Source organism: Amblyomma mixtum, chromosome 4, assembly GCF_055824585.1.
Source record: "Amblyomma mixtum isolate Tamu chromosome 4, ASM5582458v1, whole genome shotgun sequence".
Taxonomy (NCBI): domain Eukaryota; kingdom Metazoa; phylum Arthropoda; class Arachnida; order Ixodida; family Ixodidae; genus Amblyomma; species Amblyomma mixtum.
The window spans coordinates 93,385,772-93,446,719 of NC_143015.1; the positions used below are offsets into that span (position 1 = coordinate 93,385,772).

General features: G+C 47.5%; 1 protein-coding gene and 1 pseudogene across 2 annotated transcripts; one reads left to right on the forward strand and one right to left on the reverse strand.

The window, feature by feature from the left end:
* Positions 1 to 18,066: 18,066 nt before the first annotated feature.
* On the reverse strand, positions 18,067 to 19,774 carry LOC149347449 (uncharacterized; annotated as a pseudogene).
* Positions 19,775 to 39,508: 19,734 nt separating this feature from the next.
* On the forward strand, positions 39,509 to 59,939 carry LOC149347450 (uncharacterized). Of its 2 annotated transcripts, none has more exons than XM_089587125.1 (3): positions 39,509 to 39,652; positions 51,689 to 53,561; positions 59,305 to 59,939. In XM_089587125.1, the coding sequence occupies exons 1-3, from the start codon at positions 39,619 to 39,621 to the stop codon at positions 59,600 to 59,602; spliced, it is 2,205 nt and encodes a 734-aa protein (XP_089443251.1). In that variant the 5' UTR covers positions 39,509 to 39,618; the 3' UTR covers positions 59,603 to 59,939. The 2 variants fall into 2 exon arrangements, with proteins under 2 accessions (XP_089443251.1, XP_089443250.1); XM_089587124.1 differs by lacking the exon at positions 39,509 to 39,652 and adding an exon at positions 40,835 to 40,958.
* Positions 59,940 to 60,948: the final 1,009 nt, after the last annotated feature.

Consider the following 60,948-nt stretch of genomic DNA (forward strand, 5'->3'; position numbering starts at 1 on the left):
ACCAGATGAAGATTGTGGAAAAATTCTCCGTGAGATGGTTTTTGAATATGTTAGGCTTTTTCATAGCGGTCTAGGTATGAATCCTTAACGAGTCACAGCTCCTTTGGAGTCAGGTGTAATGAAGACCTCGTCAAAGGAAGCCCTGACCAGAACTCAAACGTCCTTTTAGCGCACACCATAAACCTCGCTGAGGGCAATCTTCAGGCAGGCGAATGAGACAATGTTGCTTCTGTTTCACTCCATGAAAATCCAGAACCAAAACAACCATTACTGATACGCTATCCTTGCATTCATGCTACAAATGTGCGTGAGCAAAAAGCCACATGGAACTAAGTGCGCATCGATGATCGTTTTCTGCCTTGTTTTTGTCCCGATCACACAAAAGAGATTCTTATTTTTCTGCTCAGTAGCGCTCTGTGCCGCCTTCGAAAGCTATAGCCTGGTGGCAAACCAAATTACATTATTTTCAGGAAATTACACAAAAATGTGTGCAGAAATTTGATGACAGCTATCTTAACACACAGAAGTGGGGCGACGCACAATGTACGACTTATATTGTGTACGTCCTCGCGTGAAATGAGAGGGACAGAGCTAAGCAGGATTTGAATTCCTAAGTTGAATTACCTGACGCGAATATGTGCTGAGGAGAGAAAACAAATCCGAAACGAAAGGAAACTGAAGGATGCGGTGGTGGTCTCTGATAGTATAAAAGAAGCAGAGAGGCAAGGGATGGCCACGTTTTGCCCCGACGGGATCTTTCGTATTCATGAGCGAAGTGTTTATTTCAGCGAGACAGAGCAGGAATGGCTGCTTACGAAATTTATTCATTTCTTTATATATTTATAGAAAACTTCGACCTTATCCACAAGTTCATAGCAGCTGGGAAACAGTATGTTTAGATACAAAAATAGAGACACATACAAACAAAATAGAATTGCACATAGAAAGCCAACAAGAAAATACCGCACAATGTCATCAACAACAATCATTTCAAGTGCTCTTCTCACAAAAGCCATTATGTCGGCCTGACAACATCATCCGTCAGGCTATTCCAATCAGTGACGTTCTCTGTAAAAAAAAATTCTGAAAACAATTAAATAGGGAATTTAATGATGTTATGGAAAGAAAATGATGGTTTCTAGTTTGGTAGTTTGGTAAATTTGTGGTACATGCTGCGGTCAAAACGTGCAGGTACCCTTATTAAGAGCAGCCATTATATTCCACTTCTTACAGCACGCTGGGCTTCTGCATACCTAGAAATCTCCGATATTTTTCAACCGAAAGTTGTTCATAAGTGCTATTTTTTCTCTTGTCGTAACAGTACATCCTATCAATTGGTATATTCGTGAGTCCTTCGTCGGGACGCTTCTGGTTTTCAGTTCAATATTACAAAGCTCATCTCATTGTCCTTTAATGGTATAAATGCTCGGTACTCATGCGGTAGAAGCTTTAAAGGCAACATTTTGATACGCATCCTAACATTATGTTTTTGTCAATATTTTCAAAACAGTATCTTACATTTTTTCACAGCTGTCTCCGTCAAAAAACGTGCTCCATTTTATGGCATTCGTAACTGCTTCATGCGAGTGAAAGACATACTTTAAAAGGAAGATATTGGTACGCACCGGGTCGTTAGAACCTTCCCATTTATTTTATAGTATGCGAAAATATTCACAGTTGCCTCACAATTAAACGTGATGTTGAAGAAAAGAGGATCTGACTCCACATTTGGACAGAATTGATTTTGGACTAAGCGGGATTTGCAGGGGATCTTTAGTTTATGGAGTGATGCAAATTTTGTATGTGAAAATTGCCGTTGGAGTTTTTAGGTCTGCATTGCTGGTACTCACGGGGAACATAATATGAACCTGGTCTTAGAGCCCACCTTTTGATGCTATCCCGGGAATAACAGGCTTCTACTTGATTCTCAGGAAACCTGATATGAACTACGCTCTCGATTGCGTATGCATCCTTGTTACTTTTCGATGTTGAATCTTGTTAGATGCAAATGGTTAACGAACAGAAAACAACGACAGCGAAAAAAGAAGACAGCGCAACACAAGCGCTCATTTTCAACTGCAATTTTATCCGTCAAAAAAAAAAAACCTGTATACGCTCAAAAAGGGAAACACAAAGAAAATGAGAAATCTGTGTAGAGTCAGAAGGAGTCTCTTGTATGGCTGTTTTTTTTTCAAACTAGCGTTCAGTTCAATGTTAGTGCTTTTGTTCCATTGCCGTCTTTTGTACTCACAGTCATCTTTTGCGCTCATTAACCATGAACGAACACGAACTAATAAAACCTGTGGTGAACCACAAGAGAATGTACACAATTCACAATCAACTAAAGCACGGGCATGAAAGTGACGGGACCCTTTTAATGGTTCTGGAACCAAACTGTTACAGGCAAAGGGCTAGGTGACTTCTAAGCGATGGAAAGTGCCCTACTGGGGCTAGTTTAGGAGAGCTGCATCCTTCAGTGCGCATACTTCGTTTTCTTCGACACATTTCACTGCGGCAGAAAACGTGTGCATTCTGCTACCACCAGCTCATTGATGGCGAAGGATCCACTGAAAGAAAACGCTTGTTGTTAACGCTGGGCACTTTGCACCCAGAAAGGCAGGCCGAGCAAACAATTAACAACATTCAACGAGCTCTTTGTTCGCACCTGTACTTAATTAAACGTAGTTCTTTATTCTACTAGGAAGACTTCAGAGGTAATGCTTTTTGCAGCCCAAAAGACGATATGCATAAGCCAGGAAGCATTAACGCAGTTACATGTAGGAGGAGGAGAAAACATTTATTGTAGCACTGTATTGAACTGGGAAGGGAAGCTGTGGATGGACGTTGATCTGGGTGGCAGTCCCTATTCCGGGACGCCATTGGCTGCCGCCGCTGCCCGTGCTCTCTGGACCAGGGCCCGCTGGGCCTCCAGGTCCGAGCTGGACAGGGCCGCCTCCCAGCCCTCCTTAGTTGGCTGACTTATAACTGATATATTTGTATTTAACTGGCAGGCCCACACCATGTGGTATAGGTCAGCATACTGCCCGCAGAATTGGCACCTGCCCGTGAAAGTCGGGTCGGTGTGTTTCAGTACGGCGGCATTTAAGAAAGACCCGGTTTGGAGCCGTCTGAGGTGGCACCGATCATGTTTACTGACGGAAAGGACAGAGAGTACTGTCGGTTTCTTTTGCCAAGTGACTAATATTCTAAAAATAAGAGAGGAGTCATCTGCACGTTGCAGTGTGAACAAGAGTGTTTAGCTATTGGAGCTAAGAACCTCCAAAGTAGTGCAGCAAATTTGCTGCATTAAGCAATCCTCTAAGAAATTTTCATCAAATAAAAAGACAACAATTCAAGAATAGGTAACACAGTGAATGTATGTAAATGGATAACGAGTTTTTTCTCGTTAAGATGCATAAAGCTTGAAATCTTTGAGGCTGGGGCAGGTCGCTCTTTTCGTATTTGGAGGCAATGATTTCGTCTTTTGTTGTAGTCAAGCCTTGGGCAAAGGTATTTCCTGCCCCGTTTCCCTTCGTTCCATCGCATACTGCGGCTTTAATATGGTGTTGCGTATCCGTGTTCCTTATTTTATTCACAAAGCAAAAGTTTTTGCACGCATATAAGTGTATGAACGCTCTTATGTTGTCTCTTAAAAGAAGCGTGTTGCTACTTCTTGATTTCTAGTGAATGCAAAAGAAATTTACTACTTGCCTCTATGCTTACCAGGCTAGGAGTGTATCACATATATTCGACAAAGCTCCCCACCGACATTTGTTAATCAAACTTTCGCAAATGAAATTACACCCTAATGACTTAAAATTGGGCCGAGAATTTCTAACGTATCGCGTTCAGTCAGTTGCTCTTAACAACAAGTCATGTTATCCTTTCCAAGTAACATCAGGCGTACCTCATGGCTCTGTCCTGGGTCTTTTCCTCTTTCTTATATAAATAAATGACTTTCCAGAGCATTCTTCATCCAATATCGATCTACCTGCGGACGACTTCGTGATTCACGGCTTAATGACTGGCCTTTCTTAGAAAACTTCCTTCAGGATGACTTTCACTGGGTTGGAAAATGATACCATGTTTGACTAATGACACTTAACCCGAGCAAATGCGAGGTCACTGCCTTTCCCCTCAGATATAACCGGTTTTCTTCCCCTTGCAGAGTTTCTAATATACCAAAGCGAACATTCACTGACATGAAAACATAGGTATCATTGCAATTCATAACAACTTGACACGAACGTGTTACTACCATTATATCATTTGCAAACAAAGACCTGGGCTTTCTGAAGCGCCATTCATGCCACGCAACTAAAGAGATAAAATTAATCGCTGATAATTCATTGGTAAGGCCATATTATACTACCCATCCCCTATTTGGAGCCTTCCCCCGCCCCTCTTTAAGCATATCTGAACGATGCTCTTGGAGCCGTCGAAAATCACTCCGACCATTTCATTCACTCCCAATATTCATACGAAGTTAGACAGTGTCTTTGAAATCACAGTGCCACTTACGAAATCTGTTCCTCCGCCACGCATATCCCATCACACTGGTAACCCTCACCAAGCTACTCGTTAAGGTACACGCACCGTAACCTTCCACACTTCCTTCTTTTCACGAGCCGCATTAGACTACATCGGCTTCTTCCTTTCCGTCGCTGCTATCAGCTGCCCATCATCATTCAACGCCAGCATTGAAACTCATATATCACCGTGACAATATTGAAAAAAAATTTCTTGCTTACCCCTCTTATGTAATAAAACAAAAGGGCCTTTAAGGCAAATAAATGACATGGTCTTAAACAAGCAGCTGCTGGCATTATTTCATCGTTAAATGGCACTTTACTTTAGTTGTTACGTATTTGAACTAAAAAAACATACAAGATAAAGACAAAAGAGTTGACTGCAGCCACTAACTGTCTTCTGCAGAAAGTTCGCCGTAGGGTAAATGTAGTAGTGAAAACAAACGTAATACTTCGCCTTTTCATTACTTCTATGCCTTTCAGGTTTGCGCTGCTGCGACCGTGCCCTCAAGTCGAGTTGCGAAACACGCTCTTGCATATGCTCTGAAGATGCAGGGCTAAATAAAATCGCCCTTTCGTTGAGACCACGAAGCTGGATTGCAAGCGTATGCACCACAACTTTCGATTCCAGCTAAAAGTATAGTTCATGGTTTAACCATTGTGGGATGCCGTTAGAAGGGAGTTAAAATTCGGACCTACTGCAATGAGCATAATGAGAAATCGCCGTGTCCAGAAGCAGCTCCTCAAGATAAGAAATGATATTCCTGGCAGAAAAACCACACGGCTTACATACTGGGCCCTACAGTTCAAAGGGCGAGTGATTAGAACTCGCTGCAATTTTGTCCTAAGCAAAAACCATATGCTTTGCTCTTGTAGGCAAGTCAGCTTTGCCAGCATCAAAGGACGCGTATGCTGCAGACAATTCACATAAAAATGCGGCCTTTTTTTTTCTTCGTATCGAATAAAGCTGTTTACGTCAGCAGAAGAAATTACTCAATGTACTCTCTTTAAAAAAACAGAGGGTAGCCTAGCCTAACCTCAGAAAACTTCGTACGAAAATCCGTGTTGATTTCACTACAAGCTGCTCTTTATGAAGCCAGTGGCACGCGATAAGCGAAAAGCACGTTTTTTTTTTTCCTTTTTGACAGCTTGTAGTGGGTCAGTGAAAAGTGGCAGTAGGTTATTTCTCATTAAGTTGCGCTAACATTGCAAAAATCGGACAACTAAATAATGGGCGTTAAACTTCGCAACCACGCGGCGAAAAGACAACGAAAGCCGGCTTGAATCGATGGACGCAGCCGGCGTCTAAGATCATGGAACCTGCAAGCATCGCCTTGATTTCGCAAGAAGCGGTAGGAGCGGGCAACTGATGGCAGATACTAAAATTTGGTAGGTTTGTGTTTTTTAGCTTGGTGTTTGCATTATGTTTTCTAAAACTCCTACTGAACGTCGCTTTGCCGTGCTGTCACTGCCAGCTTTACCACGATGAGCACAACGAAATGCGGAAATGTTCTGTTCAGGTAATCCAAGTTTTGGGCATGCGCTATCAGAAATAATTGCGGGAGCGCTTAAGCCCCGGTTTAATGGTAAGACCCAACAGAGTTATTGGTTTTTGACGTCTTTTTTTAGGATTCTTCTTTCCAATTACAGAGACATTAGAATTCACCCATAGGCATAATAAACCACGTGATACACCAAAAGACGCCAAAAGGTCCCCCTTTAGCCAAAACGTACGGAAGTGCCTGGACGGCTTAGGTGCAGCGTGTTGACTCGCAAACCAAGGTTTTGGATTAACTTCCAGAACAATTGCCTTTATTTCAGCGCAATTATGTTAACTTGGATCCTTACATGCCATAATGACCATTCGTATCTACGATTGTCTCAGTTACACAGTGTATGTTACAGGAAATGTGTGAGCGATATCATGATCTGGTCTTGTGTGTGCTCTTGTTGCCATGTTAAGTGTGGATGCCTTTCGCAAGCAACTCTTCAGCAAACTCTTTCTCTAACCCGGAACATAAAAGTCGGATCGAATTAGGGTATTATGTCGTCTGCTGCTCTTCATACGGCTATAATAATAGAATGGGATGCAACAATAAAAGATGTATGGACACCGTGATTTAAGATTCCTTTTTTTTTTTGTACTGCAGAGCGAATTTGACGCAGTACAGCTGGGGCGGATGTGCCCAGTGCGCTTGTAAAAATTTACCACACCTCAGCAATTTTTGCATCCTGCTACGGCCTATTATTCTGTGAACTGCGCGAAGAAACAACACTTAGACCCACACCAATGCAAGTATGTATGCTCTCAGAACACCGCTGCATCTAGCATCTACGTTAGGACTTCATTTACGCTAAAATGATTTTTTTCACATGGCCGACTTTAAGTATTCTGGCAAAGCATGGTGCAAGTAGGCTCGTGAACAAGAAAAAGCTCAATTATTTGAAATAGTTGCGCCTCAGGTAGCAGATTTAGCTATTTTATTCACCATGTATTCGTTACGTCTAACGCCAAAATAGCAGCACTGTCATTTTATAAAGCGTGGCTTTGCTTCTTGCTCCTCCCCCAGTAGCACAAGGTGGCGGGCCCGTGCCGGTCAGACATGGGCAATGAGGGCTGGTGGCTGCCCGCAATAAACCCACAGGGGCCCCCCGTGGGTGCAGTGCTGGCACAAAACACTGGGGCTGCCCACTTCGTGCCCGAATGGGTCCCTCGTCGGCTAGGCATGGGCTTGAACAGACTGGGCAGCCCACCTAGGTCCCACCGCAGATACACGCGGGCTAGGATGCGAGCTCTATTATGGTGAAGCGCGGGCAACCCCAAAAGGGGCTGCCCGTACACCACCATGAGGCAGCCGCAGTGTCTTTGTGTGGGCAAAGAGCTAGTATTCCCGCCTTCAGCCGACATGGGTCCCGCGTAGGAAATACAGGGGCTAAACTATGAGCTTCACAGTGGCGAAGCGTTTCAGGAATGCAGTTTGGGCTGTCCTAGCAACACCGGCGAAGGTTCCGCGTGGGCTGGGCATGGGCACATTTGCCATTCCGATGTCTTCCTTGTATTCTAAATCGGGTATGAAAGGGGTAAGCATGGGCTGCGTGCAGTTTGTGTGCATAAAAGATGGGGCTACATGACGGTGAAGTGCGGGCACACCCAGCAGGGGCTGCCCGTGCAGCGCCCTAACGGAACCAATTGGGCTGTGTGTGGGCTAACACCAGTATTCCCGCCTGTAGCCTAAATTGGTCCTGCATGGAAAATATATGGGCTAGGCATGGGCACAATTGCGATTCCAACATTTTCCCCGCCTGTATCGTACATGTCTGTTAGAAAACGCCTAAGCGTGAGCTGCGCAGTAGTAAAACATGCAGTGTGTGCGGGAAACGGCTAGTATATATGCGCCAGCAGCCTTCGTAAATCCTGCGCAGATTACTCTGTGCTTCACAGTGCAGAAACATGATGCGCCATTAGCGAGTTGCCGGGCAAAACCTATCGACAGTCACACGTACACTAGTTGTACACGGGAAGAGTTGACATTCTCGCATTTAGTCTGCCTGCATATCCTACATCAGACGTAAAAGGGTTAAGCGTGACCAAATAGCAAGACCTTGCACGTTTCACTCTGAGGAAGAGCTGCTCTTTGAACGTCGTAATAACAAAAGAACCCGCTTCTGAGATTTGTTGGTGCTTCTTTTGCGTTTATCGCATTGTATTTTTTTCTCGTGTGCTATGGTCGCCGCGGAGAAAGCTGCCAGGATAAGGTTTCTTGCTTGTTTCAACGCACTTCAATTACGCCAGCACTTCAAGCGCTTTCGTCGTCCCCATACAACATGTGGCGCATGGAATTCATGACTAGTTGATGAACATAGCGAGCCTCCGGCGACTGCGCCAGAGGCTGCAAAAGGTTTGGTACTGTCGCGTCAATTGCAGCAGCTTTGTTAATGTCCGCTAGCAGCAGTCTGTAGCGATGCATCGATCAAGGCACAAAATTCTTGGTTTTTGTGCAGGCATTCTTCGCGCGTCTTCTTCGTCTAGTGATCGCACATTGATAACGCAACTTGGCCAAGCGCCATCGCGAGCTGCCCCACCCTTCACCCTATCAGGAAGAGATACTAATCACAAATCGCCGACATTTCTATCGACTAACAAGAAAAGGTTAGCTAGCGAAAAGGTACAGCGCTAAAGAGAACAAAATAAAAACAAACTCCTGTAGAAACGTCACACGAGTAACCTGTCTTTGCGCACTTTTTTTTTCAAGTTTTTTTCTCCTCTCACCACCGCCTTCCCTGCTTTTTCTGTGTCCACTCTCAAAAAAAAAAAACCTCCTCAACCCTGGTTTGTCTGTCTGCCTTTGTTCCTTCCCAGAGGGCCCCTCTGTGTCTGTGGTCTGTCCTGTCCCTCCCAGCCCCCTTCCTCGAAATGGCGCGGAGGCACTCACTCTACAGCCCACTACCGAACATTTTAAGCCGCCCTCCCGACCACCCTCCCCGCGACGCTCCATGAAGTGGAGAGGGGCTCCGGTTCTACTTGTTCAGTGCACCCCCGCCTTTCCTGCGTTTGTTTGGAACAGGTTTTTCTTTCCTGCGGTTGGGTTGAGTGTCAAGGGATGAATGTAGCTGCGAAAACACGCTGGCACTCGCTAGTCGTCGTTGAATTTGTGTTATACATTTTTGTGTTCCTTTCCTCGTGTTGCTTGATCAATCCACGATCGAATATGACATCGCCTTCCATGCGTACGTCCAGTGCAAGTATGTGGAACCCTGTCGTCCTTGTCTCAGTGTTGAATAACTTCGGTCCGAAAGACGTGAGTGGTCAACAGTGACATTTACTGACATTTTAGCGGTAGAGGCCACGGCGGAGAAGGCGGATTTTATGACGGCGACGTCGTGCTGCTAGGACGTAAGTACGCATTTGAAATCACTCTGTTGTCTGAGTACTGCCGCCGTCTCAGTGATATGCTCGGCGTCAACAGAAACTTTCTAGTTGTTCAGTGTCTTTTTTGAACCAGCCAGTTGTAGATTGCACAACGTAGAGAGAGAAAATACCGAAAAATTTTCTCTCTTACACACCGAAATTTCTTGTCCTTCATGATAACAAGACTAAAATTAGTTTTGTGGTGTGTATTCTTTCCTTACACAGGCATATGGTGCATACGTGCGAGCGCAATCAGCGACGAGCATCCTGAGGGGGAGGCCCTGAACAAACATCACGCATCGCATCGATGCTGCGGAATGTGCCGTAAATAAAGGAGGATGACCAAGCAAGCATTGGAATCGTTCGAGCAACCTGTTTACACACCAACAATGTTACGACACACATTTGAAACACAATATTGATTCAAATACGAAAGGCGTGAGGTGCATTCACGATACTGAGCATTGCCAATCCTCGGGGAAAGGCGTCATGAGACGCCTATCTTGTCCGTGCCTTCTGTTTCGTCCTGTCTTCTTTTGCACGCATTATCTCTCGTTAAGTAATGTGACGTACACCTTCCGCTGCGTGAGATTCTCGGTAGCTTCTTTTCGACTTTTTTCCTTTTCTTATTTCTTAGCGATTACCAATCCACAATCACTCTACCGATAACGATCGTCGATTACAATCCCAATTATTGATTTCCTATGATCAATCCTTATCTAGCTTACAGAGCACGGCATACTACGCCACTTGTACACATACACACCATTTGTTCCAGTACACTGAAGCACCATAACACCCCCCTTCGTTCCGTCCAATTTCTGACGCGTAATTTGCATGTTAATATTTGTCTGGCTCCGCGGTGGCTCAATGTTTACTGCTGTCGGCTGCTGACCCGAAAGACGCGGGTTTGATCCCGGCCGCGGCGGCCGAATTTCGATGAAGGCGAAATTCTAGAGGCCCGTGTACTGTGCGATGTCTTTGCACGTTTTAGAACCCCAGATGGTCGAAATTTCCGAAGCTCTTAACTACATCGTCCCTCATAGCCTGAGTCGCTTTGGGACGTTAAACCCCCATTCACCACACCAATATTTGTTTTATTTTTCATTACTGTCAGACTAGAACACATCCCAAACACAGGTTACTAAGCCATACTACACCCGACCACGCGTTCAATGGGTGTCGCTCAAACACGCCTGAAGAAATTACCCTTCGTGGCCTACGGGAATAAAGAACAAAAACCTTCGTTGCATACGCGTTACTTGCCCACCTGGCGCAGTGGGGCTATTTTCTTTTTCTATTTGCAGGAATTGGGGGTTTTTTCCGACGGGCGGAGCCGGGATTTCACCGGAACGAGCTCCTTACGCTGTCGCTTAATGCCTGCGACTGTCCAATACTAGACCTTTCCCGTAATGCGTCACAGCTCGCATTTCTTGTTCAATGGGAAAAAGATAGCGCGCACCGAGGTGTCTCTAACAAGGAGAAGCAATTGGGCGGAGGAGCCATCACCCAAGGAAAACCGGTTGAGAAGCAAAAGTGGACTGTTTTGCCTGTGGATGAAGTCCAGATTGGGCTAATTAGTGTATATTCATAATGATGGTTCAACAGCGCGAACACACCAAGTCCATGAAAGAGAGAGGACACACACACCAGCGCTGAATTCAGCGCTGGTGTGTGTCCTGTCTCTTTCTTGGTCTATGTGTGTTTGCCTGTGGGCCAAACTTGGGCTAGCCCACGTGGGCCGGACTTGGGCTAGCCCATGTGGGCCGGACTTGGGCTAGCCCACGTTGGCCGGACTTCGGCTTTCCCATGTGGGCCGGACTTGGGCTAGCCCGTGTGGGTCCCCCCTGCACTGCCGCCTAAGCCCCCCTGGAGGTCCCCTCTAAGAAGCCCATTACTGCCCCTATGGGTCCCACAAAGGACCGAGGAAAGCCCCCTGTATCGTTTTTATGCATGCAGACCATAGGGGTCCCCTGCTGGTCCTATGTAGCAAGCCCACTGGGCTGCCCCTGTGGTTCCCGCGCGATGCCGAGTTGCAAATCCCGCACATATCCCACATCGGGCCCCCATGGGCTGCCCGTGTGGGGTCCGCGAGGGCCCGCAATTCCGAGCCCCGTTTGTGCTGCTGGGGTCATTTAGGGCTGCTGGTATTGAAACGCCGACGTATACTGGCGAAGTAATTATTGCTGCCTACAGCAGTCAGGCCACAAAGGTGGTTTAACACCGCTGGATGCGCTGCAACTTTTGACCAGATGGAGCGGGACACCTCCAAGAAAATTGCTATTTTATTATTTATTTATATTGAACATACTGCAGGCTGACCGCCTGCAAATAAATATTCAAGCAACTCTTCCAATACTTTGTTAATCATCGTTAAACGGCATGAAAAGCGCAAAACTCGTGTAGGGCTTCACGTAATTTTCGAAAGTCTTCGTGGATTCCAGGTAAAACATCCCGTAATTGTAGTCTAATTCTTTTTGTAGATTTTATAGCCCGTTTTTTGTTAAGTTGTAAGTGGCAGGCACCCGTCTGCGAAATATACAGTTGGCCTTAAAAAATGATTTTGACAAAATGTTATAGATAGAAGAAGGGCAAGGGGGTTGGAGTAGTAACGTCAGCTCGTAATGAAAGCTTTTCCCGTGCCACAGATTAAAAAATAAACAGGCCATCTCGTCTTCGAAGGTAACAGCGCGCATTTATAGGTTGTGCGAAATGTGTAGGGCACTCTAATGTGGCTCATACATGGTGAAACGGTGCACGCGTAGAGGTCATTTCTTTTGGCTGCTGAACGTGGTCCTGCCTTGGCCTCACTACTTTTCGATCCAGACACAGATCAAGGTCTCCCTGTTTACATTCTTAGCTTGAAGTCTTCGGTATTAGCTGAAATTCGTAGCTCCTCAGCATGCTTGGCTTCCCTAGTCGTTCATGAGGCTTTTCGTGCTACCGTGCTCGGCTGTGCTCTTCTTCTAGTGCTACGCAGTGCGCTTCCGTCTATCGCTGGTTTCCTATTTTACGTGTGATAGTGATCGCATGCTGTTCACTAGTAAATACCGAAGAAAAAACAAACATTTCAAGCCCAAAGTGCGACAGGCTGTTACTTAAAAGTAGCTGCGGTTTAACTACTTCTGAACCTGGCTAGAGAGCTAATGATATGGCGTATCGGGCAACTATACGCGTCTTGACATCTTTAACGTTGAATTTGTTCCGGACACTGGATAGGCAGCGCGTCCACCCTACTGACCTGCTAAGACGCCCTTATTGATTGATTCCGAGACTTTGCTCACACAGTGAGCGCTGCAGCATAACGTTTTCAGCGCTAACGCATGCAGCCCGCATCTCTCACCACCCCACGAACCTCAAATTTCGATTCAGGCGTCCTCTGACCCAGGGAGCCAGTTTATGTGCACTTTCTTTCCTTAGAATCTTAGGAGTCTAAAACATTGTCAACGATAATGCCATTGAACACAATGAACGCCGACATCCTATGGCTTCAGTGCCACGTGTGTGCCACAACGTTTCCAATGCCAAAACCTGTAGCGCACATCTGTCACTACCACCCCGTATCTTAAAGCCCGACTAAGGTGTCCACTGTCCCAGGGGGCCAGTTATGGGCCCATACTTTGCTGTCGAAGCTCCCGCTCTCCGTCGGTTTCGTAGCTTGAAGCGCGACTATTGTGCCTACTGTCCCATAGGGCCAGTTATGCACCTTTTCTTTGGTTTATCTGGAGGTGAAATGAAGGTGAAATGTCCAGACACGATCAGCTTGGCTTTATCTAGCGTAGAGAAACTTTCGCTTAAAAAAAATGTGAATTTTTAGCTTATTTCGCCAATATAATCAGGCTCAGGTTCCCCGCGGTTTTCTGGCGAAATTCTCATTTGTCGAGAACGAAAACTACTTCCTGCATTAATGGGCGGCAGTTCAGTACCACTGTTTTGCAGGTTTTAGCCGAAGCCATTGCACAGTGGTTATGACACTCAGCGACCCACCCGAAATACGAGGGTTCAGTCCCTACAGTGGCTGTCACATTTCGATGGGGGCGAAATGCTAGAGGCCCGTGCTTTATGCGATATGAGTGCAGGTCAATGAACTCTAGTTGGTTGATATTTCTGGAGCCCTTCACTACGGCGTCCGCCATAGCCTGAGTCGCTTTGGGACGTTGAACGCCATAAACCATAAAACACCCTTTGCAGATTTGACATCTTTTTCTATTTCTTGACAACAAGATAGCGTACATATCTAAAATATAGAACTGCTGCATAAATCTGAATATTGCTATTAGTGCAATGACTAGGAGCAGCATTCATAGCTTTGTAGACTTCGTTCACTACGTCCCCCGTCTTCATTTCTTTACTGAATTGAAGGATTGTTGCTTTCGGTCTTCAACGTGGTCATCAATAACACTAGATTATAACTAAAATAGGCTTTGAGTGTAATGAACTGTTTAAAAAAATCTTCGCCTCTTTACCTGCACTTTGACAACGGAGGTTCTTTTCCCTCCCGTCCGTTTCGAGAAAACCGGAAGCTCGCGAAAACCAGTCACTATCATTGGTTGGTTGGTTGGCCTAAATTAAAACGCCCATACGCACTACAGAGGAGAGGCCAAGACACAGGCGGTGAACTGCTGGAAAGAGGAGCGTTTATAGAGGAGGGAAAGGGTAGTAATAGGGTATAGGCTGACAGATTCGACAAAGCAATGACAGGGGACCTATTTCCTGGGATATCGAAGACAAACGATGGCTTTACATGAAAATTCGAATGCAACGCATGTAATGGTTCAGCTTTCTACTGACTGAAAAAGAGAAAAATATTATAGTAAAATAAAATTTAGTAATCAGAAAAATAAATAATGAATAAATAGAATTAAAATTAGCATGGGAGACGCTTTGTTTCTAGAAGAAAATTTTATACAGCACAGCGCACACTCCTGTTGCTTCCTACAAGCGAAGAGGCGCCAAGGGAAAGTACAACCACAGTGGTCACAGGCAGACCCAGAGGGTGAAACGTAATTTGTAATAGCCGCCTCCTCAAGGAAGAGAAGCGACGGCAGAACTACAGGTAGGGATCCACCGTCTCAGGTTCGGCACAAAAACGGCACAGTGGAGAAACCGCCAAACCAGATCTATGAAGTTAGAAATTTAGCAGAGGAACCCGGCATCACAAGCGCGTGAAATAGACCTCTAGTCGGCGCGAGCGCGTCTTTGCTACTCCAAGGATACAGAAGATGCTGATATTCGGGAGATGACATAAGCGTCGCGGCTGAAAATTCCTGAAATAATGTGTAACTGCGATACCTCACCGCAGCGGTATATGCACAGGTTGGCAGGACAGCAATTATTGGGCCGCAGACAGAGGCCCTTGCTAAGGAATCGGCAACCTCATTTAGTTGAAAGGTCATGTGCTCCGGTACCCAAAGCAACCGCACCGAATTTAGATGGAGCAGGATCAGCTCCTTAAAGAGGCGTAATACCCGAGACTGAGAGGATGATGTTAATTAAGAGCAGACATATAGAATCCGTCATAATGATGACTTGGGAAGCGGGAGGATCTAAACTACGTAAGGCTAAAATTACTGCTAATGATTTGCTCTAGAACCGGAGCAGGCACAGAAAACAAGAAGAAATCGGTCAAGCTAGCACAACACCGCCCAGATACATAGCCGCTACCCTGCAGCAGGACAGAAGAGGAGCCGGGCGCCAGCAGCAACAATGGCGCTTGGGTGCTTTCGCCATCATTTTTAGAACAATCAGCATTTTTTTATTTGAATTGATAAGCATTGTTTGCCTTAATTTTGTCGCATTGATGGAACTTTTGTTCTGTGCTTCGCACTTATCAACGACCAATAGTATGAAGAAGCACCAGGAAGGTGCTACTCCACAAGCAGCACAGGCAATCGGCCCAATATTGAAAACGAATGATTTCAATCTGGTCCTTTGTAGGAGCGGCCTTAGCCAATATGTGTCCAATATCGGGCCGATGACTTGGGCTGCGTGGGCCGGGGTTCTCAGTGCCTCAAAAGAATGACAGCGTTCCAGTGAGTGGGGTTTAAAGGCGGGCCACGTGGTAGGCCGTTAGTTACTACAACGCGGATTTCGTAGTGAAACAGCCTTGGAGAAGGAAAGCTTACCAGAACCCTGTGAACGACATCAGCGCCATGCGGAAGGAGAGAAAATTAATAACCACGCTGAGAGTATGCGCACCACATTGAAGAGCACAGGCGAGGACTTTAATCGCCATGCTGCACGTCGTTTCTCTGCCATTGATGTGGAGCCTCCGCAGCTGTTATGAATAGAATTGCGGTTGAATGATGTGGCTTCAAGAGCTAGATAGGGCAAGCGGAGCCAGAAGGAGTGAACGGCAAGACCGGTACGGGCACGAGAATGTTCAGTACGAATTCTTTAGAGATTCAACTGAGCAATTACTGGTAGTTCTTACATAAAAAAACATGAACTATGCATAGAGAGAAAAACTTCAGTCCACTGGAAGATATAAGCAGTAGCCTTAATTGCAAAAGCTGCCAAATGTGACGTAACTCTAGGTGTATTCAAGTGTGTTTCTTCTAACCTTATCTCGCAAACTTATAATTTTATTTTATTTTCGTAATCTGTAATCTTATCCTGTAGTATGTTTTTGTAATCTTAGACATATAGAGAAATCGATTGTACTAGTTTAATTATGTTGGTTATCAGATTATGAGGTACAGCTCCTTCGACGATTTGGGTTGAGGCAGACCCGAAGCGGCGATGTAGGAGCTAGGAACTAAGGGCTTACAAGTAATATTAACATTATCACAGAGCCAAGTGGCGCGTATGCTGCTGAAAAACCACGTGGGGAAACATAATACATTTCCTCTCCTCCTTTAGCGGCAACTTCCCGCACTATAGAGAGGCGTCTTCGGGCACCTATCACATGGTGCATGCCTGCACCTCCAACCCGGCTATTCCCCTCATCCCTAACCCAACCCGGGAAGACTGGTAGGGGATCACGCTCGGCTGCCACGACTAACACGCCCAACAAGCCTTAGTCAGGCGCACCCGGGAGGCGGCCACCGCCACTCGGGTCTCAACCTAGGGACCTCCAACGATTGCTTGTAAGGACCGATCACTTACAGTCTGATCCAAGGATCATGTCCCTTTATAGCCTGATGTTTTCGCTGCCCCTCCCAAGAACCTGAAAGCGCAGTGGACCTGTTCAGTGAAGCAGGGAGTGATAATGCGCCTTTCCTTTCCCGAGCCTCAATGGAGTCTATACCTTGCGCTGGCTTTCAGAAAAGGAAAGCCCTATAATTGCCTCAATTTGTAGGTGGACCTCACCGTCTATGACGTCATGACTGAGGAGTTCATTGACCCACACAGACACAGCTGAAACCCTTTAGCGGACGGTTTAGGAGACGGTTTAGCATACCTAACCGCGTAATATTGTTCGGTAGCACTCGAGCTTGCTGTTGTTCACGCCGTTTAGCACGGCGATTCTCTTCTTTGGACAATCTGAGAAGCTCCTTCTCACACTCTATTCTTACTACAATAATCCGAATACAATCATCCGAACCCGAAAAACGCGGGTTCATTCCCGGCCGCGGCGGTTGAATTTCTTTGGAGGAGAAATTCTAGAGGCCCGTGTACTGTGCGATGTCAGTGCACGTTAAAGAAACCCAGGTGGTTGAAATTTTCGGAGCCCTCCTCTACGGCGTCTCTCATAGCCTTAGTCGCTTTGGGACGTTAAACCCCATAAACCAACCAACCAACCAACCAACCAACCAACCAACCAACCAACCAACCAACAATCATCCGAGCCTGAGTGCTGCAGTAGCTCAGTGGTTGTGACGCTCGGCTGCTGATCCAAAAGACGCGGATTCGACCCCAGGCGCGGCGGTCGAATTTCTATCGAGATGAAATTCCAGAGGTCCGTGTACAGTACGATGTTAGTGCTCGTTAAAGAACCCCAGGTAGTCGAAATTTTCGGAGCCCTTTACTACGGCGTCCCTCATGGCCTGAGTCGCTTTTGGACATTAAACCCCATAAACCAAACCAACACTGAGTTACAGAATAATTTTCAACCATTGCAGCCTGCGTACAGTTCAAGCGCCCCGAAAGAGAGGGATCCGATCAGGCGTTTGTGTCGAACATAACAGAGAGATGTGTCCGAAAAGCCGTGGGTCCAGGAAGAAGTATAATTGATTCACATTGAATGTGCTTCTTCTACATCTTTCTTCAGCAGTGCTATGGCCAGAACAATGTGCTTGTTATTCACGACTTTTTCTGTATGCTCCCCGGGAAGCAGCTCCACCGCAGAACGTGCTCAAACACGCCTAGCTCCGAACGCGAAGCGAGGCTAACAACGCTAACATGTTTTGGCACTGCTCCGCAAACTCACCGGCTGAAGAACTCTAGAAACTTCTAGGCTGGCCTGCTTCTGCTGGCCAGCTCTTATCCAGAATCACAGGTCCGGGTGTACAACACGAGCCCGAAAGGTCGCCTTCAGCACTGACTGATGTCAGTGCTGATGTCAGATCTGGTGGTGTTGATAGAATCCGCCATTTGCAGTACCAGTGTTTATTTTATCACTCACTGACTGTCTTCTTAATCTATTGCTCGACCCCCCGCAAGCCGCATTGCAGGGGTTCGGCTCTGCTACCAGTGCGGCAGCTGCGCTGGAGCAGCCACTTCCTCAAGTTCGACATCTGTAAGGAAGAAGTTGTCTTCGATGGCGCGATAAGTATGTGAAACGAAGTATTTAATCGTTGCTCCGAGCGAAAACTGTCCTGTGCGGATGTTCTTGCTGCGCTTGACGGCATCTGCGAGGCACTTTGCCCCCTCTTCCTTCAACGAATTTGTCCGCATGTTAAGATGTACTATGCTGATGTTTCGCGCCAATAAGTATACTATTGGGAGCCAGTGTCCCTGAGTCTCTCGATGTGAGTGATGCAGTTTGGCTGACACGAGAGTAAGTTCTTTAAGCCCTGTTTCCCGAATGAAACGAGCGAATAGGGAACAGCCTCTTGAGCTAAGCGAATGAAAGTCACGGAACAATTCCAAGGAAGGGATATTTTTAGCTGAAGGCCAAAAACTGAGAAAGTCTGAAGTGGCGCTAGGTTTCTGTCTTAACGACCAAGTCGAGGTGTTGTTGAAATTACATTGTCCTCCAAGACACAGACAAAACGAGTGATCTGCAGTTCGGTTAGCTGAAATGACACAAGTTTTTCTGCTGGGCAGTTCTGACGGAGGTCTTCACAGATTTCGAGGAACTCCTCTAGGTCATTGTCCTCAACATCAATTATTACTTTCGTTGCATTTCCCCTGGAGGACTAGGAATCTAAAAACAGGTTCCAGTGGTCATGGTCCTGCATGGCAAAAGGCAGCTTAAATTCCTGCTGTGTTTAATGTTCCCCGAAAGCCGTAGCCGAGCAGTTCAGGAACCCACTTCTAGACTCGAATTCATCCGCTACACTTAATCTCAATTTGCTCAGCACTTTGTTTTTTTGCAGCAACGTTCTGCAATGCGTCAGCGCGTGCTTGGCCGGGGTTAATATCTTTGAGATCACCCTTCAAAAGTGACCTGTTGTGCACAAGCGCGCCCAGTACAACCCTCAAGTAATGTTCGGAATTATTGCTCATAACTTTCACGGTCAATGCTCTGAGCTTACATTCGTTTCTGAGAAAGTCTGAAAACTCGTCGCGGCAAGATGGAGAAGCTGCACGAGATGACATTAGAGTTGACTGACAATTCTTTCAAGGAGAAGTTTGCTTGCAGTGTTTTCAAAAACGTGTCTTCTTGTAATTCAGGCATATTGCTGAAAGACAGCGAAGTGCTAGAGGAGTCCACAACCGCTGTGAAACTGTCTCCGCTGCCGGGGAACACTAGTTCTTCCAAGTTTCTGAGTTTTGATCTGGTCATGCAGCGCCGCTCCCTCATAAATTTTCATTGAGGGACCGTCGCAATCTTGATTGAAGTATTTCGCCGCAGTGTCTTGCAGAGGTTTGCTTCGTCTCTATAATCTGGCAGAGAAGTACAGTCGAAGGCACAGATGCAGCGGTGTGTCGCGATGAGCCAACGGAGAAGGGCTGTATGAGAACTGTGAGGACACCGTTTAGCTCTAAACCTTGACATAGATCGCTGTCCTGCAGATCCTCGTATCTCACGCAGCTGATACCCTAAGTCGAAGAGGAATGACAAGCTGGTCGACGTTGTGGCATGTTTGGTGACGGGTGCCTGTGCTCGTCCACGGTGGTCCAGCGCTTTCAGAGCCAAGCGTTCGACCAGCGCGATGCCGACCTGCTTCGCCAGCTCCTCCGGACCAGGTGGCAGGGCTCCATTTTCTGAAGTTGAACGGCTCGCCATTGCACCTGCGGGAAACATTAGTGCGCATTATATTGCAGTGAAGGTAAAAACCATCGATACTTGCCCTCTATAATGTTTCTGCTGCGCCCACTGTTAGGGCTTTTTCCTCAGAAGAATATTTTTTGTAGTCATGTTCATGTGCTGCTCTGATATAGGGGACTTATCACCCTCTTTAATGTCTGAATGGTTCGTCTGAATTATGGCATATTCCCTTTATCAAATGTGCTTCCTCCGATTTATTGATTGGGAACAAGCATTCTCAAAACAAAGGAAATGTGGTGAGCAACGCTCGGTGCTCTTAACCAGCCCTATCTTAACCAACTGTACGGTCAGCAGTGGCAAGATGATCCGGGACAACCATCTGCCGCTTTGCGCTGTTCTTCACTTGTTGACTTCATTACTTGAAGCGGAACACTGAGGGATTTAACGAGAGACATAGATTAGGAGCTTCGGTAAATTACTTACGAGTGGTCGGGAGGCCATCAGGAGCGCTGCGCGTCTATCTTTAATTACGGAGTCATCACCATCAAAGAAACTTTTGAGTGATCTCCAAGTCAGAGCTCGCTCATATTACAATAGTCATTCAATGCTTGAAGGACTATGACATAATCATGTTATTACATTCCATAACTATGATATTACGTAACGCGATGCACCCCGCAAACTCAGCTGTATGACTGCGAGAGAGTAACTGCGTCAAAAAAAAAAGAGGTTAGCAAACTGCCGCGTCGTCGGCAGCAATTAGAAGAAGTGCTCAGGGCTATTCAAAACTCGAAAATGGGAAAGATATGCCATTTATAAGATGCAACAAAAGCTCACCGTTCAGCTTTCAGGGGCGACAGCCTGCTAACCTCGGCGAACTAGCAGGATTTCGAGGGGGAGTTCCGCAAACGGTGTGATAAAAGGGCTATGCTCCAGTTACCGCTTTTCTGAGCGAGTTATGAAGACGCTATCCTAGAAAATTTCACCCGACGCCAGCGTCTACCGACTCCTCTGCTGCATGTGCCTTTTACCCATCTCTTTTAACCCACTCTACTGTCAATGCAATCATTTAAATGGTAATTGATAAAAAATGCATCCACTCAGCTTTCCACAGCTCCGAAAAGAAATGCTAAAATTGCAGGACCTCGAGTGCTGATAAGGAGAGAGTAGCAAGTGCTCTGAGCAGCGATATTTCATGCGCGGAGGTCAACGACGCAGTTATATGGCGCCTCGCCTTTATCAACCAGACAATAGATAGACCGGCAAAAACTGTCCAGGGGCCGTATTCTATAAGCATCCATTTTCCATTGTCCTTTGTCAGTGCTACCAGTAATATCTAAGATTTTGAAGGTGTTAGTATTGAAATATTATTGCCCTTTTTTGAGGAACATAAATTATAATAGGTGGTCAATACCGATTTCAGAAGCACAAGTCGACAGAATAGGCATTAGTTAATATTTAGGAGAGGGTAATTGAACATAGGGAAAATAAAAAATGCACACTGGGTTTGTTTATAGATATCCGAAAAGCTTTCGGTTCTCTAGATCATGACCTCTTACTGAAGAAATTATCAAGTTATGGTATTCGTAGCGTCGCCTTTTATCTCCTCATTCGCTATATACATGGCCGGTATCAAGTAGTAAAAGCCAATATACAACATCAAAGCAAATGAATCTGTTGCAATGTGTGCCTCAAGGCTCAATATTACGGACATTTCTTTTTTCTGGTTTACATTAATGATATTGCTGCTATTTTTAATTTCCCGGATCTTATTACGCATTCGGATGACACAAATGAACAAATGCCTTCTTCTAATTTGGCGAGTTAGCTACACTGGAGACAAGTGTTAACTACATGCATTCACTTTCCAAACTTATAAGGAAGAGCATACTGCAATTAAACGTTAAAAAGCTACATAAGTTACATTCCGTCCAATTAATAAACTTCTGAGTAGTCCCTTAACAATAAAGCTTGAAGAACAGTGCCTAGTCAAAACGAAAGAGAAAAAATTCTTTCGAATATGGTTCCAAGGGGACGTAGGTTGGACTGAGCATGTTAATCTTCTCAGTGCTGAGTTGGCGCGAACTGCAGGTGTCCTAAGAAAGATAACATGCTTGGTTTCACTTTGGTTAAAGAAACAAATGTGCCAATTAGTTTTCTATTCTAGGTTTTGCTTTGAAAATTAGGATGTCAATTTACAACATCTGCACACCGCCCCGTTGTTTGTAAAATATGACTTCTTAAAAGCAGACAAGATGTATTGCTTTCAGTTACTTCATATGAAATATGTTAACAAATTTTACATCCATGAGTCAGGCCATAACCTGAATTATCAAATTAGACAGAAAAAACGGCGCATGCCGAAAACAAGAACAAATTAAGGCAAACAATCCAGTGTATACCACGTAAACCTTATCTTGACCAAAACAGAAGGGAAAATTATTTTCCTGCTATCTACAAATGCCAAGAAAATCCACTTTAGAAGTGTTTCCTTCGCAACCGGTATTCATTATGAGAATTGAGCGCTTGTCCTTATGCCTCTTTGCCCTTATGTTACTTCAATGTTTCATTGGCTGTGTACTTGCCCAAACACACTGCGTTTAGAATTTATTATCCACATATGTATTTTTCTTTCCCTGTTTTTACAGGATGTAAGACGCCCCTTTTCTTGGGATCCTATGGTAAATGATTCTAACACTGTCTTTATCTGCACATGGTACGACTTCTGCAATCACTCTCTTGTTTTGTACTTAAACGTCTGTGTGTTAAAATTATATTTGTTTTGAGTTATATTTCAGTTTCCTGCTGAATTTTAAAGAACCAATACTTATGCTTCCACCTGAATATCGTCTTTTTTTATTTCTGTACGCGCACTGCGCTTCACTGTAGAGGGACAGAGGCCTCGTCAGTCATGGTAGCCTTTAGCCTCTGCCTGTGCAGCAGGCCTTGTATGCCTGTTCAAAACAAAAAAATTAATAAATTTTGGATCCATTTGGCCCTCTGAACTCGCCATTCTTGCTCGGTGATGTAGACACTGCTTTCAAGCGAAGCACATGGGAAGTGACCGGACCAGTGACTGAACAGCGACCAGGCCTCAGCATTGGCTGCATGTCATAACCAATGGTGATTCGTGAACTGGTTTTTTGCGGAGACTGGCGAAGGGCTCCTGCCGATGTGGGGCGCCAGTTATATTGCGGCTTCTGTGATTGGCCGCTTACTGCTTTCATCTAATGATGCCGTCTCGCGAAATGAAATGAAAAATCGATAATGGATTCTTGCAGAATAAGACCACAATTTAAGCGTTTTTTGAAGAAGGCAAGATTGAAGGCATAGGTTTCATTCATAACTTACACCACTTGCAAAGAGTTTCAAAGAACAACGATTCCTTTCTCAATAGAACAGATCTAACATGCGGCGGCCCAGCGACAGGCAGTTAGCTGTCGGAGATGAGAGAAAATATATTGCCATTTTCTTGCTTATATTTCTTCTCGATCACAGAAACATCGGAACAACTAAGCCTTCATTAAGAACTCATAATTTTGTAAAGTTAATGCAGCAGCGACAATGCCGATGTGCTGTGTAATAGCTTGGGCAATTTGCTGCCCTGGAATTCACGTTATTTTAAGTTTCTAACGCACATCTCAAGATTATGAGCATTCGCCATGAATAAAGTTAGTATTTTTGAAAGTAATTACCAGAGACCCCAGTTTTTGGTACCGTAAATAGTTCAGACGTCTTGTACGCTTCATTTTGCCTTGCATAGCTCTTGATGTTTTTAGAAAAGAAGAAATTGGAAACGACATTGCCATTATATACCTAAAGCCCAGTAACCAATGAGTAATTTGGTCTCTTAGTACAGATCTACTGTAACTTGACGGATTTCCCTAAACATTTAACAAATAGCGTTCCCACTTAAAGTTGCTGATAAACGTCTTCTCGGCCTACATATGCTAGACGTCCCGGTTGGCTCAGTTGGTAGAGCGACTGCTCCGGTGAAGCGGTTGTCCGGGTTTCGAAACCCGTAACAGGAAGAATTTTTCTTCAACTGTGAAGTTTCTGTGGAAGCTATATACTTTTCCTTCGTAGCCGTTTGGCTTCACTTCGGTGGCCTTGGGGGATTCCCCTCAACATTTGACCAACAGCGTACATCTCTACAACGAAGCTTAATCATTCCGAGAGTGTCATATTAAGAAAAAAAATTGTTTCATTGCAAAATGCGGCTCTAGAATGAGCCTAACGATTTTCACAAATTTCTGATTATGAGTCCGCTTCCTGAAACCTCTCTTTCTGCCTTTTTCCCAGTTTTAACTATTTTACTCCTCGAGCAATATCAACCACAGCTCGTTTATGATGAGCAAGTTAGTATCAAGTGCGGGTAAATAAGTGCATTAGGCGATGCGATACATAACACGTACTCGCATCCCGCTTTTCCGCACTGAGCCATCAACAAGCGGATTTTGTGTAGACAGCCGTCTCAATGATTTCTTTAATAACGGCCGAGCATAGAGATCCAACCAACCGAACCAGATCCACCGGTGCGTGGCCTAGGAGCTCCGGCGGGAAGTACTTGGCTCCACAGAAGCGCAGAAAAAAAATATCGACTCGAGAAATCGTACTTGCCACATAATGATCCAATGCCTGGCTTAGAGATAGCGAAAAACAGCAGCTGGCCTATTAGAGTCCGCCAACAAGTCGCAGCCATCTGAAATGTACGCTCGCGATAACGTCACAGCCTTCAGAGCCCTTTAGGAAGTGTCGCTTACGCACGCTACTATGTAATCCGACCCGAACGCACATGATTCACTCCGCAAGGCATCCGCGGAAGAGGAAGAAAGGGCGGAGGGAGAACAGCGAAGGTTAAGATCGCTGGAGGAGAGGCGAGCCAACTTCCGGCAGCGGCGACTCTTCACAAATACATAGTATGTGGTGGTCTCTTTATATAGAGGGTGGGTTGCCTAAAACTTTCCACAGTTAATAAAAAATAGGTTTTTTGAGTTGAAAGATCGCTTTTTTCGGCATAGAATTGTCTGCGATGGCGTACATAGAATACAGACAAGAACTGTTAACCAGTAGGCTGGTTAACTAATATTAAATAGTTAACATTTTAACTATTACAGTTGAAATTCCTAATTATATACTGCCGTATAGCCCACAGTAAGTACTACCAATACCAGTTTTGAGAATTCCAAAAACGCAATTTCCCTGGGCGCTGTTGCGCAATAAATTCTGGCTACAGCGAGTCAAAAATACACGCCCTTTAGAGAAGCTTGTGGGTAAAGCAACCTCTCCAGTACACGTAACTCGTCAAAATGGCCAAGGTTTTTTTGGCCAAAGCGCCTAGCGTAACAGCGTTTTCTAAATTCTAAAAACTGATATGGATGTTACTTATAGTGGGCTATGCGCTTCTCAATTGTCAAGGAGGTTAGCAGTAATCGTTAAAAAGTTAACTATTCAATACTTGTTTGCCAAACTTGTTAGCACGTCTTTTATGTATCGTGATGTACTACATCGCTGACAACGCTATGCCATAAAAAAACGCTTTTCAAACTCAAAAGGCCTATATTTCAAACGTGTGTGAAGACTAAGCTGAAACACCCTGTATAAGGTTTCCTTCACTAATGTTGGCAAAACTTCTTGTTGCCGCGGAGATGCCAAGGGTGTCGAAATTCACGGCGTCACCGCTCCTCACGGAGTAGCCGCGCACTGAGCACGCTGTCGCATTCCAGTTGGCTACAGTACGACCGATTAGAGTGCTGAAAGGAAAGCCGGATGGGTTGGAGCATTTCCTGCATTTCGAGCTCCATGCTGTGGACAACTTTGTATTGCGGCCACCTGTGCAACTTGGTCCCATAGCAGTGCTAAAGCTCTAACAGCTTTTCAGTTCTAGCAGCCGTAACTGCCAGTACAGTGTCTGTAATTGAGGAGACTGAGAAAAACCTCCGTATATACCGTGAATAACGCCTTCCCGTTCCAAATCGCGCGCGAACATGAACAGAGTCGCTGAGTATTGCTTCGTGCAAGCTGACGTACGCGCATAAAAACACGTTTCCACTTTGAGGGTGCTCGAGTGGCAGCGTTTACTAAAACGTATGAGTTGTAGTAACGGGTGCGAGAAATGGTTGAGCACAGGAACCGGCATCCCCATATCGAAGGAAATATTTCTCCAAGAATGCGATACAACCAACGTGAAAAGTTATCGCGTCTGGGCCCACTTTTACGGTCGGGTCAGAAAGTCGCCACACTCCGTACTGGTCATTTTATAGTGATTAATGCCATATTTGACATGTAAACGATTCGTAAACCATTTCTGTCGCCAATCACACTTCTAGCCCCAAATCACAAAACCCACTTGTAGAGACATTGACCCATTGATATTAAGAACAGAGGCTTCCGAACCATCCTTAGCAAAGGAATCTTTACTTTGTTTTGGGGTTCGCAGTGAGCGCATTTTTAGGCCCCGCCTCAGAAAGTCCACACCTGTCGTGCTAAGCGCTCGTTTGTGTGATGGTCAGTGAATTGCTGCCTGTGTCAGCAGCCGGAGACTATTGATCATTGCTTTGTGTTTTGCCGTGATGCGGTGTTTTCTTATTAAATGCTTATGAATAATAAATAAATTGTTTTTCAGAAAAGGAAATCGCGCAGTATCTGTGTCACATACATGTATCTCGCTGGACACCAGAACCGCGCCTAAGGGAATGTAGGAAGGTGGCAGTGAAAGAACAAACAGGGAAAGAGGTCGAAATATTTCAAAAGACCGTCAAAAAGGACGTCTAGATCACGCTATACATCACATCACATCACTTTATTTTCCTTAAAGACCCCTTGCGGGGTGTTACATAAGGGGCAGGTTTTTATGAAGTACAGGTGTTTAATGCAGTCATGAATGTTCCAGGGCAGGTGATGGCAGCGATATTTTTATTTATTTATTTATTTATTTATTTATTTATTTATTTATTTATTTATGAATACTGCAGAGTCGGCTGACTCCAAGCAGGAGTGGACACAAAAAAAACAAATACAAGAATCAAGAATACAAGAATACAAGAATACACGAATACAAGAAACAATACAAGAATACAAGTACAACTTCACCCCTGCATTTTCAGGTTTTTAACGAACTCTTGCGCACTGGGACTGTCGACAATATTCCTAGGTAATTTTTTCCAAGCGCGTATGGTTCTCGGAAAAAATGAAGACTTAAAGGTGTCGTTTAGGGGGCTATATTCACGAATCATTTTCCGTTATCAAAACGCGAGCTTGTGCGTAGTGTGTGAGGGGTAATGAAATTATGATTGTTAATGTCTATTATATTGTTATATATTAAATACAGGTATTTTAATCTGCATTCGGAACGCCTCGCTCGTAGTGTCTCGAGACCAAGATAATCAATCATTTCTGTCACGCTGTCAGTGCGTTTATATTTATTGCAAATGAATCTGGCCGCGGTTCTTTGAACCCTTTCTAATTTGGAAATATTTTTTTTTGTATAAGGGTCCCATAGACACGAGGCATACTCCAGACATGGCCGAACCAACGCTTTATAGGCTGCTAGTTTCACGTGCATGGGGGCTTTTGAAAGCTTGCGTCTAATAAACCAGAGAGATTTGAAGGCTTTGGTGCACACTGTATTAATATGAAAATCCCAACTCAAATTGTGTGTAATAGTAACTCCGAGGTATTTAACAGACGGCGATTCCTTAAGTGCAGTGCCATTTACAGAATAACAATGTTGTAAAACGGTTTTGTTCCTGGATATGCGGAGGACTAAGCACTTATCAGCATTTAAAAACATGTTCCAATTTGCGCACCAACCTGGAACGTCAGCAAGGGCTTTGTTAAGTTTAACTTTCTCAGTTGCGCATTTAACAGAGGTTTAAAGAACGCAGTCATCTGCGAAAAGCTTTATCTTAACATCACTGTGTATGACTTTTACGATATCATTAACATAAATAAGGAATAAAATCGGTCCCAGAACCGAGCCTTGTGGTACCCCTGATGTCACCTGCAGTGCCTCCGAGAAGTACTTGTCAACTTGAACGTACTGATACCTGTTTTCTAGGTAAGCCCTAATGAACTCGATAAGTCTGCTATATATTCCCATATCGTAAAGTGTTGTGTCCCCTTATTGCTTTTGTGTGTGTGCGCCCTCGCATCCTCCTCCTGTTTTGGGAAGCCACTCCCTCCCGTGGACGCTTCTCCGCTCCCTCCTTTCTTCGGGCGGCCAGTTCGGCTCCTGCCTCGGTCGACGCTGGTCGCACCCTCATCGGCTTTAAATAAACGAAGTCTTAAAGTACCGTGTGCGTCTTTCGCTGCATTCAACACAGCGACCGGACACGACAGTGGCGACGAGAAAGTGGATTCGACCCGCGCTACGCAACGCTATTGACAAGCCATGGCTACGCGAGGGTTTCCCAATCAGATACCAGAGTTCAACGGCTCATCGTGGTCATCGTGGGTTGGACGCCTTCAGTTCTACTTTGAAGCTAACAACATCACAGACCCAGCCTTGAAGAGGGCCAACCTGCTGACGCTGTGCGGGGAGCAGACCTACGATACTGTCTGCGCCCTTATTCAGCCAAGCACACCAGCGGCAGTGTCTTACGACGACATCGTAAAAGCGCTGCAAAAGCACTACGACCCAAGGCCATCCGAGGTCTACAGCCGGGCTCGCTTCCAACGATGAGATCAACTGGGAGGAGAAACTGTGAGCGCCTACGTAGCCGCGCTCAAGAAGCTCGCTGCCGACTGCAATTTTGGAACGCTGTCGACAACAGCTACCGGGCAGGAGGGAGACGCAGCTTCTTCTGCTAACACCACCATGCTTCCCTTGGACGTGATGTTACGCGACAGATTTGTGTGCGGACTGAGTGACGAGTCACTGCAGCAGCGCCTGTTCGCTGAGAGGGACCTCACATTCTGCAAAGCTTACGACATCGCCGTTCGAGCGGAGAGCGCCGGTCACCAGCAGAGAGGGATTCGCCGGAACACCGAGCCGGTACACCAGACAAGCAACCAGGTGCGCAAGCCTTCTGTTGTTGTAAAATCGGTAAAAAAGGCACAACGCTGCTGGCGGTGTGACGACCAACACAACCCCCAGGGATGTCGATTCCAGTCAGCCACGTGTAATTTTTGCCACAAGCGAGGGCATATCGAAAGAGCATGCATTACGAAACGGAGACTTGCCAAGATAAAGTCACCTTCCCAGCCTAATCACAGCGTCAACGCCTCAGAGAATACGCCGCTATCTGATCTCCATGGAACAACATCAGCAACACCATCTGTGTTGTACGACCTGAACACCATGAATCTCGGCACGCGACCGAAGATTCTTACAGAAGTAAGCGTACATCACCAGCTGATTAAGTTCGAGGTGGACTCCGGCGCAGCCTGTACTCTGATCAGTGAGGACACGTTCCGAACTTCATGGCCATCTGACGCACCCGCCCTGCAACAAGACGACACGCACCTGCGAACGTGGTCAGGACAGAATCTGCCACTATTGGGCTCTGCCAACGTGCAGGTTAACTACAACGGCCAGACCCATACGCTACCTCTGCTTGTTGTGAGGGGCACAGGATCAAGCCTTCTAGGGAGAAATTGGTTTTCTCCACTAGGCGTGATGATATGCGGCATACACCAGACGCCGAGCCAGAACATGGTTGAGCAACTGCAAGAGAAATACGAAAGAGTATTCTCGGAAGAGATTCCAGGAAACGAAGGGCCCCCGGTCACACTGGAGTTGTTGGACAACGCGCAACCCAAATTTCTGAAGGCCAGGCCGGTGCCGTTTGCTCTCCGAGATTCAGTTGAAAAAGAGTTGGACAAACTGGAGCAGCAAGGTGTCATCGAGCCGACGCAGCATTCAGAATGGGCCACACCACTTGTCGTAGTTCGCAAGAAGAACGGAACCATACGCCTCTGCGGAGACTACCGGAGCACCGTCAATCTTGCGACTAAAGCGTCCTCTTACCCGCTACCGACACCTGAAGAAGTATTCAGTGTACTACGTGGCGCAAGAGTCTTCAGCACATTGGACCTCACCCAGGCGTATCAGCAGCTGAAGGTGAGCGAGTCAACTGCTGAATTATTGGCAATTAACACACTGAAAGGCTTGTACAAAGTCAAGCGACTGCCTTTTGGCGTAGCTGCAGCCCCGGCCATATTTCAAAAATTCATGGAGACAGTGCTTCAGGGCATCCCAGGAGTTTGTGTCTACCTTGACGACGTCATCATCAGTGGCACTTCCACTGAAGAGCATGCAGTGCGCCTAGAGCTCGTTCTCGAAAGGCTAGCAAACGCTAATTTGTGCATAAGCAAATCGAAGTGCTGTTTTGCGGTGCCAGAGGTGCAATTTCTGGGACACCGAATTGATGCGGAAGGCATTCACCCTACCGAGGACAAAGTGCGAGCGATCACAGAAGCACGAGCTCCAACAAACAAGCAGGAGCTACAGGCTTTTCTCGGACTCTTGACGTTCTACGACCGGTTCTTGGAACAAAGAGCTACCGTGGCCAACGACTTATACCAACTCCTTCGGAAAGATGTGACATGGACATGGTCGCCACGCCATCAGCAGTCATTCGATGCCCTGAAAGACCTGATTCGAAGATGTACAGTCCTCCGCCACTACGACGAAAGGAAGCCTCTGCTTTTGGCTTGCGACGCATCACCGTACGGAGTCGGCGCGGTTCTATCGCAAACTGACGAGCAAGGAAGGGAAGCTTCCATCGCCTTCGCCTCACGTACGTTGTCGCAAGCAGAACGCAACTACGCGCAACTTGACAAAGAAGGGCTAGCCATCGTCTACGCGGCGACACATTTTCACCAGTACATTGCCGGCCGGAAGGTGACCTTTATAACCGATCACCGACCGCTATTGGGCATTCTGGGACCACAAAGGCCTATGCCACCAACTTTGTCTCCGCGAATGACACGTTGGTGCATCAAACTCTCAGCGTACGACTACGCTCTGGTCTACCGCAATGGGAGTAAACATCAAAACGCCGATGCGCTAAGCCGTCTGCCACTAGACGCAACTGTTGACGAACCATTTCCACCAGGAGACGTTCTGATGTTCGAAGCACTGCCAGAACCTCCGCTTACAGCAGGCACAGTTGCAGCATCTACGCAGAAGTGCGCAGCTCTCCGGCTAGTTTACACAGCTGTTCAACAAGGCAACGTGCATAAACTCAAAGGGGACAACTTCGACGCTTACCGCAGGCGAGCTACAGAGTTGAGCACCCATCGCGGCTGCATCATATTTGGGTCCCGAGTTGTGATGCCGAGAGAACTACGCGCACAAGCTATGTCTCTCATCCACGCCGGACATCGGGGCATCGTTGCAATGAAAAAGTGTGCCAGAAGCTACATGTGGTGGCCTGGCATTGACAACGACATCGAAACAGTGGTGCGAGAATGCAAGCCTTGCCAGAGCAGCCGGAGCGCCCCGCCGAAAGCTCCTGTCCCAGAATGGGAAAAGCCAGACACACCATGGCACACACTGCACATTGATTTTGCAGGACCAATTGAGGGCTGCACTTTCCTTGTGGTCGTAGATGCCTACACAAAGTGGCTTGAGATAAGGCAAATGGGACAGACGACTTCGGCAGCAGTCATTGACAACCTCCGATCACTATTTGCAACGTTCGGCCTGCCGCGCAAGGTAGTGTCGGACAACGGAACACCGTTTGTGTCTGCGGAGATCCTCAAGTTTTATCGCGACAACGGGATCTCATCAGTTACATCGGCCCCCTACCACCCAGCGACAAACGGACAAGCCGAGCGCTACGTAGCCGAGCTAAAACGCGCCCTTGAAGGAGATCAGACAGGCTCGCTGCAGCGCCGCCTTGCGCGCTTTCTCTTCAAGCAGCACACGACGGTTCAGAGCACAACAGGCGAGACCCCCTCGAAAATGATGTTCGAGCGTGAAATGCGAACCCAGCTCACAGCCATCCTCCCCGAGCCAAAGGCAGAGACGTTCCGGGAAGAAAAAGCAATTCCGCGCTGCGGCACGCTTAATGAGGGGCAGCGCGTCCTCGCCCGACAGTTTCTGAAAAAGCCACGCTGGGAGGAAGCTACAATTGTCAGACGCATAGGCCTGCGCTCTTGGCTCGTCAACATACATGGCACAGTAGCACGCCGACATCTCAACCAGCTGCGTAGATTTACGACGCCGTCTGAGAGCTGTCCGCCAGCGAAGAGAACACGTGCACCACCTTCCCACATAGCCTGGCACCTCTTCCCGGAAGAAGAGACTTCGCCCAGGACAGACCTAGGAGACACAGCGAACAACAGCCAGCCTACAAGTGTTTCTCCCCCGAGCGCACAAAGCCAGCGCGCCTCCACGCGTGAGCGCCGACCCCCTGCACGATACCAGGCAACTTTCTAAGGGGGAAGGAAGTGTTGTGTCCCCTTATTGCTTTTGTGTGTGTGCGCCCTCGCATCCTCCTCTTAACGACCACTCGCATCCTCCTCCTAACGACCACTTGCCCCTCGTCGCACGCTGTCGCCAGATGCCCCCCCCCATGGTGCGCCCCCGCATCCTCCTCCTGTTTTGGGAAGCCACTCCCTCCCGTGGACGCTTCTCCGCTCCCTCCTTTCTTCGGGCGGCCAGTTCGGCTCCTGCCTCGGTCGACGCTGGTCGCACCCTCATCGGCTTTAAATAAACGAAGTCTTAAAGTACCGTGTGCGTCTTTCGCTGCATTCAACACAGCGACCGGACACGACATAAGTTTCTGTAATAATTTATTATGAGGCACTTTATCAAATGCTTTCGCATAGTCTAAAATATAGCATCAATCTGTTCTTTGTTATTAATCGCGAGTGAAAAATCATGGCATGCACTAAGGAGCTGCGTTACAGTCGACAAACCACGCCGAAACCCGTGCTGTGCGTCTGATAACAGTTTGGTTTGGTTTGTGTGGTTTAACGTCCCAAAGCGACTAAGGCTATGAGAGACGCCGTAGTGGAGGGCTCCGGAAATTTCGACCACCTGGGGTTCTTTAACGTGCACTGACATCGCACAGTACACGGGCCTCTAGAATTTCTCCTGCAAAGAAATTCTAGCCGCCGCGGCCGGGATCGAACCCGCGTCTTTTGGGTCAGCAGCCGAGCACCATAACCGCTAAGCCACCGCGGCGGCCCTGATAACAGTTTGTTTTCTTGGAGAAATACGGTCAAGTGTCGGCAGATTATATGTTCCAATATTTTGCAACTAGTGGTGGTCAAGGAAATTGGGCGGTAATTGGATACACTCAGGCGATCAGTTGACTTGAATATGGGAATGATACGAGCACTTCTCCAGTCTGCCCGAAGAGAACACTGTGCTAGTGACGCGTTAAAAATGAGGAACAAGTATTGCGAAATCCATTCCGCGTAACGGTGCAGGAAAACTGTAGGAATGTTATCGGGGCCGCCAGATTTTTTAGCGTCAAGGTTAAGGAGGAAGTTTAAAATACCTTTCCGACTCACAATGACATCAGGCGTAGAAGAAAAATACCCAGCAGGCTCGGTAACAAGATGACTATCCTTCTGGGCGTATACGGATTGAAAGTACCTGTTAAATTCATCGGCAACTGGTTTTGCCTCTGAGACTGGGCAGCCGTCAACCATCAACGAAATATTATTGGATTTGGTGCCACCTATATACCTCCAAAATTTCCCTGGTGCTTCTTTCATGAAATTGCCTTGTAGTGAAGACGTTGTAGTGAAGAAAGTGTCCTTAGCCTTTTTGACCTCAGTTTTCAGCGGTGCGCTTAGGGTGTTAATAGCAGGGTCTCGAGACCGACCTGATCGTCTGATTCTCTTAAGCTTTCTTTTCATGTGTATGATCTGTCTCGTAACCCAGGGGTTTTGTTTCTTTTTCTTTATCCTGTCAGGAACAAACATGGCAATACAATGAAGAGAAATTTGCTTGAATTTACACCACAAAACATTCACATCTACGTCAACATTAAAACCGTCCAAATTCATTTCTAAACAGTCCAGGATGCTCTCATCGTCTGCCCTGTTGAAATCTTTCACAACAATCACAGGCTAGGTTTTGCCACAAAACCTTTCAAAGGAAAAGGTGCCAAATACTAAGTTGTGATCAGAGAGCCCGTTCATGACATCAGCAGTGTCACATTTGACAGCGGAACTTATAAACAATAAATCAAGAATATGCCTAGTGGTTGCAGTTATTCTGGTAGGGTCAGTAACAATTTGAGCTAGACCACATGAAAATGCAGTGTTCAAAACAATCTCTGAGTGCCTAACATTCATGCCCATCGTATTCATGGTTGACCAATCGATGTTCGGCAAATTGAAATCCCCAGCTAAGAAAAACTTTACGTGCTCACCCCGGAAACGCTGTACATAATCGTAGAGTTGCTCGAGAAATGCAAGATCTGCCTTAGGAGGGCGGTATACAACACCGAGAGCTATAGAGTTACCGTAAAAATCAATTTTACAAAAGATGCTTTCGTGTTTAGGAATAGCTGGCAAAACTGTCACATCAATGTTTTCCTTAACTACAATAGCAACTCCGCCCCCTCGGGATTGTCTGTCACATATAAATATTTTATACGATGGGGGGATGATTTCATTATCGAGCACACCGGTTTGCAACCAGGTCTCCGTCAGCAGCGTAACATGCGGATCAAGGTCATAGAGCAGCGCTTCAAATCCGACACTTTTATTCACGATACTCTGCACATTTAAAGAAAGTAACCTTAGTTGACAAGTGTTATTTCCTGGTCATTTGGGTGCCCCGTTTGCGGCCATTCGCCGGGTTCTCACTCGATTATTTTGAGGCAAAGCCTGGTTTTCGTTACCTTGTGCAATGCGGTCGTCTGAATCTGCACCGGGCCCCACAAGCTCCCGTCTTTCGTTTTTTTCCTCATCCCACACGTACATCACCTTGTTGAGAACTAGCTTATCGTACTTCAGATACGCTTTATCTTCAGGCGTGAGAGTGTCTTTAACGGACGACCATAGCTGCTTTCTTATTTTTTGGGTTCTGAATGAATAATCCTCCGACAACGAATAATCAGTGCCCTTTAGTTTCTTTGCATTTCTCAGGAGCTCCATTTTTTCATTGAAATCAAAAAACCGCATTATCACTGGCTGCGTTTTGTCTAGCCCCCTTCTTCCCAATCTGTGTATGCGCTCAAGACTGTTTACTTTTATTCCCAGTTTTGTTTCAAATATTTCTGTCAAAACAACATCCCTGAGCGATACCACAGTTTCGGATGCAGATTCTGCGATTCCGTAAACGATTAAGTTATTGCGCCGATTTCTGTTCTCAAGATCATCGATTTTTTTTACTAGAAATTAAGTCTGCTCATTGAACTTCTAAACCCGACGCTCACATTCTTCCACCCTTTCTACGGTCTCTGAAAACGACAGCAGCTTCTGCTCAATAGAAGCGAGCCTTCTGTTAGTTTCAGCAACATGACTTTCCAAGCTTTCCCGTATAGTCTTAAGCTCATTTGAGGCCTCCTGTTGATTGGCAAGAATAGCTGCCAGCTGTTCAGAAACCGCAGGGCCAGGGCCAGGGTTCATTTCTACATCCCCACTTAACAAAAGAACAATACAGCACAAAGAGTCAAAACAACTCGCGGCACATTCACACAACACCCTTGGGCAAGGGACTACAACCAGACACAAGGAATCGCTCTTAAAGTCGTGACTACTCGATTTTCTACTAACCTGAGCAAAAAAGACGACCCAGGTTAGCCTCGTCTGCATTCTTTGGTTGGTCCCTTGCCCACTGATGAAAAAAGCTTGAGGGGCGGTGCCGGACGGCTCGGGTGATGACGATGTTGCTCCGATGTACCTTTGCAGAACAGGAAAATGTCCAAAATTCGAGGCATTTCTTCCAGCCCGCAAGCTATCACTGCCGTCGAGCGACACAACTTGTACTTGATGAAGCTTGAAGATTAGTGATGGATTGCCAATTTGGAACTCTTGAAATGTCACCGGCTCATTGCACGCAGCAAGAACCTGCGCAAAAAAGACGACCCAGGTTAGCCGCGTCTGCATTCTTTGGTTGGTCCCTTGCCCACTCGTGGGGATGGCCGTTCCAGTCAGCTGCTACTCGGCAAAAAAATGAATCAGAGAGAACAGTAGTACGGGCACGTGGGCGCAAAACTTGAAGAGGGTGACTGATGCGATGGGACCTGCGCGGCGGGGGTGCGCAGATGTAGGGTTCTTGTCTGCTGAGATTTTTACTTGCAATAGAAGATTCTGAGGCTTCATGTGATCTTATCGGGATCATGGGACTGTTTGGCCAGTGGAAGAGCCGTATGATGTATCACCACTCAGAGCCGCCATGTTCACCGAAATCCCTGCTGAGAACTTAGTGTGCTTTGGCGCAGGGGTACATGCAACACATGATTCACCTCCTGTCTGACTGCCTTTATTCGCGTGCGTGAGTACCTCGGAATTTTGAAGTGATCGAAGGGTCCTGGTACGACTATGTATGACGGGTTCATTGGATTCGCCCTGGTTAGGTAAGGCTAGAAGCTTGTCACTTTGGTTGCATTCTCTTTAATGAAGAGAAAACTGCGACAATAGTGGAATGGCCAGTGCGTCAGCGTAGCACTTAAGGCGTGTAGGTTCGAGTCCTGATAAATTTTTATTTTACTATTTGGCGAGTATTCATATGGTGTGGACAGACAAAAATTTGAGGGAAAAGGCGTAGATGGTGTCCCCGGTAAATGCATTCCTGTATTTAAAATAAGTCGCAGTGCGAGATGTGTTAGAAACATGCAAACTGGGACACGTCAGATATCAGTTCGCTTGTATCTCTGCAGCGCCTTGGAGCGCCTCTTTTGTTAATAAGTATTTTGTATAAGACATTCTAAAGAACGGCTGGAGAATCCCGTCAGCCAGAAATTTATGAAAACTATATACACATATTTTTGTTTTTGTTTGATTTGCTTTTGCGATACTTAGATGAAAGGAGTCTTTAAATAAAACACTGTAAATGCCAGGTGAAGGGTAGGGCCTTCATTACAAAACACAAAGAATGTTCTGAGGCGCTCGCACGCACTAGTGTTGGCACGAAGTAGAATTTGTTATAACGAGGAAATAATCTGTACAAGAACGCATGCTCTGGTGACACCGTTTCTCGCCGCCCATGCGCCAGTGCTGCCTTTGTGTTTGATGTGTTTATGCAAGCGTGGCGTCCATTGCGCGTTTGTGTGACGTCCGGCGTGACACATACCTCACAGCTTACGTCGCCGAGAACAGCAACCAATGAGACAGGCTCAAACTGAACGAAACAAATGTAGCTTTCTAATGTACGGCCCCTGAAGACCCTAGAAATCTGCCAAACAAGTTTGAATAATGAACATCGCAGCTTTCAAGAATCAGTGGCTGGAAGTGATCAACCGCGGAGTGATTTGTTCCCCAGCTTCACACAAAATACGAATACGAGCTCGACTTACGTAGCGCTATGTATAATGGAATGATCCATTTGAATTGTCCGGTTTATTCTCAATGCCTTGCACAAAAGCAAAACAACTTCACATATGCGTCTCCTTCCAGGGTGTAGCAGTCCTTCACGCAACAGCAACTCTGATTATATTTTGCTAGGTGCGTCCACCATCCGTGTTGTAGGATTTCATAGGTAAAGCTTCCAGAAAATCCACCGAGACACATACCCTCAGCGTTGGTGCCACTCCTGGGCCACCGGGCCAGTCTTAAGAAAGCCAGGCTGCCTGTTCAGTGGTCCCCTTCGGCCACCAGACGGCGCCACTTTACCGCTAAACTGCACTGCAGATTGCCTATAGGCGGACACCATCCGCACGACGGCCTCCTTTAGCAGAAGTCACCCGCTTAGGCCTTTGTATGTATTCGAATGTAATGGCTTCTCTATCTGTTACATAGGCCAGGACATGCCGTGAGTGGACTCCGCACCAATGGGCAGTCTTGATGCCCTCCGTGTCCTGGCCTGGCAGGCCAGCAATAGAGGAAGATAGATTGAAGGATCAGAGCAAGAACTCGCTGTCCCCATTCCCGTCCAAGTTCCCATAACCCGTTTCCCAAAAGCCTTACATCCCATTTAGAGCCCATCCTTACCGCTTCTTCCCATGGGAGATCAGGGGAGTGTCCCGTGGTCCGCTCCCCCGGCTGCGGGTTTCTATACTTGCTCGCCCCATCCCCTTTTATTTTATTTTTCACCTTCGGGTGGCAAAACTTAAAATTGTCCTTGGGCTTCCTTTTGTATTTTGTAATAGGCTCAAGCCTGTTGTACGCACGTGGTGTATGCAGGGGCTATTATTTTTCATTCTTTTTGGTTGCCCCAACTTACTGAATGTTTTATAGGATATATTGAATAAGCCAGCCAATCCTGGCCCTCACTATATTGATGAGTAGAGAGAGAGAAAGGAATTTAAATTTCTAAGTGACACCATAGTGCTGCAGGATGAGTGGGAGAAAATTTTCGGCAACTTCAGCAACAAAATTGGAGCGGCGTTCTGATCGCCTTTCGTTTCTGCACTGGTCCCCTCGGAAGCGTTGGATAGCCATCCTCGTCCCGAACTGAGCTCTGGTCTGCTCAGCAAATATTGGGACAACCTCAGCAAAATGTGCGCTTCCTCAATGTAAGAATCTGTTAAGAAGAGGATCCAGCAGCGGCCTTTTCTTAACCGCCCTTATTCCCACTATATTCCCTGAGTATTGCCCTCTTTTTATGTGTATACTGACATCGCTTCTTATTATTAAAATTGTTACGTAATTGGGGCCTTACGATAACAAAATTCAACTCTTAGCTGGGTACGCACGCAGTGCTGTCTTGCACAAGCTGAAGCACAATGGGTCACATAAGCAGTGAATTTCAAACAAAAACAGACATCGCAACCAGTAAAAAATATATTTCATGTTTTCGCGCTCACCGCGGGGCCTTTGTTCGCAATGCTTTGTCCAGCTGCGTCCGGCCGAACTCGTTAAGGCAACGGTGTTCCAGGCGGTGTTCCCCGATGTGGGCCCCGAACCGTCAGTGATCTTTTTTGCTGGTCGGCTGCAATGTTTATGTTTAAAATGCACTACCCACCCGGTCAGGCGGGATTCCTTTTGGCTCTCAACTTCATGGGGGGGGCCGTATTAAGGATCAGGTGGTAGCAGCATCCCACCGCTGCCACCAGTTATTACGGGGCGGGTAGGAGCATCGTTGGGGGCTCGTACAGGATGACGAAGTTACGGGAAAGACATGAAGTAGAACTTTATACAAGTGAATTTACATTATATACAAACAACCACTGAGAGAACGTCTCAGTAAGAGAGTCTCGAAAACAAGGAGCAAAGCTCCTGACCATCTGAGCTCATCGTCATGTAGCTTTGCTCCTTGTTATCCAGACTCTCTTACTGAGACGTTCTCTCAGTGGCTGTTTGTATATAATGTAAATTCACTTGTATAAAGTTCTTCTTCATGTCTTTCCCGTAACTTCGTCATCCTGTACGAGCCCCCAACGATGCTCCTACCCGCCCCGTAATAACTGGTGGCAGCGGTGGGATGCTGCTACCATCATGTACGTTGGTCGTATTCATAAATGTGCTTCCCGAGCGAAGAGGAGTTAAATATTATTGAAAAAAGGTTTTAGGCGCCGGTTAGGGTGCTGTTCTCCCCGCAGTAGGGCGGCCCCTTCTGCCACCTCCGCTATATTATCCTTGTGTGTTTGAAAATCCCGCGCAATACCACATCCAAGAATTCTAGTTGCTCGTTTATCATGTTCTCCCCCAGAGGGAGCAGGAAACCCGTCAAGTCGAAACATATTGCCGGTCTGAAACGCAACAGCGGACCAACTCCACGCCCGAAGCGGCCTTGGCGCTTTCGATAACTGACAGCGTGTAGCTGTTTATGTGTGACTCGGGCAGCCATGGGGGCTGCGCACACTCGTCCTCAAGGTTTGGGTAAGCGCTGAAAACTTTTCTTTTCAAGCCTACTCCGCACTTGTCTGTAGCTAGTTTCCTTTCTGTGAGGTAGCCATCAGCTGAAGCCTTCCATGCCGATAGCAGCGATATAGCGCAGTGCGTATGGGGCAGAGAGCAACCGTTGCACCCTTTTTGCGACGCCACTGCGCGAGCATTTCCCGAGGTACTAGAATTCATGCTCTGCTTAAGATAGAGGCAACGTGCGTCAGCGTGATGATCCCGTGCAGAGAGCACTATGACGAAGAACGCGATCAGGCAAGCGCGCGTCCCTATAGTTTCGTCGCGACCGAATTGCTTATATCTCTGACAGCTTTTGTTTGTTCAGTGAACCAATCGGAACGTTGCGCGTATAGCGCATGTTCTCTTAGGAGCCGCCAAATTTTCTCTAACACAGATGAGTCTTGGCGGTAAGCTCTCAATTAAGTGAGGTTCAGTTTAGCAAATTTTTCAGAATAATGAAAGTTTCAACAAAGCCTGAACGTATTCCTCTCGATTGCAAACATAAATTCTTAGGCGTAATATATTTGGTGCTTAATAGTAGTGAGGAACTGAGTTCAGTGAACGCAATATGTTCTCCGAAATTTTTCCCACATACCGCCGGCGTAGCTTTTGAAGCAGACGCGGCAAGAGCCTTAAAACGGCTGGCAATAGCAGCGCCAAGCCAGAGCGGCTCATGAGCGGTTGATAGAAGTGAATATTTTTAGCCTGATATCGTGAAAGAGCTCGTTGCCGTTGACCGTGAACGAAAAATCTGAGATAAACACTGAGGGGCAACTTAAGAGGCAGGTGGCCTATCTCGGTCACCTGACCTTGCGGCAGCATCACAGCCTGTCCACCTGATTGGGAGCTAACTTCCCCGCATGGTAGGTGGCAGTCAAATCAATCACCGGTAGCTCGGCCAACGGAAACTTAGTCGCACGAGGTCCGCCAGTGGTGCCACCTCCCATCCTCGGGGGAGTGGCGCATCGCTTAACCGCTCCACCACTGCGCAATGTGACGGTCCACCGCAGCGCAGTGAATGTGATGTAGAGAATGACCAATTCTGCGTATATGGGCATTAACCTACTGCTCAATCGCGTCATGTGTGCACCCTTGAGTGTGTACCCACCACTGTTACTTTGTTCTTGTTTTATTAATTTCCTTGATTGCGCTATTTTGTGGCAATTCAGAGTAGATGACTGCGTCTACCGTCGAAAACTGCCACCACACCGGCACAGGAGCGCTTGCGCATATCGAAAAACATTGAAATGGACACTGAAACAAGCTGCAGCCGGTTTTGTTTTTAGTAAGCAATGTTGTGCTTTTAGTAATCATTGTTTTGTTCATAGTAAACATTATTATGTTCTTAGTAAACATTGTTTTGTTCATAGTAAACATTGTTTTGTTCTTAGCAAACATTATTTTGTTCTTAGTAAATATTTTGTTTTAGTAATTGTATTGCTCTTAGTAAACACTGTTTTGTTCTTAGTAAGAATTATTTTGTTCTTACTAATCATTGTTTGTTTTTAATAAACGATATTTTGTTCTTAGTAATTATTATTTTGTTCTTAGTAAACATCCTTTTTTTCTTAGTAACATTGTTTTGTTGTAGGTAAACATTGTGTCGTTCATAGCAAACATTATTTTGTTCTTAGTAAACATTGTTTATTTTTAATAAACGATATTTTGTTCTTAGTAAATATTATTTAGTTCTTAGTAAACATTATTTTTTCTTAGTAAACACTGTTTTTTCTTAGTAAACATTATTTTCTTCTTAGTAAATATTGTTTTGGGCTTAAAACATTGTTTTGTTTTTAGGAAACATTGTTTGGTTCTTATTGAACACTGTTTTGTTCTTTTTAAACTGCGACCACCCACTGCCGCTCTCTGCCACCTAATTTAACGGGCAGTCCCGTCTTTGGAGAACCGTCTTCCATGTGAAAGCTGCATTCCGATATCGGAAACCACATTTCAGTTGGCTCTGCAATGTGTCTCAGCTATGCGCCACATATATGCTTTTTTGGTGCAAGTGCTTAAAGTGCGGCAAAGAAAACATGGTCGATAAAACGCAGTAGACTGTTCGTTTAAGAAAAACACGATTATTAAGCCCCCTGACCCCCCCCCCCCCCCCCCCCCGCCCTCCCTCCCTCTTTCCCCTAAATAAAGAAAGCTCTTGGCAGCCCCGCACTAGGATTCCTGGGAACGCCTACTCCAAGACAAAGAATCACATCAAAACCTAGTCGAATGGGGCATAGAGGTTTGCTCAGAATCGGTCTACTTATTGGACTACTGCATCCTTAACAGAGAAGACCTCTTTTCTGTTAAATAAGAATTGTATATCTATACTGAAATCTGGCCGGTCCTTCGGGCAGATTTTGAAACGCTCCGTGCATACATAGCAAATTTCGCTTAACGGCGGGGGGCAAGAGTTTGAGATCAAAGTTGAAAGCTGAAAATTGGTTGCATTCATGCACGTTCGTCGAAAGCAGGCTTCAAGGCTCCACAGCAGCAATAAGAACGGCCTTGGATCAGGATGTTGATGGCGTCTTGTCCTGTCTTGTTCTGCATCAGTTTCGCTGGTTCCACAGTCTGCGCGTTATCAATTAACTGGCCTAGAAATTTGCTCTACAGACCTGGCTTACTTTCCGGAGGTCCTCCGTTTAACTCCCACTGTTGGCCGGTTACCCGCCGGTTTACTCATGTGGGTGCAAGCAGAGGCGTGACCTGGTGCTAGGCTTCCCACGGCGCATGGCTTCGCAATGGGGCCTGTGCATTCGAAGCCCGTCATTGTGGGCTTAAACAGGGGGTCCTAAAAAGAGCCACAGCGGGCTTTACCATACAAGGTGGATTTCGGTCCCTTGTGGAGGACTTTCAACTGAGGGAGGTGTGAGGTCTACCAAAGGGTCTTTCCCAAGGATTTGACCGCGGAACAGACGAGTACAGCGCTGGGGTAACTGCTGTTGCGATTAGAAAGCCCATGAGCACAAGGTGGCCGTGGGGATCGAACCCAGCACCTCCCGAATGGGAGGCAGATTCTAGTTACCATAACGCCACTGCTTCGGAAACAAAGTAAGCGGACATCACGCGGAGAAAGGTAACCGAAGTGCTTAACATTAGACGTCAGTATTAGGGGTATTAGGACGGCGTAGGGAAATTGGTGATTATGGCTTATATTTTGCGGGCCCGCATTTACGAATGGCTTTTAACAATTATTTTGCATACCTTGTTAAAAAGTTCGTGCGGTCCGCACTCAGTAGACTTCCTAAATTCCAGAAATCATGATATTGCATTTTTACGTCCAACTAGCACCAAATAAATTTATCTCGCGTTCTGCGCTTTGCGAAGCAGTGAAAGCTGCGATATAGATTACCTGTAAATATGTTCCGTAAAACGCGCTTTAGATCTGATACGCAAAGTTCTTCGGCATGTTTCCAACCCGTGCTTTGCAAGTGACAAATTTCGTAGGGGCGTGCCGCTAGCAAGGATTACCCTTATTTTCAAATCCAGTGATAAAAACAGCCTGTCTTGCTGCGGACCAATGTGCACTCTGCCTGCTTCTCAAAATGCGCTGAGACCGCATAGTATGGATAAGAACTTTCTATAAACGCAGTGCTATTATTTTCGGTTAGTTCCGTTTCCTACAGGGTCGCTCACGGAGTTAGCTCTACCAACACAGGAGGATTTATTATTACATGTATTTGGACAATATGTAATACCACTAGGCGTATCCATCGATTTTCAAAACCAGTTTATAAAATTCTTCATACCGCTGTGCTAACAAAACTCGCAATATTCGGCTTCAGGAGACTCTTTCTGAGCCTAATGAAAACAATCCTGAGTTCATGAGTCCGAGGATTTCAATAAATAACTGTCTTTTAAGTAATTCGCAAATTCAATCAACTTACGTCATTTTTATTTAATACTGACATTATTGGCAATATTGACAAGTCTGCCAATTTCAACAGTGTTTACATCATCATGAGCAAATAATCGGCCAGCTCTTGCGAACGATGCCTTGGGTGTCATTAATAGAAGAATATTCACTGGCCATGAATAATAAAACAAAAGTAATACTTTTTACACCGAAAACAGAAAACACAACACTGATGGTCGTCTGTAAATGGGTCCTTCGGGAATAAACGTCGTCCCGTGCATCAAATTCCTCGCGGTTGTATTTCAGAAGAAATCACGTTGGTATCTTTGTATTAACTCTGTTGATAACAAACTCGCTGGTATTGTGGAAGCAACAACAAAACTGCATTTTTTTTTCGTTCAGCGTGAAGAAACTATTGTAAAACTCTCACTTCAATTTCTGAATAAAATTAATGCCATTTAGAATGTGGCGACAGCACCATACCTAACACCGCAAAGCGCTTTCTATTGAAGAAGGAGCAGTGCCCGCTATACCTTCTTATAGCGCAAATACGAAAGCCTCTTTTCAGCGCCTTAGACTTAAAGCCGGTCCTCACTGTCAGTTTCTTACTCAAGCCTTTCACTACGGCGAAAAAAGACAATAATAATTTTTTTCAGCGATATTTTTATTGACAACAGTAACAACGGCGACCCGACGTTCAGAAGAGATGTCGAGCCGTGCAACCCCGAACCCCTCCTCCGCCGACCTCCCGTGAATGTGGAGTCGCCTGGTTGTGTTTATGCAAACTGCGCTCCGCCTCCGCGGGCCTGCGTGCTTGCTGTTTTCATGTACCAACTTTTGCGTCAAAATGAAAAACTCGAAAAAAAATTCCCTCAGCCTAACCACACGCTTGTTAGGGCTCAAAGTTTGCACAATGGTGGCATTTGGCGGCCGCTTTTGATTTACACTACGTTTGGGGGCAGTGCTTCTCTGATTCGGTCAAAATTCAGAGCAAATCTTCATCATCTGTGGCGGCGGCGAACCAAAACTGCGAGCTTTCGCACTAATGATGCCGGTAGCGCCATCATGTAACCTCCAGACAAACGAGCACTCTACGGCGCACGGAGGTTGCAGAGAAACTCATGGGAGAAGCACAAGGTGCGGGGAGGGGTGCAGTTGCGTGCAAAAGCGTTTGCTGCGCCCAGGTTTAATAAAATAGCCCACAAAGCAGTTTCAAACCATCCGCGCAGCCGCTTTCATCCCTCTTGCGTTTCGCTGCAGCCTCGATGATAGAGCACTCGTTCCTCCGGCGGGCATAGATGGCGCTACGGGTACGACTGCTGGAAAAGCTTTCCGTTTCGGTGTGCCGGCACCGTAGAGGATGGAAATTTGCGATTAATTCTGACCGAATCAAGCAAAGGCACCATCCAAACGAAGTGCAAATCAAAACTGACCCAGAAATGCCACTTTTGTACGAAATTGGAGCCCAAACAAGCAAGCGAATAGGACAAAAGAATTTTTTTCGTTTTTCTGTGATCTACGCAAAAGACGGTATATAAGAGCTAAACGTGTGTTAACGGAGCGTGTTCGTACATGGAGATCGCGAGGCTCCTTCGCGGCGGAGCCGTCCGAAGAGCACTCCGTTTCCTTCACTTGACTCGAAAGCGGCCCCTCTCAGGCGTACACGAATTTACTTTCGGTACAAAGTTCGCAACAAGGGCAGAGAACGTGTCCAATCGATTTAGATTGCTGCACAGAAAATTCTAATGTTTACAGTACACGTCATAGACAAACATGATACCTCCCTAATGCAAGTACAAACTACGGTCATCAAATGTTGCCTCACACTTTAATATTTAATAAACGCATTAGACACCAAATAGAAAAGTGCGCGTCTTTTAATAGGCATTTTTCGTATTTATATTTTTGCATGTATATATTTTGTATTATTATCAAATACGCTCCCCCCAAGAATATTTAGCTAGTGCTTCTTCTGTGTTTGTAGATAAATTTTTCCTTCTGAAAGGTAATGTTTTTTAATCTGCATTGTTTTGTACTGTCAGTGATCTTTCTGTTACCTCACTTCTTGTAGTATGATGTAGTGTCGTCTTTTTTTTTTGCCCGTATGGTTTTATATTGTAATGCCGGCCCCAGCGGCCGAATTTCGATGGAGGCGAAATTCTAGAGGAACTTGAATTGTGCGATGTCAGGCCATGCTAAAGAACCCAGGTTGTGTAAATTTCCGGAGCCCTTCACTACAGCGTCTTTCATAGCCTGAGTCGCTATATATACCCCAGTTAACCCCAATTAAGCAATCTTTTGAGCATCCATGCGGTTGAGGCCGATTGTTGCTGGGAACATCCCAATTCTTCTCTGAAAAGAATCCAAATAAGCCCGTTATAGCAAAGATATCGTACAGTACCCCCCCCCCCCCCCCATCTGACCCACCACTGTCAATTCCTACGCACGCAGCGCACATCTGCCACTACCGCAACGTAGCATGAAGTAGGACTGAGGTGTCTACTATCTCAGGTGGCCAGTTATGCGCCTTTCCTTTGCTTTCGAAGCTCCCGCTATTGATCGGTTTCGTAGCTTAAAGCTCGACTACGTACACTGTCCCAAGGGGCCAGTTATGCGCCTTTCCTTTGCGTTGTCTTGAGGTCAAAAGAAAGTGAAATCTCCAGACACGGCGACTTTGGCTTTACTTAGCGTAGTGAAGCTCGCGCTTCATATTGCCGCGTCTACAACAATAGCCGCTCGGCGGCTGTTCGGCACGCAGCTCGTGCGCCACGCGGTTCGCTGCTGAAGAAGACGAAGCTCGACGTTCCATCCTGGCCGTCTCGGTGTGCGCTGGCATCATCTCGGTGTTGGCGTTCCTCTGCCGTCTGGACGCGGCGCTACCTGTACCAACTGCTACGTGACACTGGTGGAGGTGCGGGCTCGACGTCCCATGTCCAACACCTCTTCAGACAGCCGCTCATCGAGTCCCGACCAGCTACCCCTTGTCTGCACGCCCGTTCACCGCAGCAGCCGCCGCCTCCTGGGACTGGTCCCAGAGTTTGGTCTTCTCCCAAAAGAGGCACGCACTCATCGACCTGGTGAGCATACCACCATGGCGCAGGCTAGCGCTTCACACTTGACGCTCCAGCAACCCCGCGTGCCAGCCAGCTTCCATGGCGTCACCTTCGAAGACGTTGAAGACTGGCTTGACCAGTTTGAGCGGGTTGCCGATTTCAACCAATGGAGCCCTGCGCAGAAGCTGCGGAACGTGTATTTCGCCCTCGAAGACGGAGCCAAGATTTGGTTCGAGAACAGGGAGGCCGATCTCCAAAGCTGGGATACCTTTCGCCAGCAGGTCCGGGACACCTTTGCTAGCACGGACCGCCGGGATCGTGCGCGGCGCCTCCTGGACGCCCGCGTCCAAAAGCCTAATGAGAGCGTTGCCATGTTCGCCGAGGACGTGACCCGTCTTTGTCGGCGCGCTGACCCAGATATGGCGGAATCCACGAAGCTCCGCCACCTGATGCAAGGTGTGAAGGACCAACTCTTCGCTGGTTTGGTCCGCAATCCCCCGCAGACGGTAGCCGACTTCATCAAAGAGGCGACCGCCATTGAGCGGGCCTTGCATCAGCGCTGCCGCCGAAATGACTCCTTGTGCGGTGAGCCAAGCGCCAGTGCGGCTTCTTTGAGCGCGTCCAGCGACAATGCGTCGCTGCGTGAGCTCATACGCGCGGTGGTCCGTGAAGAGCTGCAGAACCTGACCCTTGCCTCTTCTGATCCGACGGCTGCGGCTCTTACCGAGGTTGTGCGCGGCGAGATTCGCCAAGCATTTTCACCGCCTCCTCCAGTCATGCCGGAGCCACGCCCCATGAGCTACGCCGCGGCTCTCCGTTCCGAGTTGCCACCTGTGCAACGCTTGCCGTACCACCCGCCGCCGCCAACCGCTCCGTCACCGTCATTCTACCAGCGGCCTCAGCGAGGACCTGCCATGCGTCCACCGGCCCGGAAGGCGGCTGTTTGGCGCACTTCTGATCAGCAGCCGCTCTGTTACCATTGCGGGGAAGCCGGCCACCTGTATCGCCGTTGCCCCTACCGTGAAATCGGCCTCCGGGGTTTCCCACGTGACGCTCCCTGTCCCCGTTTCGGTGAGCGACCCCACGAAATAGAGGAGTACCTTGCTGCCCATGACACCACCTCTACCTGCCGACCCCGATCTCCGTCTCCCGCACGCATCACGTCGCCCAGCCGCCAGGCTTTCCCAGATGGACGGCGGGGCCGGTCTCCAAGCCCGCGCCGGGGAAACTGAAAGCGGCGACCTCAGGGGGGAAGGTTGCTGACAGCGGATATAACGAAGACCCCCGAACGCCGCCGGAGCGCGATGCCGTGATCCCGATGCCGCCGCAGCCCGATTCTGTGAACCCGAGTTTCCCTGACACCGATGCAGTTAGCGCCGACCTCCGCATTCACGTTGACGGGCACCCAGTGACTGCTTTAGTTGATACAGGCGCGGACTTTTCGATAATAAGCAAGCACCTCGCGGATCGCCTCAGCAAGGTAAAGACAGCATGGGATGGACCTCAAATTCGTACTGCTGGCGGTCACCTCATGACGCCTGTCGGAAGATGCACTGCTCGAGTCACCATTGCCAATTCTGCTTTTGTTGGCACTTTTGTTGTTCTGCCGCACTGCTGCAAAGACCTGATCCTCGGAATGGACTTCTTGCGTGAGCATGGTGCCATCATAAACCTTCCTGATCGTCTGGTAACATTTTCGACCCCTGGAACGATTTCAGCCGACACCGAACCACGCAGAGTGGCCCTGCGCATAATCGACGCCGATGTGACCGTGCCTCCGCGATCCTGTGCCCTCGTTACTGTCATTTGTGACGACCGGTGCAGTGCTGACGGCGTAGCAGAACAGAACACTGCGCTTGTGCTCTCTCATGGGGTCTGCATCGCGAGGGGTATCGTCACGCTACGGAACGGCCTGGCAGATGTCCTTCTAACGAATTTCGGGACCGAACGGCAACACATCGCCAAGGGCACTGCGGTCGCATACTTCGAGGGAATCGCTGAAATTAACGACTGCCTTGCCCTCCAGAGCGAAACGTGCAATTCTTGCACACCTCAGCTGATCCTCGACGTGAACCCAGACTTACCCCCAGCCGATAGGGAGAGCCTAGTCGGCCTACTGCATCAGTTCCAAGACTGTTTCTCGTCTACGTCGGCAGTCAAACAGACGCCTCTCGCTAAGCACCGCATCATTACGGACTACAGTACCCGACCAATTCGACAAAACCCATACCGTGTCTCACTGAGGGAGCGTGAAGCCATAGCTGAACAAGTCAAAGAGATGCTGCAGGATGGTGTTATTCAGCCGTCGAGGAGCCCGTGGGCTTCGCCTGTGGTTTTGGTTAAGAAGAAGGATGGTAGTCTGCGATTTTGCGTTGACTACCGGAAGCTTAACCAGGTTACCAAGAAAGACGTCTACCCGTTACCACGCATTGACGACTCTCTTGACCGGCTGCGGCACGCGCGCTACTTTTCTTCGCTGGACTTAAAAAGTGGTTACTGGCAGATCGAAGTTGACGAGCGGGATCGCGAGAAGACAGCGTTCGTGACGCCGGATGGCCTTTATGAGTTCAAGGTCCTTCCTTTCGGTTTGTGTTCAGCTCCGGCAACATTTCAGAGAATGATGGACGCTGTTTTGTCGGGCCTGAAATGGCAGACGTGCTTGGTATACCTGGACGACGTTGTTGTATTTTCGCCAACGTTCGAAGAACACCTCCAGCGCCTCTTGACCGTGCTACAGGCTATAAGATCTGCCGGCCTGACGTTGAAGCCCGAGAAATGCCACTTTGGTTATGAGGAGCTCCTTTTCCTGGGCCATGTCGTCAGCCATCGTGGAGTCCGGCCGGATCCTGCTAAAACAGCTGCCGTCGCCAACTTTCCCACTCCTTCGGACAAGAAAACGGTCCGGCGTTTTTTGGGCCTTTGCGCGTATTACCGGCGGTTCATTGCCAACTTTTCCCGACTTGCTGCACCGTTGACGCATCTTACAAGAGAGGACGTCCCATTCGCGTGGACAGAACAGCAGCAGCAGGCATTTGATGAATTACGGCGACGCTTGCAATCCACGCCTGTCCTTGGTCATTTCGATTCTCGTGCGGAGACTCTCGTCCACACAGATGCCAGCAACGTGGGTCTCGGTGCTGTACTCGTCCAGTGGCAGGACGGCGCTGAGCGTGTAATAGCATACGCCAGCCGCACTCTGTCTCGTGCTGAATTTAATTATTCCACGACCGAAAAAGAATGCCTTGCCGTGGTATGGGCTGTGACAAAATTTCGACCTTACCTGTACGGCCGGCATTTTCAAGTTGTAACCGACCACCACTGTCTCTGCTGGTTGACGAACTTACGGGATCCCTCTGGCCGCCTTGCGCGTTGGAGCTTACGCCTTCAGGAGTTTGACATGTCCATCGTGTATAAATCAGGGCGCCAGCACAACGATGCCGACTGCTTGTCCAGATATCCAGTCGAAGCTGCGCTCGACGACGACGAACCGGACTTTCCTCTCATCGCAGCCGTAGACGCAGCGACTATTTCCAGTCAGCAACGTGAAGACCCGGCGTTGAAACCTCTCATCGACTTCCTGGAAGCACGTACCGAGGAGGTTCCCCAGCCCTTCGCAAGAACCCAGTCCTCCTTTTGTCTGCGCAACAACGTGCTGTACAAAGCCAACTTTTCTCCAACCGGAAGCGACTACCTCCTCGTCGTTCCAGCGAATCTCCGTGAAGAAATCTTGCAGGCGTGTCACGACGAGCCCACCGCAGGTCACCTCGGCTACGCCCGCACTCTGGCTCGGATCAAAAAGAGCTATTACTGGCCTCAGCTTGCAGCGACTGTACGACACTATGTGCGCACGTGCCGTAATTGTCAACGAAGAAAAACACCCCCTGTCAAGCCAGCTGGACTTTTGCATCCCGTTCAAGTGCCCAGACTCCCGTTTGAGCAAGTTGGCATGGACCTTCTCGGCCCTTTTCCAACATCATCTTCGGGAAACCGGTGGATTATTGTTGCCACCGATTACCTTACGCGCTACGCTGAAACCAAGGCCCTCCAGCGCGGCACAGCAGCCGAGGCTGCGAAATTTTTCGTGGAATGCATCGTCCTCCGCCATGGCGCTCCAGAACTAATTATCACAGATAGAGGCACCGCTTTCACTGCCAAACTCTTGGAATCCCTCATGCGGCTGAGTGGCACTACTCACAGGAAAACAACCGCCTACCATCCCCAGACGAATGGCCTGACCGAGCGCCTCAACAAAACTCTCGTCGACATGCTGTCCATGTATGTTGACGTTGAGCATCGATCTTGGGACGATATCCTGCCATATATTACTTTCGCGTATAACACGGCTCAACAGGAAACAACGCGGAGGACGCCCTTCTGTCTGTTGTACGGCCGCGAAGTGTCGACAATGTTGGAAGCAATGCTGCCCCATGATGGCCGCGACCCCGACGTTGGCGCCCAGGAGTTCACGCTTCGCGCAGAAGAAGCTCGACAACTTGCAAGAGTGCGCATCATGAACCAACAAGACCGTGACGCCCGACGTTACAACCGCCGCCACAGACTGATGACGTTCGCCCCGGACGACAAAGTGTGGGTATGGACCCCCATTCGACGCCGTGGTCTTTCCGAAAAACTGCTCAAGCAGTATTTCGGCCCCTACCGAGTTCTCCGTCAGCTAAGTGACGTAACCTATGAAGTTCTCCCGGATGGGGCTTCCCAGACTACTCGCCGTCAGCAGAGACCAGAGATTGTTCATGTAGTGCGGATGAAGCCCTATTTTTCGCGAGACATTCAGTGACTAAGTGCTGTGTGTTACTGTGTTTTTTTTTTATTTCTTTCTCTCTATTTTCTTGTTAAAGCATCGGGCCGATGCTCTTTCCGAGAGGGAGGGTAATGCCGCGTCTACAACAATAGCCGCTCGGCGGCTGTTCGGCACGCAGCTCGTGCGCCACGCGGTTCGCTGCTGAAGAAGACGAAGCTCGACGTTCCATCCTGGCCGTCTCGGTGTGCGCTGGCATCATCTCGGTGTTGGCGTTCCTCTGCCGTCTGGACGCGGCGCTACCTGTACCAACTGCTACGTGACAATATTATTGTACTCTGGATTTCTCGCAGGTAAAGCGACCGGTCGTGCAAGTCCCGCGGATGGAAGACTGCCACGTGCCCTAGCGGAGACTAGCGCTGTTTTGTTGGCCGACCTGAGCAGTGCCCGAGGTCCGTTCACCGGGAAGGTCATCGACCTCCGTCTCCCTTGCACAGCTTCCCAGTACAGAACGTGCCAAATCGTCGACCACCTTGCACTCTTGAATGAGTTCCTCTTCAACGCTGGCTTCGAGCTACGTGAAATATCCGGAACGCGCGGGCAGTTGTCGCTTTCAAGCCTTCGACATGAGTATGCAGGTTATCAGCACATGGGGAACTTCCTTATACCGGCTACCTGTATTCACTGGCTCCTCACGACCCACCGCTGCATCGCTAGTTTCGATATCACCAGAAACCTGGCGAACACCCAGGAAGGTCTTCTTTGCAGTGCGCTTCGGCGAAACCCCTCTAAGAAGACCTTGAGTATATACGATGAACCCGGACGCTACAAGCAGCTGTGCACTACCATAGCGAACCTGAGAGACCTGGAGGAGCTCGATTACTGGGTATTTTTAGAGAAATGTTCGCCGCAGCTTGTGGACACTTTATCGACTCTTCTGAGGTCGACAGCGTCGCTGACTCGCCTCAAGATCTCGTTCTTACGCATGTATCCGGATCATTCAGATAGGTTTTTGAGAGCGCTACAAACAAATTCCTCCTTGCGTGAGCTGTCATTCGCCTCCAGTGTCATCTCAGATGCCTCGCCAGAATGCCGTCAGCAGTTTGCACACTTTCTCAAGTATAATTGCAGTCTCACGACATTGACTGTCTTTGGGGATACGCGGGAGTCAGAACTTTGCTTCACACTTGTTCTGGACGCTCTGCGATGCAACAAGACTTTCACAAGCGTGACACTCGAGAATTTCAGTCTAAGCCAAACAGGCGCTGACCTGTTGCCGAGAGTTGCAGCGGAAAATAATGTTCTACGCATCTTAAACTTGCATTCTGTACATGCAAACAGGGTACGTTACTCTAAAGGAGCGCTGCTGGACTGCTGGGCTGCGGCATTCATGGAGAATAAGGCACTAGAAGAACTTACGCTGCCTTTGGACATCTGGCTTCCTGACCACTGGGCGGTCTTTTTTCGGCTACTTTCTGCAAAGAACAACGGAAAGAAAGTAGTTATTGCCTTGGAGGATTGCAAACTGCCTACATTCAGGGAAGTATACAAACGCCTTTGCCTCAGTGGCGCCGTGAAGAGAGTATCTTTTACATCATACCGCTTTGATAATGGTGTGGGCATGGCCGATTGTGAAACACTTTCCAAGCTTAGCTTGTGCACTCAAGGTTCCATAGACATTGTGCCAACTATGGACCCAGTGCACCAACTTACGTCATTTAAGAGAGTTAAAGTCTTGCGCTTGTCCATCAAGCCTCTTGACTTGAATTCATGCGTGGCAACGGGAATTGGTGACTTCATCAAAGGCACAGCTGCGCTGAAAGAACTTCACATTTCTTCGTTTTCTTATGAGGACTCGCGCTTCGTAAATCAAGGAAATTGGCGAGTTGTCTTTGAGTCGTTGTCTCGAAACTCGAGCATAGTAGAACTCGACATAAAAATAAATTACCTCACCAAAGAAGCCGCCGAATGCCTCGCGGACGCCGTCAAGCACAACAACAACATCCGCAGGGTAGACTTTAATGTCGACAGTGCGACAACTGTCTTTGTTCGCCGTTTTTCTCAAGGTGTTCAGGACAACTACGCAATCATTGAAGCCAGGCTGTGGTATAAGCGCCCGGATAAGACTGTGGACAGTGACTGGTTCCATGTCCTGGACACGGCGCGTCGAAACTCTGGCCTGGTGTCCCGAACTTCCCAGTTTCTGTCGGCCGCCCGCTGTGACAGGTATGTTTTCGAGGATTCATGTACACCGCCATTCCTGCAAACATGCATTTCTTGAATGAACAGAGAGTGCAAAGCACATGGACACATCCTCAAAACATCGCGTGACGCTTTTTACGTCATAACATAAGGACATCTTCGTATCACTTGGCTTTGACTCCGTGATGTCACACTGGAATGTAGGCAGTGTGTATTGTCATTCTGGTAAATGGAAGCGCTGTGGTGCTGTGCGTTGCAAAATGTGTATGTATGTGTCAGTAGACCAGTCATCACTCCTGACTTCCACATCTGCATGCCGAAAGGAGCGCCAACTAAACAGGGAGGGAGTCATCAGACGCGGAACACGTCAATCAAACCAGCAGTGACGTCTACTTAACCGGAAGTAATGTCACTAGACTGGAAATCTGTTCTGCTCCACGACAAATGGCGCTGCAGCACCAAATAATATAAATTATAAATGTAATTAGAAATGGGAGTTTGTATGCTCCATCTAACAACTCGTTTGCAGCCTTGCGGAATTCAGAGCGATCTCGTTCAATCTGGGCTGAGGAAGGGAACAATAGACCTTTAATTTTTCGTAGCGTACTCTGAATGTATTTTAAGCAATAACTTCAATAACTCAATAGGTAGTGGAGAATGGTGGAAAAGTGGAGGCAGCGTTTAGTTCACTAGTCTCACTAGTTTCGTTCACAAGTTAAATCCACAATAACAGAGTTCTGCAGAGGCCTGCTGCTAAGTGGAGCGCCGCCAATCCTAAGATTTAAGCATGGCGTCCGCCGAGTCGGCCGATTATGCTGCACGCAGCAGCTGGGCAATGGTGCTTTCCTTTTCAGTGATGAAGATATCCATCCATCCACCCACCCACCTTCTCACCCACCCACCTTCTCACCCATCCATCCATCCATCCATCCATCCATCCATCCATCCATCCATCCATCCATCCATCCATCCATCCATCCATCCATCCATCCATCCATCCATCCATCCATCCATCCATCCATCCATCCATCCATCCATCCATCCATCCATCCATCCATCCATCCGTCCGTCCGTCCGTCCGTCCGTCCGTCCATCCATCCATCCATCCGCCCACCCTTCCGTCCGTCCGTCCGTCCATCCATCCATCCATCCATCCGCCCACCTTTCCGTCCGTCCGTCCGTCCGTCCAGCCATCCATCCATCCGCCCACCCTTCCGTCCGTCCGTCTTTCCGTCCGTCCGTCCGTCCGTCCGTCCGTCCGTCCATCCATCCATCCATCCATCCATCCATCCATCCATCCATCCATCCATCCATCCATCCATCCGTCCGTCCGTCCGTACGTACAAGATGGAACAAAATTCCTGTCCCTACAGATCGTAAACTTCGCTTTTCTGGTTTCGTAATATTGAATGTCTCGAGCATCGAAAAACTAAAAATATAATTTTTTGGAACCTTTATCTTTTATCTAGTTGTGGCAATCAAATTTTACAGCGTGAAGCAATGCAAATCTTTTGTCGCTTTCGGAAATAAGCACCAAAAAATTTCAAATCTTATAAAATATTATGCGCTCCAAGAATCCAGTGTTCGAAAAGTTAGCGCGTTGTTTGTTACTCGGAATGGAAATAAATTCTCTAGTTCTTTCTCCGTACTCTTTCCAGGTATCATTAATGAAAGCAAAATAAAATATATCATTCTTAATTACGTGTCAAATCTTTTCAGTTACTTGTCGTTTTCAGTTACACGTATATTGTTATTAATAACTTGTCATTGCTTAACCAATGGTGTTTGTTATCTATTGATCTGCTGCAAAAATTTCAATTACCCCTGATTTCTCGGAAAAATTTTTGTTTTTTTAGCGTCCGTCTCTGTAGCTGAAAGTAAAAATTGGAGAGCACTGTAGTCTGCTGCATTGGCGAAATGCGAAAGCATTTGCGGTTGAACGTCAGCAACTTTTTTTCCAAGTCATCGCTGTCTAACATCAGTACGCATCACCAACACACTACTTTATGCGTTGGGTGCCCGCCTGGCACACAGAGAGCCCGGGTTCGAACTGCATGCCGGTGAACTTCGTTTTTCCGATGTGGTCACGTGAGCGGACACGCTCTGACGACACACTCTGCTGACAGGTCCTGTACGCGACACTCACGAGACAAGAAATGCTTTTGCATCAAAAACGCACTTTCAACTGTTAGGTCAGCATAAGGCTCAGCCCCGTGTCAGAGTATGTGGGGATAGAGTGGTCTCAACTGTGAAAGGACAGGGTTAACTAATTGTAGAGGCATTGGAGAAGCCTTAGATCTGCAGTGGGCATAGTCAGGATGATGATGATGATGACGACCATGCCAGAGCACACTTGTAAGATTCTTCCGGAACACGCTCGAAGGCGCCGTACTGAGAAGCAGTCGAGATGATTCCAGCTTTCTCGAGAAGTCGGGCAGGGAGACGCAGCTCGACGCGAGCTGCGGCGCCTGCTCCCTTTCTCGACGCCTCAGCCCACTTGAAGAAATTTCGTCCTTGGTTATATAAGAGCGTGTTACATGATGTGGAGCGATTCTTGGTTCGGCTTTGTCGAAGTAGAAAGTCCCCAGCTATCCAGAAGACGTGAAAAGCAAGGTTTGAGCTCTAATGTTACTGCATCAGCTTTGGTAGCTGAGTGAAGCTTCTTTTTCAGCAGTGTGCAAATAATCTCAGGGAGTTGTTTCTGAAGAATGAGCTATGCAACCGGTGCATGGGCTTCGTTTGCCGCTGCTCCTAAACGAGGTACCAGAGCAAAGGCTCAGTGCCGCCGACGCTAAATTCCAGAGCTGCGCGCCGCCGAAGCAGGGGCTAAGCGGCGTAGCCGGTGGCTCGATCCTCACCAGGAGAGTGAGAGAGCGTTTGTATGAGCAGAGCGGTGCGACCTATATATATTATATATGGAGGACGTTAAGCGCCGCCATTCAGCTCATGCCGTAGTTCGAACAAGTGCGCGCAAAATAAAAACACGTAATGAGCTGAGCTCAAATTTCGAATGAGGAACTATCTAATATTTTACGTTGGTGAATTTCCGCACTACTTTCAGAAAAAGCGCTTTAATAAATTTCCTTTAAACATTTTCATACTCCTCAAAATTCTATTTTTCCGTGTGGATCCAAAGTGGCGATTGTGCGAAATTGCAGAAGGCACGTTTTCCACCTCTTGTGATGTGCGATTATTTGCCAAAAAGCTTCAGAGTTTTTTTTTCAAACACTACGCTTGTCTACTTTGTGTCAACACATTTAACCATGACATATAAGAATTCAACTGAATACGAAAGCAGATCATGAGTCTTGAGCCTCTTTACAGGAACACATCCATTATACCTTGTGTTCCAGATAACTGTAGCCAAAGTTGACAAAAGATACTGGGGCGCACAACATGGACGCAGTTTGACACATGTTTTTTTGTACGGTATATTTTAAGTGAGCGTATTTTAAATATTTTGTTGAACTGAAAATTCGGGACACACTTCAGCTCCGCTTTATGGATATGAAGCGATATTATCATCGGTCCGCGGGCCTCTTCGCATATCAGTGCGGAGACACGGACACTGTTCTTGTGGGTCAAGATTAGGCATGAGGAATCTAACGAAGACAACGCGCAGTTTATACTGCTCGTGAGCCATCTGTTGGGGTAGCGGCGTACATCAGATCGCGGGCATTTTGCGGTGACTTCCGCGTGGCGTCGCCACTAGGCCACGCCAAGCAAACAGAACAGGAAACGCCAGCATGCACTTTGCTACTTGCTGAAGAACTACTTCCGTAATTAAAACCTCTCTACATGCCTAAGCCTTAGAATACAGGCGTAAGATACCACTTTACATGAAAGACCGCTCGACATAGATATAAAGCACCGCATGTACCCAAGTCGTACATGATGATGATGATGATGATGATGTAGCCTTCCCTTTGTAACGGGCGGGCGCCTACCAAAGGTGCCCTGGCTGGAAGCGTAGCGCAGCAGCGCCATCTTTAGTCTTGGGAGCCACCATCACTAACAACCCAATTTTGAATTTAACGACTCCTTTCACACCCGTGGTGCAATCTGGAGGGTATAAAATGGACAGTCGGGAGCGACGAGAGGCACTGGTCCCCGAGCTAGAAGGAAGCGTCGGCCTTCTTTCCCTTGTTCGCCGTGGGCCGTAGGCGTTAGCGTTGCGGCACTGGTACCCACCAATCCGATGGTTCCCGGCCGAGGTAGTGTAGACTGCCCATGTTCGGACCCGAGGACTTAGCGTTGGGGCATTGGTTCACGCCAGAGCCCTCGTTACTTCCACGGCCTCCGGTCAGTCCCCCTCATCGACCGCGGCAGCGCCCCGCTGCATTGGCAGTTTCTGTCCCCTGTCGGACCCTCAGGCAGTAGTTTGTCTTTCGAAGAGAAAACCTCCTGGTCTGTTCCCTGGGCTGCACAACCAACTCGTCGCACATTAAACGTGCTCGACCTACACGCGACACAAGGATGCCTGTATTGCTTAGGAGTAGCATTTCTGGCTAAGTTTCTTGAAAATTTGTCAAAAGGAAAATAATTTTTGTCATTGGTGAAATGTGACGACGTATAGTTCCCAATATATGTCGTGGTTTTTAATTACCGCAGAGCCGCGTATCACGCACGTGTGACGAGGGTTTCGCTACACGGCGACGGGCGACGTTGCTACGGCTGAACCGGACGATTAACGCTATCGGCTTAAGAATAAATTGAGAAATTAACTGGGCATCTATTGCGTTTCCGCATAAAACTTTTGTGCCAATTGTCCAGTCTCTGAAAAAACCTCTATTTCATCAGTTTTTATTTTGATATGTGCTTTCAATTAGGAGATCCTGCTTTTAAAACGTAGACTACTCAATATGGAAAAAATCATGACAACCCACTACCGTCTTACGCCAGCAGTTTTGAAACGTGAAACTCGTGAACGGAGCAGCGCTAACGGACGTGGAGGCTGGCGGCCTACTTGAAAGTAACGCCTACGACTTGTCGGCGTTCAGAGCAGTAAGGAGTGGGCACGTTTTTTTGCGATAACGCATGAAGATCTCAGCACTAAGCAGGGTTCTTCAATGTACAGCAGCGTTTTGCGCGTGTGGTCTGTCGTCTCGCACCTGGCATCTTTGCCTACGGACAGCATGCTTTGGCAATGAAGTTCGGAACTGCCTTTCGGACTGACGAACATGCTTTGTCAAATGAGCTTATTGGGTTCCCTCCGACCGCAGTGCCATAAGATGGCCACAATATGGCTATTCACAGTAATTTTCGTACAACATTGTTCAGTTCACGTTGCCTTAGACGCATTCTTGTTTGCACAATGCAACCTTTTTGACTGCTTGGTAAACACCAGTACACGTGCCTTTCCGTACATGATCACCCTCGTCTACAGCACTTACAGCACCGACCTATGAACCCTTCGGTGTCAATTTCGGCATTCATTATAGTTACCTTTGGACATCTTTTCTTTCTTGTCTAGTTTACACACTCTACATTTTTCTCGGGCCACTTCCGAGCCACACGTGTCTCTGTCTGCAGTCACAGGTTTCAATGTAAAGTACTAGCGGGATTCGTTTCTGGATGTTCGTAAGCTCGCGCGTTTTGCATTTTTTATCAGTTCTTCGAAATTTACTGACTGTAGGCGACTTTTAGCTCCTCCACCTCCCTTCCCGTCATCCTGACGAGTACACCGCAATTTGAAATAGGCTAATAAATCTTGCTTAGGAGCCAGGAGTGAACTAAATTAACACTTTCTCTTTTACACTATGCACAGGCGCTGTGCCGCTGCAGTGGAGGTCGTCGCAAGCCATCCCGCGCTGATCGCGGAGCTAGCTTCGGTGATGTCCATCGGTGAGACTGACGTTGCCGTCATGCTCCGAGACACATTGAGGAGTCTGCAAGACATGCACGTCTTCATGCGAGCCCTTGGCGTCGTGCGAAGGCAGGTCGTGTGCCACCCTCGCAAGGACGGCCGGATGCAGCTGGACGACCTCAACGAGGACTGCTGGAGAGCGATCCGGCGCTTCCTCAACTACGAAGATGTCAGGGACGATCCGTCGTGCGCCCATTGACTCCGGAGCTCGAGAATTTCGGAACTATTGATCTCGGCTCATTTTCTAAAGGCGAAGTTGCTTTTCCTGCGTTGTTTCGCTTCTGAATACTGTATACGCTTGAGTAACGCTCCAGTCATAAGATGGTGCGGTCTAAGAGGACGAGTCATAGTTACCGCCTGATATCTCACCGACTGATTTTCTGACGGAAGTGTTTTGATTTATTGTGCCAAATGTGCCTCCAAGTGCCACCATGTGTGCCAACATGTATAAGGTTCTAGGTAGATGGGATGACGGAGAGAACGTATTTCGTTGTACTTCGAATGTGTGTTGAAATAAATAATCTTCCAGTCAATCAGTTCACTTATATTTCTTCTTGTGAACCCGAAGAAATGTTGTACTGCTCCAGAATGCGCGGCGCGTGGGTATAGTGGCTGCTGTGGTGGGTTCATGCCTTTCAGGCTCCCGTCCGGTCAGCGGTTCTCTGCTCGTCAGGGTGAGACAAGCCCAAGTTGATGAATCTGAACTTGCTGGGAGCACAGTGATCTCTTTGTGCCATACTGGTCAAGAGCGCTAGACACAGGGACAGAACACTAATTCGACAGCACAAAACATAAACACCAACAAGCCAGACAGATTGACTTAGTTAAGTACAATTATCTCTCTTTCGTGGTAGCGGTAACGTATAGAGATTTATGCCATAGCGCACTGTTTCTGCTTACTGCGTAACCGGCCTCGGCAGTGCCCACACTGAATTTCCCTGGCGCGGCAGACGATCGCGCAGGCAGCGCTCTCAAGGCTATCTGAGCATGCGCACTGACGGTGTGCGCTATGAGGTAGGCGGTCGATAAACACACCGTTACTGCGCATGAGCAGATCGCCTTGAGGACGCTAGATGGCGTGACGTGCCTGCCTGCCGCGCCAGGACCACTCTGCGGACGTGCACTGGCGGCTCGCGGTATGCGGTAAACGGCAACAGTGCGCGCTCTCCTAAAAGCCGCTATTAACCCATTAGCGCCCTGCTTACTTTTAAAAGTACAGTTAAATTTTTTATAATTTCGCCACCAAAGACTGGAATTTTCTTTTCAAGTAGGGCATGCTTTTGTCAACAGGTGATTGGCCAACCACCCTTAACTAATTTGGCGCACTTCCTCTGCTCAGTATGTCAGCTTTCCGTGGTGAAACTTCAGGATGTTTGTTTCCCACGAAATGCACCGGTAGTTGCTTGCTTATAATTTTCTCACGGCCGCATTTATGTACATATTACGCTACTTTCAAGTATAGAGCAGCACGAAAGATGAAAGTAAACAACGGATGCTTTGAATGTCCCGCACCTTTGGTGTTTTTTGCTCTGTGAGGATTTATAT

Coding starts and splice junctions, on each gene's coding strand:
- LOC149347450 (XM_089587125.1), top strand. CDS start 39,619: ATGGGGGCTGCGCACACTCGTCCTCAAGGTTTGG. Junction 39,653..51,688: donor CACTCGTCCTCAAGGTTTGG/GTAAGCGCTGAA, acceptor GATTTCTCGCAG/GTAAAGCGACCGGTCGTGCA. Junction 53,562..59,304: donor TCGGCCGCCCGCTGTGACAG/GTATGTTTTCGA, acceptor CACTATGCACAG/GCGCTGTGCCGCTGCAGTGG.